The following is a 67,382-nucleotide window of genomic DNA, read 5'->3' on the forward strand; positions in this document are numbered from 1 at the left end:
ACATTCACAGGAGGACATGGAGTGATTCTATTCCAGGGTGGAACAACACGACACCAAACCGACCTTTCCACTTCGTTTTTTTACAAGATGTTTTCTTAGCTCGAATTTATTAATCACCAAAGGTTCTAAGGCTGACAAAAATATTAATTAACAACAATGATACGTCTTTCTCTGCCATATATTTATTAGCTAAAGCTGAGTTTTGTTGTACAGCGGTTTACAATGATTATTTGCTCAAAAAATATTTATCCAATGTCACTCAATGATAATGTAGCATCCAAATAGTGTATTACTCCCTACAGACAAACTGACACACGTTTCCTCTATGTGATATCAGTGTATCGTTTGTAAATTTAGTGTAGCAATCCGTTCACCATTATCATCAAAATCAAATGATTTATTCAGAAATTAGACCTTCACAGGCACTTTTTCACGTGATATTCTAAATTAAATAATATTTGTCAAAACTACATTCTAATCTTAACTAATATTATGAATGCAAAAGTATGTTTGTTCGTTCGTTCGTTCATTCATTTGTTAGTTTGTTACCTCATCATGCTCTATTTACATAACTTCTTGAAATTTTGCATACTTACAGTTTGAAGTACGGAGAAGGAAATACCTTTCATTCTACAAAAATAACTCCCGTGAAAAATCACGTGGGCAAATCTTGGGCAAAAGCTAATATATAATTTTTAAAAAGCGCGCATAAATATCGTGCATATGATAATTTAAAAAAATATGTATTTTTAAAAAATTATACTAAGACATTTATTGACTGTTCAAGCAAATCGCTGTAAGTCAAACCACGTCCTAATGACCTTTGTATGAACTCACATACGTAGTCCATCTAATATAATAATGTCTATTATTTCCTCTATATCTCCTATTGATGACATCAACGCTTTTTAGAATTTCTATTGATTGATAGTTAGTTATTCTTTATCCAACACTTCGGGCCCTTGTTGCGTTTTTCTTACTGTCACAATGATAAGTCACATTTTTAAAGTGAGAGTTGCACACAATGCAATTATACTTTACTAGGTACTTGTATGATTTTAATGCTTTCTCTTGGATTAAGGTAGGTCTATCTTACTGAGAAGGTTATTTGCAAGGACACAGTATATGCTTGGAAATATTATTTTTTTACTTTTATCAATAATGATGGTATCCTATGTCATTCTCCATTCTCTTAATTATATATATGCGGAATTTCAAGATGAATGTGTTGAGTAGGTAACGTGTGAAGAGGTAACAAACAAACTTTAATATTAGTTGGGATGTAACAATAAAAAACGGTGAAAGGAAACATCGTGAAGAAATCTGCACTCTGGTTGATTATCAATTTGTGTGTGAAATGGAGAAGGCAACGGCAAACCGCTCCATTAATAGTGCCAAGAAAGTCATTATGTATGTTTCATGCCTCAACCCTCAGCCATGAGAATTACGTCTATGAAGAAGAAGAAGAGGACAATAAAAACTTACAATGAGTGCATGCGATCCGATCCTAGGATACTACTACTTCATATCACTTCACTCACACGGATGTCGTAAGAGATTACTAAGGAATGAAATGCCTTAAAAGTTGATAGATAACAACAGCATTCCTATTATTTGGCTGACGTCTAGCATGTCGCATAATCCCAGCTGAATCTTCAAAACTTTAAGGTTTTTGAAGTGAAAACTTCTTAGCGGCGTTGTGCACTTTTTGTGTTGGGTAAAAAATGTTAAGCTCGCGTCAGGACACGTGACCTGATCGAAAATTCGTAAGACGTCAAAAATGCACAACGTTAATATTCAAGTTTTCACTTCTGCCAGCACTCCAGGAGTGCAATACGTTTTTTTTTTATTGTACGAGGCTCCCGGCGTTAGTACCTACGTATCTGCCGATTTTAAAAATGTAAGTCCACTAAGAAAATCTTCGATCAAATGATGTATATCAAAATAATATGCTTTAATTAAGCGAATTATATCCCTAATAGTTCATCATAGAGACTGAGTGAAAGTTAGTTGTCATTCGTTTTCCCATGACAAATTTTATGACAGGTCTTTAGCTGTGATTTCGAGAAATTGCGATCATTGTAAAGAAATTTTTTTATTATATTTTGACGAGTGCAATTTCATGAGTAATATTATTATTAATTTTATTTTATAATGTAATTATATAATTATTTTGTTTCATGAATATTGTACATACTATTGCTTGGCAGCGGTGGTGGTGTAATGGTTAAGAGGCCCGCCGGTGGTTCGAAAGGTCCTAGGCTCGAATCTTATTCGTGACATTTGAGTTTGTATGCCAATCTGACTCATATGTAGTAGTTTTCATCGACCACCACTTGTTTCAGGTGAAGGAAAACATCGTAAGGAAACCTGCACACTGATTGATTATTAAATTGTGTATAAAATGGAGAAGGCAATGGCAAACCACTCCATGAAATAGTGCCAAGAAAGTTTGTTATATTCTAGCCAGTATAATTATTTTGTTTCATGATTATTTTACATATATTGGGCATGCATCTGAAGATAAAGGCATATTATATAATAGCCTATACTTCAATCTACTATTGACAAAGAAGAAATCTAATTACAAGTCACAAAGAAGTAGAACAAATAAGGAAAAATTTAAACAAACCACGCAAGCGTTTGTTTTACCTAACTTTGTATAATGCTGGCTATACTTTATTGTGAAACAGTTCGCCGAACTCTAGCGAATTTGGTATGCATTGCTGGTTTTTCAATGCGGTAAATAAAAGCACTCATATAAACTACGCAATGTTCATTCATTGCGTCGGCATCTGTTCGAGTTCGGCGATAGTGTGTAGCCGGCATCAGAAAGTATAGTGAGCAAAACTAAGTAGAGAAAGTTCTCTTTTATGTAGATAGATGGCGTTGAAACCTTGAAAATATAAAGAATAATTTAATTTTTCTAAAGGTATAAAAGTTTTATTAAAACATACGATCTCATTAAATCAGTCTTATAAGCACTGTCTCTCATGGACAATGGTCGTGTGATCAATTTCAACTAGATTCCAGATATTTTTCATGTCATTATTATTCCGAAAATTAGTTAAAATATTATGCGTGACATGTAGATCATATCAAAACCATAAAAATATAACATACTTACGAGTTTTACAAGATTTTGGACTACCATTTTGTGGATTACCCAACACTAACATGACTTTTAGCATATTTTATTCGAATATTCTCATAAATATATCTTCTCTAAAATAACTGGACAGTTTTTGCTGAAAAGTGCATGAAATAAAATTAATAAGTATTATTACTTTGCGTTATAAATGTCATCAAAACTTGAAACTGAATGAGTCACGCGATTATTGATGCAAACGGGCAATAGCGAAAAATTGGACGCAAAAAATTGGAAAAATACCATGCCCAATTTCAGTGTATAATATAAGAGGATCTCACGAAAATTTAAATTATCGGTTTGTTTTTGGGTTGAATCTTGATAGACACTAGACAGACAGACTATGCTTAATACTTACACTTAGACGTCTTGAAACTGTTATAACTGGATCATAATTTCCTAATGAAAGCGCAATTGAGATGATTATTACTACGTGACTGATCATGTTGCAGGCAATATGAAGATAGGTTTATGTTTCTTGGAATATAGATTTTTATCTCACACGAAATATTTAGGTTATAATATTGTGATGTAATAATAATTACGTACCAGACGGAAAGTGGGCATCATCGTTTCGGGTGCATAAAATTAATCTTGCAACTTGGAAATGGTGATCTTCCTGAAATGTGAAATATAAATGATTAGCTGCGTCCAGGGCTCCTCTCCCCTAGGAATTTCTGGATAAAAAGTATCCTTAGTGTTATTTTAGGTTATAAACCAATTGAATTAACCAAAGAAGATTTTGCGTGAAAGAGTAATAGAATGATATATATAGAAAAAATTAAAAAGTCGTATACATGTAAAATGGTCAAGATTGTTAAGGCTTGAAAAACATCTAGCATTATCAGCCAAGAGGACCCAACACAACACCCTCATTTATATTTTAATCTTTATAGATTACATCATTATTCGGAAAATAATAAATTAAGAGGTCATTCCTTGAAACTGTGTCGCACATCAGCAAAAAGAAAACCGAAGAGTAATTTTCTATCCAATCGTGTGGTTCGAGACTGGAACAAATTCAATGAGAATGTCGTCACTGCACCTTCAGTCAACAGTTTTAAGAACAGATTGGATAACATCTCCAAACTTCAAGACACGCACGCATCAGCTTAATGAGTTGCTAGTGTGTTATTAATAAAAATAAATAAATAAAATAAATAGACAGACTGTACAGAATTTGGCAGATTCAATGCACGATTCATAGTATCTACCAACAAGAACAATTATTGTCACTAGAAACCACGATTGCTTAATTGCAATTAGTGACTTAGGAACATAAAGTTAATTATTTCAGTTGATTAACTTGAATAGTGAACAGGAGTCATGGTGCATTCATTTTGATGCAATGTGGTACTAACGTAACTGTCATAAGTCTTGCGCATGGTCTGATGATGGATGACGGATTGAATCCCACTGGATGTATTTTCTTTTTATTATTTCTCATGAATGTTAAAATATGTACAGGGTAAATCGATATGAAAATCCAAATATAAGTTGTTCGCCGACATTCGTTAGGTATAAAAACTTAGTCAGTTAGACAAAAAAAAAACCATGTGCAATCAATAGCACATGCATCAAGCTGCCCAAATTCCTTGTAGATTCGACACTTACTGCAACATAAAGCATCTATTTACGGTAACTTGGCTTGAGGATACGAAATAAGTTATTACATTTTAGTCATAAAGTCACTAATCACCTAATATTATTATGGTGGATGAGACTACACTATGGTAACGACAAACTACTGTTGCACATCATTAAATTAAGATCACGAGAATTAAATTTCACGTGTGTTAATATTAATAATAAATACAGGACAACTAATCAACTTATAAAAGGAATATAGATAGGTACATACCACAGATGAAATCTCTATTAGTTTGACACCAAATACTCATTGTTTCTGATAGGAGCTGCTGCTTACAGATGGCCATTCAAAAATTCTTGATCCAAATTCTTAAACCTAGGAATTCCGCGCAAATCCTGAAGACGTTGCACTTGACACTGACCACGCAATCCACATTGTCAAGACCAAGATCGTGCACACCGCCATACGGGCACGCCTCAGTGCACGGCCATACGATGCAACGATTGCACGCTCTAAAAGATTTATAGATAAATGCAGTTCCCGGTGAAAATAGATAAATGCCAGTGCTCATGTATTTTCTGCACATTTCAATAGGCGCAACGGCTTTGACTGGACATTCGTCCAGCGTTTGATAAGCATCCGCGGGTTTTTGTCACCATGCAGTGCCGCGGACAAACAGTCTTCTTGTGTTTAAGTGTTCTTCTTTCTCTTACTTCTGCTGATACTCTCGGAGCAGGGCTCAAACTTCTTGGAAGGGTGTACGACAACTGTGAAAGGTCACAGGAGATCGTCAAGTGTTTCAAGGTCAATGCCGCCAAAATCATCGACCGAGCTGCCAGAATGGACGCCCTTCCGATCTTGGAAGGAATATCATTAGTTCGAAGACCGGACATAGGAAGAGCATTTCCATCTTCACTTCCTGAAGGCGACTTGAACACACTGCCGTCGGAACAAGTAGATAAATATCTTAATTTGGCAACTACAAAACTAATGCAGACACATCGCGTCGTGCTAACTCCAACAACTGTAGGCGAAGATGTAGCAAGATCAATGAGTGAGGCGAGAGGCAAACTGAAGAAGATGATTGGACCTATCCTAGCTGGTGTTGCTATCAAAGGAGGATTCTTGGCAATCGCCTTCCAGGCCATAGCCTTGATTGCTGGCAAAGCCCTGCTCATTGGCAAGATAGCATTACTTTTATCTGCAATCATCGGTCTGAAGAAGCTCGTATCTGGCGGAGAATCTCATGAGAAGACTACGTATGAAATAGTGAAGCATCCGCAGGTGTCTCAGAGTCATACTTATTCGTCTTCCCACTACGGAGGTGACTTTGATGCTACTGGTCCAGGTGGACACTACAGAAGGAGCGTTGAAGATGAAGCTGCAGCACAGGATAGGGCCTACAGAGCCTATGCCGCTAAGCAGCAGTAAAAAGAGACAATATTGAAAAAAATGGCTTACGACTCTTAACAAATAATAACGACAACGGGCATTTAAACAATACTCAACGTATTTTGGCCCTTTTGCTGTAGCAAATAGGAGGCAAATATTTAAATTATTTATTGTAATGCAAAAACGACACTAGAGGAGATTATATAAAAGATAACTATTTATTCGCTAGTACGTATGACGTAGACTACGCCGAAATGTATCCAAATATTTAATGGCATGATTATGTTGATATAATAATTAAATTACATATCGCATAATGTAAATAACAGCGTATGTAATAAGTATTAATCGTATAATCTTTCGCACCATATTTATCTTTGTATTCATAATGCAGATTATTGACATAACAATTATTAATAATAACACATAATGATGGTATAATATTTGTAAGTAGGGTAGTCGACGGGTACTATGCATTTCTGTTCTAAACGTTCAGTTGTCCAATTTTGTAAAAATAGTATTAAGAATATATGTTAAAATGATTAGGATATTTAATTATGTTTGTTAAGGTGCTGCTTTAGTATAAGTAGAAATATTCCATTTCATCTCGTAATCGATAATAATAAGGTGGTCACGCGAGTACCTTTAATGAATTATATTTATTACAAAATGTTATATGATTTATATAATATAATAATAGCATAATAGTCTAATTATATGTTGATGGAAGATATTCTTGGTGAGATAATGGGTGGAATGAAAATAATTTACAGTTCTGTCTTGTTTTATTTCCGGGACCGGCGTGAGTGGTTGCCATGGCTCAAATAAAACTATTGTTACATGAATCCTTTTTTATTTACCTAGCACAATCTCAAATATTGTGATACTTAATTAAAATTTCTTATTCGGAAATAAACATTATCAAAAAAGATCTTTATTAAAATTATACAATACTGTTACAAAAAAATATATATTATTATTGTATTCTCATTTTTTCCTTGTCAGTTGACATGAAAATTAATTGTCAATATTATAACCAATAAAATCAATCAGATCAGCTAATTACGATTTAATTCCTAAACATTACTCGCGTGAAAATTCGCAGAAAAAAAAACATTGTTATTTTAAAAAAGTATTGTTCATTGACCAAATTATATGTTTGCGAACGGAAAAGTAGCGTTTCATTAGTTTTTTATGACACGTTTCATTTCATGCATAAAATGTAGGTCTTTCACCTACATCGTGCAAAAGATGCTTCAGATATTTTTTTAGTTTTTATATCCTCGGGAAATTAGGTATTATATTGTGAGTTTGTTCAGTTCACTGTCAATTAAGTCGGTTCTTATTAGTGTTTCGTGTTGCAAAAATTATAGAAATAGATTTTTCTTATTGTCTGTCTATAAACAATTTGATTTATACATTTAGGTTATTGATATTTGTAATTAGTGAATTTGTGATTTTATTTTACATATTTGTCTTAATAAATAAATATGTGCATCTATTAAATATGTATTTGTTTTATATTTTACTCAGTAAATAAATTAAATAAAGAAGTTCAAATTGCTTTGAATATGAGCATTTTTAACATCAAATCCAAAATATTTTAAATACGGTTATATATTATTATCAGAACACTCTCCCATGGTTGTGTCAAGGAAACGGAATACATTATTAAGAGACACCGCAGTGCAAAGTCCATATTTTGCTTTGGTTTAGAAATGGACTATAGTATTTTCGATTAAACTGTACAAAATAGGTGCTCCATTTTAAGTCCACCATTTCTCGGAACTTGCGTGTACAACCATATAGAATTACAAAGAGAAAAGTATGACATACCAGCACGCGTCACTGCATACATACTTGCGTTTGCGCATATGTATGTGTTATAGATATAATGAGATTCGACCTACATCATCTTGCTAGGCATTTTTGATATTTCCATTTTTTAAAAGTTTAACGGGATTTCTTGTCACATAAAAGGACAAATCTAATAAATTTAATAGACCGTATGGAGTCGCAAGAAATAAAAATTTCTTATAAATTATGTTTCTTAAATAGGTGCTAAATTTAAATTATATAATATAAAATAAAAAACATTGTTTATAATTTTAAAATATTATAATAATTACAATTTTGATATTAAGTCGTCACGGGTTGTTTTAATTTTACGAATTCTGCTTTTGAAATGAAATAAAAAAAATTATGCATGTGTAACTTAGAGCAAAATCTGTTTTCGGGACACCCTTATACACAAAAAATATTTTATATGGAAAATAATAGATTGTATTTTAATAAAATCCTAGATACGTCTTTGTTTTAATTTAAAATGGAATACGAATTAAAATATATATATATTTTTTTAATTATCCTATATAAAATAAAATTATACAATACTTCGAGTAATATAAGGGCACATTTCTTAAAATGTGATTTCTAAAAAGTTATTAATCTTACGTGTCGTTGGAAGATTAAACGGATCGAATGAGTAATTATTATTTACAGGTTCATTCACCTTACCGTGCATAATAACATAATTACTAGTATAATTAATGTTACATGCGAGTTAATACTAATATGGATAAATAGTCTTTTTAATAATTCGCGGAATTCCTGTAATGAAAGCTATCGTAATAGAAATGAAATCTTGTGTATTTAAATACGCATACAATACTGTAGGTATATCCGATGGAATTGGTAATAAAAATCTTTTTTTTTTCTAAATTCGATCCAGTAGATTTTGCGTGAAAGTGTAACAAACACATCCTCACAAACTTTCGCATTTATAATATTAGTAGGATATGTAAAGGTGATTTTGCGTCTGATTTGAATAGTGCAATTCGCAGTAGAGTGTACTTATAATGGAAGGATGTAAAAACGCAGCGATTTCATACATTATAACCGTAGTATAATAGCGGATACCGCTGAATCTAGATAAGAGACAGAGCAAAACTGACAGTTAGTCTCTAGATATAGATGATTTGTGTTAAAAAATATCGGTAGTCCAATCTTTACTTTGATGACGACCTCGGTGGCGCAGTGGTAAGGTTCTTGCCACTGAACCGAGAGGTCCCGGGTTCGAACCCCGGTCGGGTCATGATGGAAAATGATCTTTTTCTGATTGGCCCGGGTCTTGGATGTTTATCTATATATGTATTTGTTATAAAATATAGTATGGTTGAGTTAGTATCCCATAACACAAGTCTCGAACTTACTTTGGGGCTAGCTCAATCTGTGTGATTTGTCCTGATATATTTATTTATTTATTTATTTATTTTATTTTACTTTAACTGGCATATTGTTGAGCTAACTCTAAGTTAGCTTTGGGGCGCCCCTCTCGTATGATTATCTTCGAAAATAAAAGTTACGCGTAAAAAATAAGGCCGGTAATCTGACATCAACTCTCTTTGGGAATGATGTTGTCATCTATCATCGTATCTCCTAGTATAACAATGATTTGTGTTCAAATCTTAATTAACGATATACTTATAATGCTCTTAATATAGATGTAAGTATTTATTTAAAATAGGAAACTCTTCACGATGCCATGTAGGCCCAGACGATATATGAAACTACACAAATTCATTTACAAAATCGCCGCTATTGCCTACGCATAAAGCTCAATGTAAAGTAGCATGATGTGTGGTCTGTACAAGTGAATTAGCAAGTTTTCTCAATAAACAGAGCATGAAGGAACAATGCAGGATGCACTAACGCAACGGGGGCGACGCGGGAGAGAGTATTATATGCACTTATTTCTTTATTGACCATTACATAAAAAGTGCACTTAGCATTTAGGTTAGTTATTATAAACGTCTACAGAAAAATGTGACTATAAATAAAAAAGTAAGGAGTAGAATCTGTAAGATCAACTTTGTATGGACATTATATAATGAGGAGACCAACATTCAATTACAATAACGTTGAACATTTAAGATATGAATGAACATCTTCTGTAACCATTATGGTAACAGACCAAGTGTTAAGTTGTTATTATGTTTATAAAGAAATTAACAAAACCAACACTCGAAGTAAATAATGTAATTTCATCATCATATCTTTCATAAGTTTATTTGTTACCTCTTTACGCTCTATCTAATCAATGTACTACGTACTTAGAGTTTGAAGTACGGAGAAGGACATAGGGACATAGGTTTCATCAAAAAATAACTGCGCTCGTGGGAAATTATATGCGGCGAAATCGGTTTCGCCCTCGGGGGCAAAAGCTAGTATTGTATACAAGTATCGTATCTATTAATTAAATGTTAGTATCTGGCCGTGGCAGAATTTTATTCCAAAATAATTTAAGCTAGCACTAGTTACCAATCACGTTGCAAGTTGCGATTAGAGCGGTCGACTCGACGAAGAAGAAGAATTGAATATTAGTTCAAGTAATCAATGAAAATTGTAGACCATAAGAGAAATGAATTTATTTGTTATTTTAAAGAAAACACATTGTCCATTATAATAGGCTGAGGCAAAGTGTGAAAATTATGGAAATAAGTATAGGCTATACTAACGAGATTGACTAGTATTAAAATTGTATAAAAAATATAATGAATAACACAAGAAAAAGATCAAAATGTAAAAGTTAATCAATGTCTTTTAAAATTTTACATTCTCCTATTCATAAAAAAGTTAAAACCAATAAAATATTTTGTTTCGTTTTGTCAATTATAACTTTGATTTCTAAATAGATTATGCACAAATACACACACATAAGGACCACCCAAATACCCTCGTGGATATCGTACGAGGTGAGTTAGGAATTATTTATGCGTTGACATATGGCCAGTATTCTCAAAAAGTATTCAATTGATTAAATTTTAACTTTTTTATGACAAAGACGGTAAATAAATGAATTACAAATTGCTATAAAAATATTGTTTTCTTATCAACCAGTATTGATTGGAGTCCAAGCGAAATTTCTAGCGTTTCTGACTTTTACTTCGTCTCTAGGTTCCTCTAACTCTTTTTTAGTAACAAACAGTCTTTCTAGTCTATCTCTTAGCTCATCGGGAGTTATAGGAGTGGCCGTGGTCTGCTCCTGGTTGGACTTCTCCCTATAATAGTACTCGGCGTGGTGAGGTCTTCTGTTATAGTAGCCTGAAATCAAAAATGTCTATACGGAGGCGTTGGAAGCAAAGTACATTAGGTTCGTTTTTTTCTTTTTTAATCTCATTAATATTACTATGTGAAAGTTTGTAAACGAAGTAAGAATTTGTCTTGATTTTTATGAAATTTCAAAATTGTTCACTATTGATTTTATTTGTTCTATAAAATCAATAGTGAACATTTTTGAAATTATAGGATAGAAAATCTGATAAAACAATTATATTCCACAATTTTATTAAACATATTTAAGTATAGTTATTTTATGTAATATAATTTATAAGTATATTATATTCAATAAAATATAATTTATATTATTATTTAATGTTTGAAACAAAACAAACAAAAAAATTGAATTTAAAATATAAAAAATAACGTTTTCAATAATTTCGAATTGGTGCTAATTTTTAAAGGGTATATTTACAGGTGCCAAAGCCAATATCTAACAATGTTACTACCTACCTAGGTGTTACACTTACATTTTTAGGATTTTAAATATTTTTTTTATAATCCATTTGAAGGTTTTGTTATTGAACACTGGCAAGGAGACATTGGACCTGGGACCAAATATTTTGATCCTTACTTTCAGTCTAATTAAAATACTTAATTCTATAACAATTAATCATTTTTACTCGCATATATCCTTCGGGATATCAGTTTAGCCGGATAATACATTATGCAAATATCTGACACTAGTGTTCGTTTGATAAACTTTATTCAGTCATATTAATCTGAATTCTTGTTTTTAATGATAAATGTAAGAGTCATGTCCCATTGCTCCGTTGTGTCCCATCACGTTGACTTCCATCGATGGATCAATGCTGAACAACATAGAAGTTACGACGTATGTCAAAGCATGTGCTTTGTGCACTGTCAAAATTTATAGAAAACAACGGAGCAACAACGAGCTGCGTCGTCGCAACCAATCACGACTAAGCATGGCTTTTGAAGTTGTTCTATAAACATAGCCACACAACATCATTAAAGAAATAGTTAAAATGAAAAAAATCGTTTTTTATATATAATTAGATGGATACTTGCTCCGTTTTGTTAGAATATTGGCAGATGTTTAAAAACTACATTTTCTGTTATTTAATGTTAGATAATAATATTAAAACTGACCTCCCCCTCCTCCCGAATGGATATCGTGGTAATGAGCATTTTCGGCAGAAGTATATGCAGAAATCGATGGTCCAGGAAACCCTCCATAAGATCCACCACCGTAAGATCCCCCAAAACTGGACCCTCCTCCGAATACGGTTACAGCTAATAATGCCAACTTTGCCAAAAGAAACGCCTTTTTGCTAGCAATCAATAATACCCCTAATATTAAGGGCAATAAGGTTGATAGTTGGAACTTGAAGCCAAGCAAGAAAGGCACTAATAAATTTCGTGCCAAAAGTCGTCCTGAAAATGAAAAAAACAAGCAAGATCTAGATTAACTATAATTTTAAAATTCTAGTCACACTCAATTGATATGGCTTTATCTATTTTTCGCATATATGTTTTTAATTAGATGAGAAGCATTGTGAAGAGAAACTTATACATATATGGATGTTTTCCATTTAGTTCCAAATATTACAGCTAGGTGTCTCTCAAATTTCAAGTTCATGTTCTAAGAGCCTTGGGTTGCGCTTGATCTTGTTAGCCTTGAAAAGTTTAACGGTAAATTCACAGATGGCGCTTATATTTTACAATATAATAAAAATTATGCAATTTATATTAAGAAAATATATTAACAAAAAGTATATGATTTTTCACAAGATTTCTATTTTTATTTTTTTATTATTAAAAAAATAAAAACTTAATTTCGTGCAGAATTTAAGTTTATTTCTCAAAATATACTATTGAACTAAATAATTAAATAATCTCCAAAGAAAATCTCTCATGGCGAAAATTGTAATTATTTTCTACAATTTATGAAAAAGAAAATTTTTAAATAATGAATCTACCTAATCGGTACCTACCAGTAGAAACTTCTCCATGACCTTGATGATGATATGCCCTGTCTTTGACTTTTGGGTCCATAACAAATTCCAAAACACCGTTCGCCAAGGTTGGTCCAACTTTCATCACTAGCCCAGGGTACAACGCACTCAGATCCCAGTGCAGTGACCTCTTAGAGATCAAGTTGCTTGCATCCTCCATCATGGTGCTAATGATTTAGAAAATAATTGCTTTTAGATCATCTTAGATGTTTTAGAAGAACGTGGTTGGTATCGAGTTTTTGATTGCGTTTTGAAGAATGTTGTTAAGTTACAAAGCATAGGATTTTGAACTTAGTTGATCTTATTTTATTGTCTTGTAAAATAACCCTCGTCTATATCCAGATCTAAGCATATAGGGACAGACAGCGGGAAGGGACTTTGTTTTATACTATAATAATTAATAAATAGGTAGACAATCAGATGTTAATTACTTGTTCTATTGTACATGTTGTAAGAACACTGTAATAAATATTAACTATAGAAAATGCGTTATAATATATTTTATCTCCTTAATCATCTATAAGGAAGGCCTCGACAGTAAGGACATTAAAATGGCTAATAATAATGATATTTTGTGTAAGTCATTTTGATTATGTTTAGTAAAGAATAAAACTTCTATTTATTATAACTGATAAATAAATAATCATATAATTAATTAAATTTAAAGAAATAATTAATTAAATTTAAAGAAAAGTGATTTACCGGAAATCCATTGGGTCCTTGTCCAAGAAGCTTGCGAAATCCCTTGGAGTCTTTTCATCTCTTACAAACGACACACCTGTAGCCAAACTGAAAGAGTCTTGTTCGTTAAACTGATTAAGATTATTCAATAATTCCTTTCCAAAACAGAATCCTATTTCCGTATTCCTCTGAATACTAATACATTCATTCAAAGATGAATCTTCAACGACGTTTTCCTTCAGCTCTTCTCCTTGCTGCAACTGGATTGGTATAACTTGTAAAACATTGATCGATATCAACAAAAACGTTAATACATTCGAAGACGACAACATTTTAGTGTTTTTCAATGTTAATAAAGATACATTTTATGATTAAAATTAATATTAAAGACAACACCACTGCTTTAGATGATACAATTGTTACGTATAACAAAATTGTAGCAGCTCCTCGCCTGTTTTATAGACTTTCCTTGTTATGTCTCGGTGAACTTTGGCCATTGTTTTGGTGAGGATCCAATGAAGCCTCGTCACGGGGTCTTCCCACGTCTTGCTCGACAATAGGGTGAAAATTCGAGCATAATTTGCAAACTATCGCTGAGAGTATCTGCTATTACAAAACGTTGCGTAATTTCGGTTACGTATTGTTTTGCTTTGGTTTTTTTATCGTGCAATTTTCGGATGCGTTCTGATTTTCAAAATAGGTAGGTAGCTATTTGCACTTGTGGTTTGGTATTCTAATTATAATTCTTATCTCACAACCAATTAATGTCATTTCATGACATTTTTAAAATATTTTTTTTTGCTTTTGCGATCGTTATATGCCATATTATTTGTATTTCTCTCGTGTACCGTATATTCCTTAAAGCCGAGTATCTTGGTAGTTTTGTGGAAAGGAACACCCACAGCCACTTTCTTGTCAATGTTAATGACATGGTTTCTCACTGCCTTCTCAATTTCACACACTAGCCGATAATAATCACTAATGGGCACCTATGTTTTCCTTCGCTAGGCTAGAAGCAACAATGTTATTTTAAAACACAGGTGATACAATATCCTACATACTTACATTATAAAATAAAGTATTCTGACGTGTCTATCTGTCTGTTTGCGAGAAACTCAGAAACTACGGTTTTGAGTTCACTATCAGACGGAAGGTTTAGGTGTATTATTTATTATGTTTTTCTCAAGTCAAGCCGGGACGAGCCGCTAGTTAACTACATAAAAAAAAAACTTTTAAAAAATTACGGCCCTATCATAGTATAAAAAACGATACTTAGTAAATCACTACTTATTGCCATCTTGGATTAAACATTTAAATTTTTCACAAATCACTTTCGATGATTTCAACTACAATTATTTGTTCACTGATATCATACGATCCATTTTAATGATGGTATTAAACAAATGTTGTACAAATAATTTAAATCTAAGAATATCAAGATTAAGCCAATAATATATATTTTCCACAAGACAATGATCTATTAACAGTTAATAACAAAAAGTCTGATCTGATAACAATTACGAGATAATAGAGAGAGGTAAGTATTCAGCTACAAATTAAGATGACACCCAAATACAATTGAGAAAACACTGGAACCAATGTCATAGTAAGCTGCAATAGCTGTTACGTCAGACACAACTTTTACTTAAGGCGAGCCGGACGTATAAAAAAATATACTTTCACTCCTTCAGATCATTACTTCCATAAAGACAAAACTGCCAAAAGTGCTGAAACTCAAAATGAATCGTAAAGTCAAGCCGCTAGAGATGACAATGGAGTGATTGGTAATGAAAATTAAGATGATGTAAAGTGAAGTGAACCTAACAGGTTGTCAAACAATGAACAGGTCAGAGGCTCCGAAGCGGGTTGAGTAGCCTTTGAGAGTTTCTATGACATAAAATATATTATTGAGGATATGATAACTATCTTATAGAACTTAAATAGTTACGATACAGTCTATACAGTAAAAACCTTAATAAACTTTACTGTAAAATTACATACTCAACACATTATTCTTAAAGTATTCTTGTTAACAATGATACAAAATTATATTTAATCATGACAATTTTGAAAGTCAATATAATATTATGCTATGAAAAAGATTTATTTCATTATTATTATGTTGTCTTTGTGAGTAATTCGCGTCGTAGCTTCAATATGCTTCATATACCACCACAATAATGCATTGTCATCCAAACTAAACGTGATTACAAAAAAACCAGCTCAATCGGTTGAAGATATCTCCTTCAAATTGAGTTTCTAGATTTCATCCGAAAATTGTGTTAATCCTCACACATATCTTGAAACTAATATACTCGTATCTATAATACACTAAAAATTTAGTTAGAAAAGCCATCAACAAAACTCATCGACGAAAGTCGTTAAATCATACGTTTATCTTAATGGTTAGAAAAGCAACAATACCTAGCATATGAAGATAAATTTTTAATCAAAATGATAATTTATTTATTTACATGATCATAATACAGCGTTATAATTTATATGTATTCATCGTATGAAAAACTTAACCCAATCCAAAATAGTTTACAAGTTTGGTATTGTTCATTCCTTTGGCATCATATTTTGTTTCCAAAACAGTCCATCAGTTTAATAAGTCATTAAGACTTTCTTCCGCCGTTGTTGCCTGAGGCTCACTGCCTTTCTGTGTTTCACGTCTTTTATTAACTATCGATACCCTTCTTTTTCCTCCTACATCATTCTCGATTAGTGAGAGATAAAACTGTCTCATTCTATTTTAAAGCCACTATCTATAATTTTTCGTGTAAGCATTTCTACATACATACTATTTTACTTTAATTGAATATCTACCAAAACGTGTCTTGCTGTATGAACTTGTCAACCAGCGGTCAGTAGCACACAATTTTCGTATTTAGGATGACCATATTGCTCATCAATAAAGTTGAAAATTGATTGCAGAAGACAAACATGATGGTAATGACAGTTTGTACTTTAAAGGAAAATCATGTGACGCAAAACCGGACGCAGGAAATAAGGCGTGAGAAGATAACTTTCTTTATTCATCAGAAGAAATAAAGGATGTAGATTTGACACATTTTGGATGATGCAATGATTGTGCAAGAAATTAATGATGTTGAATCATGTTTGGTTGGACGTGATGTGTATTTTAAGAGGGATATTTTTGGTAAAAAAAAGGTCCTATCTAGAAAGTTGTTAAAATAAGAACGAACATTTGAAAATGTTTTTTTTATAAATAGTATAAAAACAAAAGTCAGGTGAATATAGTGAAGAAAAGCATTAAGATAATTTATTAATGTTAACTATTGATATTTGATACATGTGTTAAATAAGTTAATGTAAAAAATATTATAACTATATAATTGCTTATATAATTGTGAAAATTAATCTTTGTATAATAATGTATGTAATTATAAAAGGTTAGATAATGCTATTAGTGTTATGTCAAACCAGATTGTATTCTGTGCAATTAAGTTTTAATAAAACAAATAATTAAGAGAGTAAAATTACAAATTTATTTTGATGACTAGGTATATATTATTAGAAACATCAGTGAATAAATTACAGTGATAATGACTGTGTATGCTTTCAAAGATATGAAAAAAAATAAAATCACACATTTTTAAACTCGTCCAAACACTCCCTTAGTAAGTACTTAGCGAAAAGAGCTACGTTTGTTGGACAGTGTTTATGCTGATGACTTTTTAATAAAATTTGTTTCAATTTTTATTTTTATAATGAAATACTTGTATTAATGGATTTTTTGAAATCCAAATTTAAATGTTCGTATAACGTTCCAGCAGCATTGTTCAGCCTATTCATTAACACAATGGTCTTAATATCTATTTTGTCTAGAGCATGCATATTTTAAACAATTTTCTGACCCTGTCATCTACCCTATTCTCTATTCAACATTATAGATCGCATTTTACTTGAACCAGATTCTGTCATATACTCATTTTACAAATAAATATCATATGAAATAAGCAATCTATTACAAATCACTGGAAGATACAAACATTTAAATTAATTTATCCGGAATCGAGAGCGGAACCGAAGAAAAAGCTAGTTATGAGCATCCGCATAGAAACGACTAACAGGTGTGGGAAATATGTTAACAATAATGCACTTTAAACTGGAGGAGATAAGGTACAAAATTTAATAATTAATAATATTTAACTTGACCGTACTCTTGTAGTAATGACTTCGTCATTCATTCACGTTGATTTCGCAGTCGATTCACAACAAGTTAGCTCTAGTGAAGTTCTTAAAATACAAGACTCGTACAAATATGTATTTTCGTTTCTTGTATATTCTATATCATTAAATGCAATACAGCAATTGTATTTTTCATAACGCAATTTCAAATTCGCTTTAACTTTGCAAAAATGGATATCACACACTGGATATAGTTTAGGTACCTATATATCAGTAATTTACTGTAGTACTACCAATAGTAGTACCGATATCAGTAGTGTCATAGTGAAACATAATTTACCGGAGCCACACAGACATTTTTCTAAGCTGATTCTGGACTTCGGGTCATAATATAATCGTCTCTCTAGAATAAGACGTGATAAAGTGCATGTGGAAGTCAAATTTCTGACATTTCTTGCCTTTGACTTTAACGTTTGGCGAAGCCTCATGACTATGTAAATGGGACACTTTGAATACTGCAAATTTGTGACGCATAGAAATTCCTAAGAATAAAATTACGCAGCATGCGTAGAAAAACCCTTCATTGATCTATGTTCCGAACATACATAAGTGTATTCATTACTCTAACAATAACTTTTTTAATCTCGCTAAATGATCAATAGATAATTCAATACAGACGTAGACACATGCCGTTGTCTGTATGTAGGACGATCACGCTACCGATCACACATAATTTACAAGTTAGATGAGACGAAAAAATACGATCTTTGAAGCGAGTATTTATAGTCAAGTCATCTTATTGCGCTTATTTTATAATTCACATTCAAAAATTATAATAAGCTTCTTATCTGAGTACATAGTACTACGGGAGAGAGATGGCATGATATTTATAGCAAGAACTTATAGCATATATTATATGGAAACGTTTATCGATTAATGTTATAGTTTTTATTTCTAAGGAAAATTATGTTCAAATTTATATTCAATATACATATTATGGTGACAACTAATAAATTATGTACAAAAAGATACCTAGAAACGGTACTTGACGAATCAATTTTTATTCATATAATACTATGATTAAACAAATGTCTTACAAAAATAAAAATTTTGCCACAGCCCAGATTTTAATGTCGTCAGAGTTTTGTTGTATTCAACGTGTGACAAAAATCATGTCCATGCAGTAAACCGTTGAAGAGTTTCTTTTTATGAGCCGATCTTCGCCTGCACTTAATGGAAAGAGATGCGATGAGGAAAATTTCACTATTTATTTAGGACAGGCAGAAATTGGTAAAATTCATCTTGTGAATGAATTATTTTTCAACTTCAAAAATATATGATTACAGATAGACAAACATCGGGACAGGTAAAACTAAATAAAAGCTAGTAAAAAAAAAGATACGACTAAGAAATACAACAATTTTATTTTCATTCAAATTAGTTATTTTTACATGCTGAAATTCTTTAAGAAAATCAAAATTTGATATTAAATTGTAAAAAAAATAATCACATCTAAATTTCTACAAATATCAGACCCACACTATGAATACGGACAATATTTTCACTTGCGTATAATGTACCGAAACAACTGTTCTTTACAGCCATGATTATTCATTGCCTCTTCATTTTTTGTTCAACTTGTGAGGTCTTTATTTATCTGCCGTTATTTTTCTTCTCATTTTTCAGTAATGATTACCTACAGCATTATAATGAAAAGGTGGTCCCGCCTTCTGTCTCTCTTTCACCCTTAGTTGCATTAAGTACTGTAATGTCGCGAAGCCGTAAGAAATAAAACTGAAATTTGAGAATTCGGTCGTGATTTTGACCAGCGACCAGCTTGACGTCAGCTTGAGAATGCTATTATTACAAATACTATGGCAACTATGCCATGGTTTGTCACTTAATCGCTTTGAATGAGTTTCGACCTTTCGCGTTTCGATCGCTCCGACTGCGCAGTCATTACCATCTGACAATTTTCTTAAGGAAGGAATCATTTCCAAAAATCAATCATTCATGAAATTGACATTACCACAGTACAGATTAATGATTGAGTCAGATAGGCCAACTAATTGATGTCTTTGTTAAAATTTGAAATGGTAATGACAGCGCAGACGCAGCGCTCGAAACGCTCCAAGCAACACCCATCCACGGAAGAACAACGTGCGACATATAATATACAAACGAATTATGTTTGTGAATGACTGCAGCTTTGGTTGATTATCAACTTGTGTGTGAAGTGGAGGAGGCAATGGCAAATCACTCCAATGCCAAGAAAGTTGTGTATGTTTCATTCCGCGTAATGACCACGATCCTCAGTCATGACGAATACGACTACGAACTATGAATGTTATTCAAGAATAGCCTACACTGTGTAAATAAATATATCTTGTTCTCATTGAGAACAATCGACGATAGTCCAGTACGATCATCCATCCTAATATCGTACTAATATTATAAATGCAAAAGTTTGCGAGGATGTGTGTTTGTTACTTTTTCACGCAAAATCCACTGGACCGACCGTTATGAAATTTGATATCCGGGTACAATATAACCTGGAATAACACAGGTCACTTTTTATCCCGAAATTCCCACGGGAGCGAACCCCGGTGCAGCTCGTGAATTATAAATAATAAATATACGGTTACTCATTTCAATCATTAAAAATTACGTAATATTATTACGTGTCACTTCAAATGGGCGATTTCATTCAGAAACTTAACCAAATTATCGACGAAGAGTTGAGTATGATGAAATAATCACATCCTGTTTGGTAGCACTTTCTCGTTGCTACGCGCCTGAGCGCGGCCTCATTTGTGCTCCGTTGTTTTGACGTGCGTCGACGGACAACGCAGAATTTGTATTTCGATGTACGTCAATGCAGGTCAGTGTCATAACATATAGTAAACAGTGGCACAACACAACTGTCGCTTATATATAGACTTTGTAGATGAAGTTAGATTTTAGTTAGTTACTACTAACTAAAATGTAATAGTAATGCGGTAGTACTGTAGCGGTAATACTGTAGCGGTAGTACTGTAGCGGTAGTACTGTAGCGGTATAGAAGAGCTGTCTGCGGAAAAATAAAAATAGTTGAATCTACTTTCGATCCTACATATCATAGACACAAAAATTAATACATATTATACAATACTATACTATAAAAGGTACAAGGTAGGTATTACATGTTTTATTAGGTACCCACGGCTTTTTGTTTCATCGCATGTAATGATAAGTTTTTTATATTTATTATATAATATTTATTTAAAATGTTAATGAAACATGTAATGTTGTAGAAACGGTTTTGGGAGTAACGTTCAGATTCAAATTTATCATTCATTCATCAATTTAAAAAGATACAAAAAAGAATAGAAAGAAAAATAAAAAGATAAACACGTTATACCGACATACGAGTATCACAGAATTAATCTGTGTGATTTGTCCCTTTATATTTATTTATTTATATTTATCGAATATCGGATGCACCTATGTCAGGCTAAAATGATAAAGACTAAATCTAGGACTAGCGGAATACAAGTAGACATACTTAAGCAATCAACTGAGACCTAGCATCTGATTTTGACGGATAAAAACTGCACTTGCAACTGCACTTCGGGCTGTAGCCATAACAGCTTTTTATTTTATGTTATAAAATCATAATATTTTACAAAAGATTTACACACAAATGCCATCCTTAAACCACGAAGGTTTGTGTGGACCCTGAAAACATTACTATTCTTTATGATAAATATACTATACATAACGGTTTAGTCGTTTTGAATCTCACTAGTCAACTCAATATTAAACTCTTCCGTTTCTGAGTGACTGACTGACAGACAATGCACAGCCGAAACTACTGGGCGTAGAAAGCTGAAATTTGGTGTGTAGGTTCCTAGGACAGTGTAGGGAGCACTAAGAAGGGATTTCGAGAAATTCCCGCGGGAAATGGATATTTACTCACATACGAAGTTGTTGCCAAAAGCTAGTATTTCTATTAAAAAAGGTAAAAAAATAAGAACCTATATTTCTCTCCACAAAATTTGTTACACAATACTAATCGTCGCGTGTGGTTCCGCCCTAGAGTAGGACCACTCGTATATCGTACGAGGCGACTAAGGGACACACAGCGTATAGGAAACAATAGCATTCCCAAAGAGGGTTGACGTCAGGCAGGCGGCCGGTTGTAAAGTCAGAGTCGAATTTTCAAAATTTTAAGGTTTTTTACGTTAACCTCGGGGATTCGCGGCTTCAGAATTTTGATGTAATTTTTTTTTATTTGAAAGAGAATTTAGTCAAGAGTGTTATTTTAGCTATATTTGGAAAATATATTGTTCAGCAGTTTGGAAATCGTCAGCTCTTTTCTAACAAAGGGAGAAAGCTAACAACTTCTTACATTTGTAATTTAGTTTTTATTATTATTTAAATCTTCTCAAGTTGTATATAAATGACACCTAAATTTATTGTATTTTCTTTAGAAAACCATAGCAGGGGATATATGCGATGTGCATTATCGTCGTAACATCGCATACAACATTAGATATGTGTAAATGACTGAATTTTTCATTTAAATTTATAATTAAACTAACTCCTGACAGCATAATTATATTTTTTTGATTAAAATGTTTACCCATGCAAGCTTTCACCCCCTAATTTGGTCTATTGGGGATTGATTTTCGAAAAGAAAAGCCAATGTCTGAAGGGAGGTTTTTAACTACATGCATACCAAATTTCATCAAAATCGGTCCACCGGTTTATCCGTGAAAGTGGAACAGACTGACAGACTTTCGCATTTATAACATTATATTAGTATGTATTTAAAAATATATAATCTTGTCTTACGTAAATACGTTCTATGAGTCACGTGATCATCGCAATCATAAAAATTAATTGATAAATTTAATAAATAATATTTTATGCAATAAACACAATTGTGATTATTATGTTATGATTTATATATTATACTAAATTTGATAACTCTAAATAGATAATACTCTGTACAAAACTGAAAAGTACATTCATCAACAGAATCGTTATGATATTTAGTTAATACAAGTTTTTTGATTTTACTATTTTTCGTCTTCCTTACATATTATAAAACAAAGTCCTCTACCGCATCTGTCTGTCTGTCTGTTCGCGATAAACTCAAAAACGCACGGATTTTCATGCGGTTAGCTTGATTCCTGAGGAAGGTTTAGGTGTATAGTTTATTATGTTTTTACCCGAGCGAAGCCGGAACAGACTTAAATAAATTAGGAAGTTATCATGTTCAAGGTACAACTTTGTCTCTTATCGAGTATTTTATTTCCATCGCTGATGTCAGATTTACATGTAAAGAAAGTCATTTGACATAAGTTTCATCTATCGCTATCTAGCGGCAAGTAGTTATATATACAGACGTGTGAACGAAATAGTCTATAAGTGTGCAGGCTTCCACAAAATGTTTTACTTCACCAGATGCTTATATGGGAGCCAAATCAATCTCAAATAAAATGACTAGACTAAGAGCGGCCTACTGCGCTAATAAGAAACAGGATCTGGTCCCCGTCTTGCGCAATTCAACAAAGATTTCATAGGAAACAAATGTTAGGGATGCTGTTTCCATCTCGTCCTAGTAGAAGGGACAAATCCAAAAAATGCGGTCTTGATATCGTCAAGGATTATGCGTGCTGAAGATCGCCGACGATATATAGCTGATGAAGAAACCGGGTAAACGATCAAATGAGGAAGCCTCTAAATATATAGCAGACATTATTACCACCAGCTACTAAGTACATAGTCGTGGAGATCATTGAACAATAAAGGCTTTTTATTGATATTAATCATTAAAATGTATAGAACATAGTCGTTGTTCAGCTTTTACGTATCGAATCTCGATTTCAAAGAACGTTTGTATTTTATGGTTCCAAAGAAAAAGAGGTTATTATTTTGTTATAATTTTTGATACATTAAGAAATCATCACTTACACTTATCTCCCCGATAGTCCCGACAAACTGCATAAATGCATCGACGCATCCCTCTTAGCAACGACCACTGTACCGTGAAACGAAGCGCATATAAACGCTACATGTGCTCTAGATTTATACACAGTGCCTATAGTCAACGTTGTGGCAACGGCGTCAAAATGGTACCACACTACCTCCTGATATTGACATTGGCTGTAGCTGTAAGCGCCCGGACAGCAACGACAAACCAAAAAAATGTTGACGACGGCAGAAGTTCAGATGACACAGTTCTCGGAGACCTCAAAATCGCATATGAAACTTATAAGGATTGTAGTGGCGATGACATGACTCATTGCTTGAAAAGGAAATTAGCGAAAACACTTACGAGAATAGCTAAAAATAATGATGAGCTATCATTACTAAGTGGGGTCACAATAGTTAAAGATAAAGATGTCAAAGAAGAGAAGGTGGTAAATGAAGCTGTGCCAAGGAGTTTAGATGAGAGCTCATTGGACAACCTCATTATGGATAAGATAATTGGATACATGAGGACTCATACTGTTCAGGTAATAGATGTCACTTTTAAATAAATTGCAAAGCATAATTTGGAAATTAAGTGGATTGATTCTGTTGGTGGATATGGTTTTATTGACAATGTGACTGTAGCTATTATCATCATCTTTTTAAGTTTAAATGATATCTACTATTATAATTACCTACCTTCTTAAGACGATCAGATTTTTCAAATCCAGTTTTGATGCTACTGATGATTTTAAAAATCTAGCTAAGAAACAAAAACAAACTATATTATCTTCTTCATCGTTCTTTTTTCTTGACAGTCTGTAAACTAATACTGATGTTAGATTTCTTCAGTCGACTGCAGTTAACTAAACATAACTACTGACATTTAAGAGCTAACGACCGGATGCATGAGTTTGTGTCGAAGATTGAAAACCATATTTAGTCTTGTCAATTGGCTACTTGACCGGGTAGAAAACATAATGTATATAGGTATTTAAATAACCAAATATAATAATTAAATGTAACTTGTATTGATCAGTTTAATTTATTACGAGATTTACTATTTTATCCGTCTCATTAATTATTTTAGGAATCCTTTTTAACTCCAAAATCCATGACGACATAATAGCTAGCTACAAGCTCATTATTGACAAAAAAAATCGTTTTTGACATTAGAAAAAAAATAATATACTTGTACCAGCTACTTCCCCTGCGCACATTGTAAAAGTCAATCTAAGGAAAAGTGATATTGAGACTCTTTTCAAAGGCAATCGGCAATCTGTTACTATTGTTTTAGACTTTTAATTCTATCAATAAAACGAATTCTGGCTAAACGTATTCTTCGAGATTCGCGACTCTCGCTTCTGTCTAACCCTTAATGGGTTAAGTCGTGTTACTACACTTTATGTACGATATCAATAAATTGATATCTTCTTAATAATGTTTTATTGAAACAGGCAAACCTGTTCTTGAAGTAAACTACAAAAAATTCTTATAACGATATTGAGTCATTAATAAAATATTCTTCTAATCTATTTTGGGAGCACAAAACGATGTGACGAAACAGTATGTGATAGTATTTTCATTTCTTAGACTGGCGTGTCCTTGACATAGAATTTCTGAAGGTCAAAGAAAGAACATTAGTCAAACCGCTATAGAAATCACGTGGAACGACCGCCATTAATTTAACAATATAATATTCCTATCACACGTATACAAGTGATGTTCTGAGCCTATGGCTCTATAATGACTTACCAAAAGAGGTATCAAATTACTTACTATGAAATGTTATGTGAGTGTTATATCGATTGCTGTAACAATACAAATTGATTTGACTTTTTATGATGACTGTATAATAATAGGCTGTATTTTTATAGGAGATTAATCAATAGTAATTATAGCTTATAGTTTTCAGGCTTGCTGGATTTAGCTGGCCGCATTACCCGTGGTATTATATTCTGGGCTGATTATGTCTGTAGAGGTCAAATATTCTAATTTTACCTAGCCTATGATGTTGTTAATTGTGTCAGTTGAATGATAATAATACTTGTAACTAGAGTCATTGACAAAATCATTCTTCTAATCTTTATAATCACAACAAATGTATATTATGTATTATATAGTATGAGGAGCTTAATTTACACAAACTCTAACTGCAATAGTGGCGATTAAGCGACTAACATAATGATCAGAAACTGTATGGGTGACCAACAATCTATTATCTTTTGCTTCTCCATAATGAATAATATACACAAACCATTAATTTTGATAGTATTTGCAGTCGTTAAAATCCATCAAACAGCATTGAACTCACGTGATATATCATGCTCTTTGTTCACAAGAAAGACCCATGCCCGAACAGTGGAGACTTTAAAATGGCTGATAATGATTAAATAATTTACTACAAACCACAAGTAGGTTAGGATGTAGGTAATCATTTTTTGAGAATATCTTTCAGAATATATAGGTTACGTTTTATCTCTTGCCTTTTATCACGAAGTAGTAAACGTTATCCATCAATTAAACACAAACAAAAACTTTTTTTCGTCCTCAAATTGAGGGTAATCCCGGACGTAGAATGAAATTAAACCTAGCTACAATAACACCATGTGATACAAAATTTCTAGCACTAGATTTCAAAGCTATCTGTAGCTGTACAACCAGTATGTACAAAAGAGATAAACAGCCTGATGCCATGTTGTTTCACAGGAAAGCGTTGACTTACCTATTCGGACGCGACGGCCTACTCTGTGTACTTTCTACCGGACATATCCAACGACGCATCGTCCCATTTTTGCACGCGTTTCCTTCATTCACTGGAATAGATTACACGCGTTTGATTTTTAAATTTTTATACTGTGCCACGTTAAAGCCTATCGGTATCGACTCCTTTTTCTATGCATTGTTAGGTTCAAAATCAAAATCAAATCAAATGATTCAGAAATTAGGCCTTCACAGGCACTTTTTCACGTCATATTCTAATTTAAATGATGTTTACCAAAGCTACAAACTACTTTTACGTTGCTTAGTAGGTTTTAGATTTAAATTTTACTATCTTTGTTATCATCTATAATTTTAACATGGTCAATAACCCCTCTCTAATTAATGGGATAGGACTGAAAGTTTATTTCCCTATTTGAATAGTGGAGTGATGGTAGGTAGGTGTTATTGAGTTAAATAAAGACTTGCGAAAATGAAATTATAAAATTGTATGAATATTCTATTTGAAAAACATTTTATTTAAAAAACCGAGTTAAATTTAATTAAATTTAATTTCCTATAACTTCATTTAAAAAGTATTTATAATTTTGAGCGTACAGTTTAATAATAATAATATTAACACTAGCATAACCCGACTCATCTCGACAATGCTACACGGCTAACATTTTCAGTTCATAATTTGCTAAACCGCAATGTTCGTCACGTATTTCTCATACAGTTATTCCTAATTATATCGCCAGTTTTTCCAATAAAAAAACAATAAATCATAATTTGTGGCGATCACGAAATGCATTTAAAAATCGCATACCACACGTCGACGCACCGTGACCACTTTCTAGTTGCATCTTGGCAATTAAATTCATCTTCACTTTTTTTACAAGACACAGTCTATTAAACAGTTTTCTTAGTCCAGCCTACTTAACTGTATGGTTTCTTCTAATTAGAGCAGTGGTTATGCGTGACAAAATGCATTTCTTGTTTTAAATGCACTAGTATCTCATGAATTTAATTTACTATTAAAAAATGCGCTTTCTTTTCGTTTTTTATATTAGTCACCAATACTTGTTCCACTATTTATTGGAATGAATTCTAAACTTTACAGCTTTTTAACACATATCAGAGTTAAGATTCCAGCCGTTTTTTGTCTCGCCAGTTCATTACACATTTCCTTCCTTTAATGTATGTACTAACTAGCATTGTTTCCCAAATTACAGGTCAAATTCCCAGGGTCAGACCTCCAAAGCGAAACGGAGGAAGGCCGTGGAAGAAGGAAGAAGCTCGCCCCACTTCTGGTCATCCCGATTCTGATCGCTGGTATGCTGGTGCCTTTGGCCTTTGGTGCATTGGCGCTGCTCGCTGGCAAGGCTCTTATCGTGTCCAAACTGGCGTTGGTGCTCGCTGGTATCATTGGGCTGAAGAAACTGCTGTCAAACAGCGGCGGTGGAGAATCACACGAGGTCGTGGTGTCGACTGGGGCTCATGGCGGTTCAGGGTGGAGCAGGTAATATCTCGTCATCATACTGTCTTGTTGAATACGGTTGCTTGGTGGCGCCACATGAAAAGAAAAAACACACATTTCCCCAGAATGTGTTTACTGTGTAAGCAACAATTGTGGCTCATTCGAAATTTATATATGTACTACGCTGAAAGACAAAATGAACAAAATCATATTTTTACAAAATAACAACAAAGATTTTCGATATACTATTACAATTGAATACTTACTAATTTATTTTGAGGAGTATTTTCCACAGTTAGGCCTATTGTCTAGGCCCTTTTTGCTTGAGGAGTCTGCACTGCTCTTTAATCGAGCATGCGAGCATGAGCGAGCTGCTTCATGTTGAGCGTACATGAAGTGCATTATTTAAAAATTACTTGGACATTACAAATTAATTTAGTTTTAGATCCAAAATAAGTCTGTTAAGCTAATCTGCCAATTTGTATGAAAGATAAAACATTCGTCATTTTTTTAATGATGATTTTTAAAATTGACGAATAATACAGCGGACATAATTCTGTGATTACATTGACGTAACTTGTTTCCTGACAAGTTGATCATAATTGCCTCAAAAATTATGTATAAATCGTTTAATGTCAAAGTGTGAAAATATCAGAATCGAGCTACTGTCATCGACGTCCAAATAAAACTAATAAATTATTAACAGTCTCAACCTTGACGTTGGAAAAATAATCGCTTTGGCGAACGATGGAGCCATGACACATAAAAAGAAAGTGGCTTGAATTTAGCATCGTCTTTCTGCCACATTGGTTAAAGTCCTGTGGGAATATGATTGCCACTCCAGAGTCCTTATACCCAATTGGACATCGGTTCTGTTACGAGTATGATTACGAGAATAATGTCATCATCCGCTTACCTTTACCTCACTTTATGTTTGGTCGACACAACATATCATCACATTGCAATATGATATGTGTTTTGATAGATAAATATATTAGGACAAATCACACAGATTCAGCTAGCCCCAAAGTAAGATCTACACTTGTGTTATGGAATACTAACTCAACGCTACTGTATTTTATAACAAATACATGTATAGATAAACATGCAAGATCCGGGCCAATCAGAAAAATATCATTTGACCATCATGACCCGTAGATCGAACCCGGGACTAGAGGCAAGCACTTTACAACTGGGCCACCGAGGTCGTCAATTAATTAAATTAGTAAATTACTACACTTCAAAAATCTTGGAATAGTTTTGTTCGTTTCTTTTTTTATAGCCTGTATTTTGTGTCCCACTGCTGGGCAAAGGACATAATAATATTAAAAATAATATTTCCAGGTCGCTCGAGAAGGCGCAGGATATGGCGTACAAAGCGTACACCCAATAATCAACATAAGCCCACCGAATTATTGCGAATAAGGAACATCAGTGTTTCATTCAATTATTTAATATAGGTACTGTACGTATAAATTTGTTGTCAATATACGATACAAAATGTACCATGTGAATGAGATTCCAGTAACCACAAGCGAATTTAAAATTTGAAAATTGAGTATGACAGATTCCAGGTTTGAAATTTGTATTCCAAATTTTAATTGAAAAAAAAAATATGCTTGATGGTCAGTATTATAATTTGATTGGATGGTTGACATTTTAATTTCAGAACGGGATTAAACTCCCCATAGATTGCGACATAATGGCTTGATTTTTGGACTAAGATTATGCAATTGATGATATAAAGTTAGATATTTACCTATTTCCTAGGATTTTGGAAGTACCTCAATGCTCTCACTAAAGAAATGGAAACTTAAATTATTTAAATTATCACTAATTTATTGACGAGACCAACAGTATAATAATGTATGTAATATTTATGTACAATTTATAAGACTTTGGAGTTTTGCTTTAATATATAAATTTGATATAGATATTTAAATTATATTTATATTATCTACTATGTATACTTATGTATAATATTTATTTTATGTATCTATCACATTGGTATATATGTATAATGTGTATAAATGAGCTTATATTAAAAAAACATATTTTATCTATAACCAAGAACACAAAGATGCTAATTTAATTAATCAATCATATTATTCAATTTAATATATATTAATGAAATAATAAGTACTTAATACATAATCGTATTATGCCAACATATTATATATTTAATACATTTAAGTATATTTATTTATATTATGCAGATTATACAAGTATTTATATATGTGTGTGCATAGTATGTTGTATATATTTTTATTTAAGATATTTATGTACATAATGTAAATAAATATGGCATTTATTATATATACCTAAAGTATCACGAGTATTAAAATAACCAAATATTATTATTAATTCATTATATAATGTTTATTTTGAAGACTAAGTAACTAAAGCTGATCTCATATTTATTGTCTCTTCTTAAATTTAATATAACGCGGTGCTCATAAAATACGATGTAAATATAATCCATAGCATTTTATTTACTTTACTTAGGTATTTATGTATGTCCTTAATTTATTTTTATATCATACGAGTCAATAAAATAACTTATAACCGAATGTAATTAAACTGTTGGTTACTGAAGTGATGTTTCTTTTATTTCCTTTTCCTAGAGGAGCCTTTAGATAGACTAGATACTTTATTATGAGACTAAATGTTGCCCAGGGCTTCGCTCCCGTGGGAATTTTGAGATTAAATATAGCCTACAGCAATCTTGACTAATGTACCTTTCTAATGGTGAAAGAATTTTTGAAATCGGTTCGGTAGTTTCGGAGATTACTCGCCTCAAACATACAAACTCACGAATGCTTACCTCTTTATAATAATAGTATAGATAAAACTATATCTAGTTTTATTTTGATTTAATTGATCAAACGTTAAGTAAATCTCTACAATAATGATAAATAAATATGTATGGACACATACAAACAGATTGAGTTGGAAAAATACTATATATGAGTCAGATTGTTATATACAAACTCATAGGGCACGAGTAGGAACCTGAGACCTTTCGATCCACAGGCCATCGTCTTAACCATTACACCACCACCGCTTCGATTTAAAAACCTAGTTTAACATAGGAACCTAAAATGAATCGCATTCATACTAAAAATTAATTCGATGGCACGAATTTGCGATGCAGGTCAGTTTACATCGCAATATGAGATGCTGGTAAGCCCACAGGTGGGCTACAAGCCTGTTTGGTTGCTTAGAGTCGTATAAAAAAGTTACTTATATCCATCTAGTGGTATAGCCAGATAATGAAGGAATAAATAGAAGAACGGCAGTAGTTAAAATAATTAACAGGATAAAAATTAAAAAAATATATATGATAAATATATTTTGTCACTATTATTTACTATTCGGTCTATCAATGTACATGATAGAATTTGCAAGCATTCGGGATAACGCTCAGACGAGAGAGAGTGTAAATGACAAATAAAAAAAATGGAAAACGTATTTAGCGGATATTCTTATTAAAATTCTGCAAACTTTCCTATGTATACGCATGTATCAATATTCAATTATTCATATTGAATATCAAAATTATTTATGAATTATCAATATGAATTGACGTCAAGTTTTAATATTCAATGTACAGATAGCTTTCACCGTGATGCAAATAATCGCGTAACAGTTTTTTTTAGGGCAAGTATATAGAACACATCGTCTTTAATAATCATAAAATTACATTAAATTTAGGAAATTATTATCAGCAATGGTTCTTCCAAAATCAATAAGTACTTAGTTTTGTATAGCTTTTTCAAAATATACTAGCGGCCCATCCCGGCTTCGCTCGGGTAAAAATATCATAAATCATACACCTAAACCTTCTTCAGGAACCACACTATCTATTGGTGAAAACCACCTGAAAATCCGTGCAGTATTTTTTGAGTTTATCGCGAACGGACAAACAGACAGACCGACTCGGCAGAGAACTTTGTTTTATAATATGTAAGGATTGTAAAAATGTGCCAGTGGAGGTCTAGAGCCGCATTTTCAAAATGCAAGTGTTTATTTTTAGGCGTACTCTTGACGTCTGGCGCCACGAGAGGAGAGGTCGACTTTTAGCTACTTTTTATATCTCCACTGCCGGGGAACTGGTTTGCCACATAGATAGACAGGTAGATTAAGAGGATCAGGGCCCATTTAACGGATTATAACAGAGGAGCTTGACCACATATCCCGTGACCGACCATACATTTCTTACAATTTCATCATTAATGCTTTCAGAATTGCTCATGTGCGAAAGGAAGTGTTGTTGCCAAAAACGCGATCAAATCTAATCTGTTCCTGGCGGTACCACTACCGTATACACTTGTAACTTAACCCATTCATTAACTTTTTATTGACCGACTTAAGGATTTAATGAAAACGTATCAATTACAGCATTCGTTTGTTCGATTTTGCTCTATATTCTTGATAGTCGTATCTATAAGCATATCAAATTTTTGTATCGCTGTGTAGATCTCATGCAAAGGCTGGTAAGTGTGTATTGAGAAGCAAGCTTTGCTTAGCACAGACACCTGTCTCTCACAATCTTAAATTGATTCTACACGAAAGCATATATTAATTTTTTCTTATACATTGTGGTATTTGTGGTATAAATCCATCATCACACCAATATCGGAGATTCTCATATTTTGGAGCGAAACGTGTCGCGTGCCATAGGCTATATTTTATCTCAAAATTCCTACGGGAGCGAAGACCCGGGCAACATATAAGTATTTAATATTTTTCTTCAATATTCATTTGAATACTATCTCAAGACACTTGACAACCACACAAACTATAGTGTTTCCATCAAAAGCTGTCCACAATAATAACGAAGAGTTATTATTGTATCCCGTTTCACTGTTATATTCGCTTTCGCTAGCTTTATAAAGACTAAAGCACATAGGCGAGACATATTCATATATATAGAGATATTGTACCTAATAGTAGAATACAATAAAACAACTTATTTCTTAGATAAATTAAAAAACCCCCGACTTTCAATATTCACTCCGCTACAACTTATGAACTGCTCGACCGATTTTGATCATACATATCTAAGAACCACCGCATAAAAATCAGCTATGAAATAAAATAAAAAACACATCCAAATCGATTTACCCGTTGATAAACTACGGTGCCACGTACATAGACAGACACACTTAGCGGTCAAACTTATAACACCCCTCTTTTTGCGTTGGGGGTTAAAAGAGACAAATAATTGTGTGGCAAAAAAATTAAAAGTAATATTTGGCCTATTCTTATACTTATGCCCGCAACTCCGCTCACGTTTATTTCCCCTAATAACTTAGTATTATCGATATCTCAGGACTTAAGCAACGCATCGCGACGTGGTTACGATACCAGATTTTAAGTTAGTCCTTCCGGCCGTTACACAATTGTAAGACCGCATCAAATTTCACCTAGATGTTTTTGCGTTATGCGCGAACAAACATACAGACAGCGAAAGATTTAAAAAAAATTGTTTTGGCTTCTATTAGTCCCATAAAATCCCCCCACAGACATAACCCACTTACAGTATGTTTAGACTACCGAAGATACGCAAAAAAGAAAACCATTTCTCATAAATATTTAGGAAGGTCGATAAGTCCAGTAATTGAGATCGGTACTTGTGTGCTCTTAGGCCGAAACTTAAAGTTCCAAAGGGAGCAAGACCTCTAACTTAAAACCCGGCGCAGGTAAACGTGGCATGTCACGGAGAAAAGCTAGTCAAATAATATTTTTTTAGTATGAAACACGCTTAATATCGAAGTGTCAATGGCCACTCTCACTATAATATTGAAAGCGTGTACTGAAGATAAAGTTGCGATAATATGCATTTTCTTGGTGTTGTTATAGAATTTTGTACTGTGTTGACTAAGACAAATTTATCATAAGATGCTTCGTTGGTCGATCCTACTCCATAAGGATATGCTCCTCATTAATATATACATACACGTGTATTATTAACATCGGAACAGACACGACGTGAAAAATGTCAAATCTTTTTTAAATTACAACAGGAAACAGGTAAAATTTAATAAATACATAATAATGAACACCCAATGACCCACACTAAGCTCGTATTGTTGGCCCGATGAACACAAACACATAACCGGGCAAAACACACTCAGCTCCGTAACATAAATATAAATTTGACCGTACATAGAATCGAACCCGGGACCACCAAGATAGAGGGAGGGCGCGGTAAACCACTACGTTACGTCGTCTATCATCTTATATTTAACTTGTCCTAAATTTTAATACTGACAAACTACATAGATAAAATTAAATAACAGTTTGTAAAAAAGAAACAATCAATTGATATTGACCTAAATGAATGATGTAACGGAAGACGCTCTGGTATTTTTAAAAAAAGAAAAGAAAATTGTAACAAATCGAGCACTGGAACTTTATAAAAAATTGAGGTTACATCACGAGTGGTACTCGTGGTAATTTCTTTTTAAAAGAAAGCGCATTATAGTTTGGGAGCTTACGGTCTTATAAATATAAACCTTTAGTTTTTGAATTGAAAGTCATATCTAATCTTAATTTTTAATTCGTTAATTTCATTCTACGCAATGTGTTATATTTATTTAGTCAAAAAATGTAAGTACAACTATTATATATAAATGTCTATATAACAATTTGTCTAAGAAATACTTATATCTACGTAATTTGAATTGTTATTAGTTTCAATAAAAACAAACGTGAAATTGATGGCAAGAAGTAACGTCTACAATTACTAAGCATATAATTATATGCTAAGGTACATAATATAAAGTTGATTAGGAGGAACTTTCAATGCGCGAGTTTGACTGGTACATTACCGGTATTTTTCGTCTTGTTTAAATTTGCAACTGGATTTTATATACGCAGACTTGTATTATTTTTCTAAAACACAGCTCAGTGAACGAACAACTCTTACACTATGCCCTTAGACTATACCGAGAAACGCGTAAGCTAGTTACGTCCAGTGACATGGTAGATCATATAATGACGGTGCTCAACTATGTTATAAATTATACACATCTTATTATGATATAGAAATTTCACTTTATAATGTCATAGTATGTTTGTTTTCTCTATATTTACTTTTGTATGGCTACTGGTTGCTAGTTAAGTAGTTGACAAGAAAATAAACACTTATTTTCAAGTTGTTTGTTACATATATCCGTGGGTTAGAAGTTTTATTCGTTTTATGATCTTGAATATGTAAATTAATTAACGAAATTTGTTTACAAATAACAATAAGTAAATCACCATATAATCGGGATAACTTTATGGCAGCTTCTAAATAAAACCATCGAAATGTCCTGAAATGTTGTGGCAAGAAAATATTTGGTATAGAATAGAGCGTTTGTAGAATTGCCATAGACAGGGGCAGAGAAGAAGAATAAACAATAAGTTGCATTTAAAAAACTAGTTAGGTTCTCTTTTCAAAAGTTTTGTTAAATAAACTTTTCTGAGATTCTATGAACAATATGTGTGAATAAAGCTGCAGCAACTTGCATATAATTAAAACGATCAAATTTTCTTTTCTACCATGTTTAGCTTCATAGTATTGTAAATAGAAAATGCTGGAATGGATAGACATTTTCTCAGAACTGTTCGTATTTCATCACTTCGCCCGACTTGGGTTCATCTGTATCACAGAATGAAGAGTTATAAAGTGTCAGAAGTGTCTTCATGTCATCTCCGAAGGAGAGATCCTTCCGCCTGGTCCATAAAGGCCCAATTAATAATGGCTTGATGTCATCAAGTATGATTTGCGAGTCAAAGGTCTGATAACCGTGCGAAGTGAAGCAAATTGTGGAAATGTGATCTGCGGGCCTCGACGCTCCATGGCAGCGAAAGGAACCGTGAAAGCGATTAGAGAGAGAGAGAGAGAGAGAGAAATGTCTTCTTTCTTCACTGACACTGTCATTGTGTTTTTCTTCACGAGATGATAGTAGTGATCTATTTAAACTACCATACGTGAGTCAAATTAGTAAACAAGCTCATGTGAGCAGAGTACAATTCGAACTTGGCACCTTTTAGTTCACAGGCTGGCCTCTCACCATCACACCACCGCTTCATTCAAGTATCGTAGGAGTATCATTTTATAGCGTCTTGATAAAAGCTGTATAGGATAGGATTTAAAATCTTCAAGTGTGTGATAAAATTCATGTAAAATCAGCTCACAAAAGTAATTTAAGACATATTTTTAAATTTAGCGATAATTTTTTTTTAGTAAGCGTTGAAATGAAAGATTCGATGGCACTTCTATATTATTTTAAATTCTGCGACGTCCACATCGTCACGTGTTTATATAATTAGAAGGTGACCTATTAGACAATCACTTTATTATCAACGATAATACAAAAGATTGAAATTTACATACATAAAGCTCCATGGATTTTTGTGCTTTTGCTCAAATCTATGATGATTTTAGGGTTGGATGTAAGTTCAAGAAAAGGGAATTATGGAAGGAATAGAGATTTTGTGGATATCTCAGATAATGAGGAATGATAGAGACATGATGATTGCAGCTGACAATAAATTTTTGTTTTTTTTTTATACTAACAAGCTCTGATATGGTTTAGCTATGTGTTCCCAACGAATTTTGATCCTTTAAATTCTTTTCAAGTTGACGAATGACCCCAAATATCAATAATAAAAGAAATCAACTAATGCAAAATGAGGAAACCCGAGTGGGTCAAACTTGACTTTGATTACTGAAAGGATGCCGGCACATATGAATCTATGTGAATATAAACTTGTACGAGTATGTAAAATTTCTATTAACCGCAAATTGTACGCGATTTTACTGGATGGAATGCAGTCTTGAATAAAATGAACAGTTGGCATATGACTTCTTCTCGAGAATATGTATATTCTCCTGTGGATCTCGCACGAGATGACTAATGGGATATAAAGGCTTTGACTGTCCAAACAACTGCACGCAGGATACCTAATGGCTGCCACCGATAACGCAAATATGGTGGCTAATTTCTGGGCTGCAACAATTTAATGTGGTAAACATTAAATTGTTGCAGCCCAATCGAAACGCTAAGAAGAAGAAGACTTGACAGCTAAGCGGGAACCGCATCCTCGCGTGTTGCCGGCTACATTCTTAGCTGTGATGCCCCGGTAACCGATTAAAAATAATCCTTAGAATTTGATGACCTGCACAAGGGTTGGCATGTTACAGAATATTATTGTTACATATTAGTTAGCTGTCAAGAGTTTTTTTCGCTATATACGAAATCCATGTGATGTTAGACATCCTATTCTAGGGCGGAAATCATACAACCTCCTATGACATTTTCAATTTTGTAAAGATTTTTCAAAAAGAGTAATTCATGGAAATTGGAACTTATATGTTTTGTATGACGATGATTTAGTCGACTAAAATTGACAACACTAAATCTTCGTCTTACAAAACTCATATGTTCTCTTGCGGAGAGGCACCATATTGACAAGCAGTGTCATAGTTGTAACCCAACCTGGACAACTATTCTGCTAACTATAAGTTAAAACTGCTTTTCAATAGTAGCTTATTGACACACAACAGGAACTATTCAGACACGATAATGACGTATCGACACAATTGACGAAGACTGTCTATAAACCTCTATTATTAAAAAAAAAAACATTTACAATATTTTGTTGTTTAATATTCGTTTTCATGGAAACTTTTATTTGGCAGTTACCCGGTAGTTTACTTCCCAATAATTCAATCGTTTATTGTAACGAAAACGAAACTAGTTACGAACAGAGCTCATTGTCAATATGAGAACTTGAAGATAATAGGTTTGACAATGGAAGTATGGTTTATAGGTAAAATGGTATAAAAAGTTCATGGGAATATGATTCATGAAACGTCGGAAAAGTGCTTGATTTTAGTCCAAAATTCTGAATACTCAAAAGACCAGCGCACTGGTCAAGAAGTTAGGAATATTTTTTTTAAATGCTCTATCATTTGTAGATGATTGATGCTGGCCACTTGTAAATTAATAATAATCGAATAAGATTCTTAGATTGACTTGTCATCTTCCTAGATTTTAAAAATTAAGTACTTATATGATTCTTAATACGAATAGTTTTTTTTTTTAATTGGTATGTATACCAGTACGTAGGATTATTATGTAGTTTAGTTATTTGTGAATAAGTAATAATTAGGGTAGGTACCTAATACTTTACTAGTACTTCATTTTAACCTACATTTCCTGATTTATTTTCAATTTTTCACTCGTGTGTAAATTGTAGAAATAATAGAATATAACGCATTGCCAATTAAGAACTAAATATTAGCGCGATAAAAATACGAATGAAAAAAACCTTAAGTGTGTTTACACAATTAAACTCATACCTGCGAATGTGGACCAATAAAACGGAAATATCGGAACTGACTCCAGCGTATAAATTACGTGTCATAACCTATTGAATAACATGTGTGAATGTCCCACGTCCACCGCTGGGCCGAGACGGTGGACTTGATGTGAATGACCCACAAAAATGCTCGAATTATCATAAGACAATTTCGGAGTAGAGTCCATCAGGTTCGCTTATGGCGTGGTGGGGTGGCGCGCTTATAACAAGCTGACTTATACTGTGACGCCACACTTTGTGTTAGCTTAGCGTAGGGGTGCCACCACGATGAAGTGTTGTATATCTGTCCTATTTCTGGCCGCGCTCGCGCAGGCCATGCCCACAATTGATAAAGAAGCGAACGACCCTGGATTAGTCGGCAGCGTCATTAGTGTGGTCAAAGAGTGCGTTGACGGAGATGTGTCCTTATGCTTAAAGGTAGTGATGTTCAGTGATGTGCAGTGTAAATAGTGTTGTGTCGTAAATCGAATTAAATATGAAATTTTTCGTTGCAGGAGAAGGCATTGAAATATGTGGAGACGATTTCGTCGGCCAGGGAAATGAATTTGGCTGATGGTGTGACCCTCATCGGAAATGGATCTCCTAGGTCGGCGAGGGCTCTGGAGCCTTTGTCCGAGGAGCCTAAAGCGAGGGAAGCCCAGGTGGAGTCGAGGCTGGTGGACTCCGCTGCTGACCTGTTGGAGAACCACGTGATCCAGTTCAGGCTACCATCGTCTGCTGTTGAAGGAATGAAGAGGTCACTTGAGGAAGGTATGTAGAAACATTGCTTTATATATTTACAGTTTAAGAATAATTCTGTTTGACTGCAATATACCTATAAAAAGATCTTCAAAATTAAGTTCAGGTAATTTTGTAAATTTTCATCAGTTTTGTACAATTTGATCTAGTTTTTTTAATTGTATCAACTTCTTCTGTGTTAGTAATAAATTACCTATTACGATGATGTATGACAAAATCTGCTTCTGTAACGTTACGAACGTGACATAATATATTCTCAAAAGCTCGTTAACATATCGATTCGTCTCAGTATGTTAATTTTGTTTCCGAAAACTTGAGAACTTTCGATTTCACACCTTCACTCGCATAATTAGATACTAATACAGTTAACAATAAGCATAAATTTTGTTAAACTTACTATTTTTTTTTGAAGAATATTTTTTTTATAAATCTGGCTAGCTCTGTACTATTTTGACAATTTTGTAAGCACATTTAGTATGAGTATACTTTACCAATACTTTATCAATATTTTAGCAAAATATTAATATGATAAATAAAAACACAATAGAAAAAAACAATCGCAATGAGTATCGATTGAATCAAAGATCACTGAATCAAAGAGAACTGTTCCACAACAAATAGAGCAAAACAAAAATATTGTTCACGATTCAAAATCTTTCTAAAGATCAATGTTTCAACACTTTTACTTTTTCGCTTTAATTTATTTTAATTAGAACGGGCAAGTGAAATTTTGTTTATTTGCACTCCGTATTTAGTCTGATTATACATAATTACTTATCTACAAGATAAGTTTTATGTGTAGAAAGTGTGAAAGGGTTTTTAATAGATATGATAAAATCCCTTTTGGTTAATTATACTTACGGATTAGTAACATTAATTATTAATTTATTTATGTATACAATATAAAACTAACAAATAGGGAACTAAGTAATAAGATACGACTTATTTTTATAGAAATTGAAATCGAAAAAAGAAAAAAAGTAGGTTTTGGCGTCTTATATTATGTAAACAAATTATTTAAAACGTCACAAACATTCAATACTTAACGAATATTTCCCAATGGATGCTCTAGCCGTATTGCGGAGATAAAAAAATCGTAACAACTGTGTCGAATAGGAAACTATCGATTAACATATCGATCGACGACTTGTTTACAACCTACAAGCATGCCCCCACTTTCTCGCAACGGTACACGGTGCCATGAACTTTTGAGATCAAGGACTTAGCCCATACTAGTTTGCTGGAATTTAGAAACAAGTGAATCAATTATATATTTATTTTTAAGAAAAAAAGTGTGGATTCATTGATTGATACTTAAAATGTAATAAGTTTTCTTTCCAAATATATTAAAGTTTAGCCTTACACAATAAAAAAATATTTAAGATAATAATTTTATAGTTGTTAGCATGGTTTTGCGATACGGTTGTCAACCTTTAATAAATATCTGAAAGAAATCGTATTCAAATCTTAAAAAAAAAAAAAAACTATTTCCTCACGGAAATAGTATTTTTTGTGACATAACTATAATTTTACATTTCGTGATCGATTCATCCACGTAATGATATTGAATCGAGCATAACTCTGAAATGTGAAGAAGATTGATCGATCCATTAACTAATCTGGAAAAAAATCAAGTTGAGACGTAACAATTTTGTACGGTTAGTTACTTTGATATTTAAGTGAAAAATACTAAAACGGATTTTGTAATTAACCGCAGTATTTAGAGCTCACGCAAGCCGTAACAACTAAAATGTCAACCATAACTACTTTAAAAATTTCATGTTGATGATGATGATAAAACTATGATGATGATAAAACTTAACATTTAGGTATGTCAAAGTATCAAAGAGCTTTCCAAGACAACTTTGCAGGTTATTTTCACAAACTGTTTATAAATTTTCTTAAGCTACAAATAATTAAATTTTCGACCTTGTCTAAAAACGCAAATAACTTTCAAAGAAAATCTCGCAACTTTTTATTTTTGTTAAAATCATTAAAGATGTCAAAAACAAAAAAAAGGAGCTAAATGAGAAGTCGAATTTGTAGATAAAATATGGCGGATTTATATTATGCATTATTACGGATGTTTTTAAACAAAAAAAAAACACAAAAGTAACCGCTAAAGCTAAAAATCATCTTTGAAATTGTAACCAATTAATCAACCAATGTAATTTTATCTACATCCTATTTATATGGCACTTTCTACTATAAAGAGTTGTTTCATTAATCCAATGCGTCAACAGTGAACACTCTATAAAAATTCAAAACGCTACCAAAACTCGCTTAGTATTCTCATTCGGTTCTCGCACGAGCAGTGGGTCAAGAAAGTATTGACATTCCTGCGGCAGACGGGTTCCAGAGTCCTTCTGAACTTTCATGGTGTAACCAGTTGCAACCAGTTTTACGAGGCATCGTGAAATCTAAGTACTTGAAAGTTGCCTTTCCAACCTGTTGTCTATCTGCGATCGAAGGTTTATTAACTATTTTACACATTTTAGGGATGGGTTTTATTTTCAAAATTGCGAAATTCATATCAAGTACGTCTGTTAACAGACTAATGAGTTTGTTTATCATAAAATAATTAGAGGTTTTTAATTAAAACTGTGAAAGTTTAATTAAAATGTACGCATATCTCAGATATTTTGGAGAAACGAATATAATTAACGTAAATGTAATTATTATTTTAAAAATGCTATTTGATATATTTGAACTTGCTTTATAATGAAGAGATATATTTTCGTGGCATGATTTCTATAAAAGACAAGGCGACTTTCAAGTGGTTTGCTGCAGAGGTCAAATCTAATTCCTATATTCAAATATAGTTTTTATTTATTGATTATCAAAAGTGACTATTATTTTAGCATTCCATTGTTTTCCATGTCATTCCATGTTAATTAACAGGTATTAATTCTGCAGTCATACCATGACTTTATTTTGAGGAAATTCTGTGATTATCATTCATGTATAAATTGAATATGAACTTCTTAGAATTGGACACGTGGAAATTTTCTGCTTGCTCTAATGAGAGATAGCCATGATTAAATATGTATCGCAAAATTCATCTGCCAGCTAATGAATATTTCTAATTGAGATCACAGAAGAACCAGAACAGAAAACCGTAACTGATAATTTGTCTACATATCGTGAAGAAAACCTTGCCACTTGACTAGTTTGATATGTTAACTGGGCCAGTAAGCACAATGTAAAAAACTGGTAGTACGTGTTGCCAGTTGAATTGTCTATGCATGAGAAAACAAAAACAAAAGTAGATGAAAGAATCCGGGTTAAAATGTAGTTTGATTTGTTAGCAGAATTTGAGGGCCGCAATGTTAAAAAATTCTAGAGCACAGCCTACAACTAAAATAAAAAGTTTTGATGCTAATTTCAATATCACAGAGAAACCAAATGTATGCAAACAACTCAACGATGATGATTTTACGAAGATATCTGCCAAATATTTGCTATTTAATATTTAGAAATACTATGACACCGCACTTGCCGTCCATCAACCTTTCTAAAGAAAAGTGAATATATTTCTAACTTAGGTACATAAAATTGCTTTTCTCAGCAGCGAGTGTGAGAAAAAAAGCTTGTACAAAATCACCTTGTATCTAAATTATCTTATTGTGTTGAGTTACCAACGTACCTACGATTCACTAATGAACAGCGTTCGCTGTGCAATATAACATATGAGTACGTAATTACTTATTTTCCAAGTGAGTTCCCATAATTAGTACTTTTTCAGATAGCATAATTGAGATGTGCATGAAAAGGCAGTAAACATTGATCATAACCTCGATAACTGGTTTCTTCAATAATTTTCCGAAGTAATGATACGTGAAGAACACATTCTTATAACTGTTAATCTGATCTGAAATCTAGACTTAGACATTGTACGTAAATGAAGAAGAGAGATTTAGAGTCATACTATTGTTTTCCTAGGTCTTACAACTCTCATTGTGAATAAATATATGCACGAAGTAAAATGTAAAGACCTAATTTACGAGTATAATTTGCAACTTCTTGGTAAAAACATAGATTTAATTTTGTTAAACTTACTATTTTTTTTTGAAGAATATTTTTTTTATAAATCTGGCTAGCTCAGTACTATTTTGACAATTTTGTAAGCACATTTAGTATGAGTATACTTTACCAATACTTTATCAATATTTTAGCAAAATATTAATATGATAAATAAAAACACAATAGAAAAAAACAATCGCAATGAGTATCGATTGAATCAAAGATCACTGAATCAAAGAGAACTGTTCCACAACAAATAGAGCAAAACAAAAATATTGTTCACGATTCAAAATCTTTCTAAAGATCAATGTTTCAACACTTTTACTTTTTCGCTTTAATTTATTTTAATTAGAACGGGCAAGTGAAATTTTGTTTATTTGCACTCCGTATTTAGTCTGATTATACATAATTACTTATCTACAAGATAAGTTTTATGTGTAGAAAGTGTGAAAGGGTTTTTAATAGATATGATAAAATCCCTTTTGGTTAATTATACTTACGGATTAGTAACATTAATTATTAATTTATTTATGTATACAATATAAAACTAACAAATAGGGAACTAAGTAATAAGATACGACTTATTTTTATAGAAATTGAAATCGAAAAAAGAAAAAAAGTAGGTTTTGGCGTCTTATATTATGTAAACAAATTATTTAAAACGTCACAAACATTCAATACTTAACGAATATTTCCCAATGGATGCTCTAGCCGTATTGCGGAGATAAAAAAATCGTAACAACTGTGTCGAATAGGAAACTATCGATTAACATATCGATCGACGACTTGTTTACAACCTACAAGCATGCCCCCACTTTCTCGCAACGGTACACGGTGCCATGAACTTTTGAGATCAAGGACTTAGCCCATACTAGTTTGCTGGAATTTAGAAACAAGTGAATCAATTATATATTTATTTTTAAGAAAAAAAGTGTGGATTCATTGATTGATACTTAAAATGTAATAAGTTTTCTTTCCAAATATATTAAAGTTTAGCCTTACACAATAAAAAAATATTTAAGATAATAATTTTATAGTTGTTAGCATGGTTTTGCGATACGGTTGTCAACCTTTAATAAATATCTGAAAGAAATCGTATTCAAATCTTAAAAAAAAAAAAAAACTATTTCCTCACGGAAATAGTATTTTTTGTGACATAACTATAATTTTACATTTCGTGATCGATTCATCCACGTAATGATATTGAATCGAGCATAACTCTGAAATGTGAAGAAGATTGATCGATCCATTAACTAATCTGGAAAAAAATCAAGTTGAGACGTAACAATTTTGTACGGTTAGTTACTTTGATATTTAAGTGAAAAATACTAAAACGGATTTTGTAATTAACCGCAGTATTTAGAGCTCACGCAAGCCGTAACAACTAAAATGTCAACCATAACTACTTTAAAAATTTCATGTTGATGATGATGATAAAACTATGATGATGATAAAACTTAACATTTAGGTATGTCAAAGTATCAAAGAGCTTTCCAAGACAACTTTGCAGGTTATTTTCACAAACTGTTTATAAATTTTCTTAAGCTACAAATAATTAAATTTTCGACCTTGTCTAAAAACGCAAATAACTTTCAAAGAAAATCTCGCAACTTTTTATTTTTGTTAAAATCATTAAAGATGTCAAAAACAAAAAAAAGGAGCTAAATGAGAAGTCGAATTTGTAGATAAAATATGGCGGATTTATATTATGCATTATTACGGATGTTTTTAAACAAAAAAAAAACACAAAAGTAACCGCTAAAGCTAAAAATCATCTTTGAAATTGTAACCAATTAATCAACCAATGTAATTTTATCTACATCCTATTTATATGGCACTTTCTACTATAAAGAGTTGTTTCATTAATCCAATGCGTCAACAGTGAACACTCTATAAAAATTCAAAACGCTACCAAAACTCGCTTAGTATTCTCATTCGGTTCTCGCACGAGCAGTGGGTCAAGAAAGTATTGACATTCCTGCGGCAGACGGGTTCCAGAGTCCTTCTGAACTTTCATGGTGTAACCAGTTGCAACCAGTTTTACGAGGCATCGTGAAATCTAAGTACTTGAAAGTTGCCTTTCCAACCTGTTGTCTATCTGCGATCGAAGGTTTATTAACTATTTTACACATTTTAGGGATGGGTTTTATTTTCAAAATTGCGAAATTCATATCAAGTACGTCTGTTAACAGACTAATGAGTTTGTTTATCATAAAATAATTAGAGGTTTTTAATTAAAACTGTGAAAGTTTAATTAAAATGTACGCATATCTCAGATATTTTGGAGAAACGAATATAATTAACGTAAATGTAATTATTATTTTAAAAATGCTATTTGATATATTTGAACTTGCTTTATAATGAAGAGATATATTTTCGTGGCATGATTTCTATAAAAGACAAGGCGACTTTCAAGTGGTTTGCTGCAGAGGTCAAATCTAATTCCTATATTCAAATATAGTTTTTATTTATTGATTATCAAAAGTGACTATTATTTTAGCATTCCATTGTTTTCCATGTCATTCCATGTTAATTAACAGGTATTAATTCTGCAGTCATACCATGACTTTATTTTGAGGAAATTCTGTGATTATCATTCATGTATAAATTGAATATGAACTTCTTAGAATTGGACACGTGGAAATTTTCTGCTTGCTCTAATGAGAGATAGCCATGATTAAATATGTATCGCAAAATTCATCTGCCAGCTAATGAATATTTCTAATTGAGATCACAGAAGAACCAGAACAGAAAACCGTAACTGATAATTTGTCTACATATCGTGAAGAAAACCTTGCCACTTGACTAGTTTGATATGTTAACTGGGCCAGTAAGCACAATGTAAAAAACTGGTAGTACGTGTTGCCAGTTGAATTGTCTATGCATGAGAAAACAAAAACAAAAGTAGATGAAAGAATCCGGGTTAAAATGTAGTTTGATTTGTTAGCAGAATTTGAGGGCCGCAATGTTAAAAAATTCTAGAGCACAGCCTACAACTAAAATAAAAAGTTTTGATGCTAATTTCAATATCACAGAGAAACCAAATGTATGCAAACAACTCAACGATGATGATTTTACGAAGATATCTGCCAAATATTTGCTATTTAATATTTAGAAATACTATGACACCGCACTTGCCGTCCATCAACCTTTCTAAAGAAAAGTGAATATATTTCTAACTTAGGTACATAAAATTGCTTTTCTCAGCAGCGAGTGTGAGAAAAAAAGCTTGTACAAAATCACCTTGTATCTAAATTATCTTATTGTGTTGAGTTACCAACGTACCTACGATTCACTAATGAACAGCGTTCGCTGTGCAATATAACATATGAGTACGTAATTACTTATTTTCCAAGTGAGTTCCCATAATTAGTACTTTTTCAGATAGCATAATTGAGATGTGCATGAAAAGGCAGTAAACATTGATCATAACCTCGATAACTGGTTTCTTCAATAATTTTCCGAAGTAATGATACGTGAAGAACACATTCTTATAACTGTTAATCTGATCTGAAATCTAGACTTAGACATTGTACGTAAATGAAGAAGAGAGATTTAGAGTCATACTATTGTTTTCCTAGGTCTTACAACTCTCATTGTGAATAAATATATGCACGAAGTAAAATGTAAAGACCTAATTTACGAGTATAATTTGCAACTTCTTGGTAAAAACATAGATTTGTTACAAAACTATTCTATTGTATTTATTACATACTTGTGAATGTTCGCTAGTCATTACCAACTTATAAATAGAAAAAAAAGGAAGTTACAAAAACAAAAGATGACCGCAACTCTTACGATACCTAATTCACATAATAGTTGTAACCGAAACACAACCGGAAAAAAACTTACCGAACGATTACTTCATAATACATTATCATGTTTACTATTTTGCGGTTAACGTTTTAAAAAATATGAATGTTTATGTCTAAAGTAATATTAGAAGCAGATTTTTCTGGATTACCGTCGAGTTATTTAGATTTTACTTATAATATTCATCAATTTCCTTGCAGCTCGTGGCAAAAAGAAGAAGATTAAGCAGCTCCTCCCTCTATTGGCCCTGGCTAAGCTGAAGATCACCGCCCTCATTCCCTTGTTCTTGGGAATCATTGCTTTCGCCGCAGCCAAGGCTCTCCTTCTTGCCAAGATCTCGCTCCTGGTTGCAGGAATCATCGCCCTGAAGAAACTCCTCGCACACAAACACCATGAAACGAGCTATGAGGTCGTGGCCCACCCACATCATGAGGAACATTACGCCAGTAGCGGCCACGGCTGGGGCAGATCAATTGACGACGCCCAAAATCTAGCTTACGCTGCTCATGCTAAGATGGACTAAGGAAATTGACTCAAATCCAAAGGATGGCCACAAGGGTCAGTTTTAGGCCCAGCACGATTATCGAAAAATGAGTCTATTTATTGATAGCTTTAAGAGTATTTATTGATTTATTTATTAACGACACCCCTTTGTAAGGGGTGAATACGAGATTGTTTTGTTTTCCAATAATATGTTCTTGTTTGTATGGTCTTCTTTGTTGTACTATATTAGTATATTTTTTCACACCCCATACGGTATCCGTATTTGTGTATTTTGTATTTACAATTTGTTTACTTCGACGTTATTTTGTTAATTTGTTTTCATACTAGTCCTACTTTCTAAGTCTTTTTTTGTTTTCTATAATTTTTGAATACCTAAATATTTTTGTTAATAATTTGTTTTAGTTTCTTTGTGATATAATTTTAATTTGTAAATATTTGAGTGTATGTATTTGTGTATGTATGATGTTCTTTATTGTATGTAATATGAAGTACAACATAGGATAATTTTATACTATATTTATATTTTTTGTTAAATTTCTAACTATAATTTTATTTATTTTTATTTTATAATTTATGTATTTATATTAATTCGTACATAGCAAGATGTAATCGTGCCGCCTCTATATAATATTTAACAGTATATATTACAAGTTATATATTGTATACACTCTTGTATGTAAGTATATATTTTTTTTGTATTATTTATGTTATGCTTAAATAAACTTATTTAATTTCAAAATGATTCGTACAAATAAAGAACAAAAACGTTTATATTGTTTTCTTTTAAATCCAACAATATAGCACAACAAATATCAACAAAAAAAAATATGAAAATAAATCTACTCAATTAAGTGGCGAATTAACTGTAGCACCGAATGAACTAACCATGACCCATAACTAAGGTTCAAGAGTTATATTAGGGCCAGAAAAATCCAAAATTATAATAAAATTAAGAATATCTCGTCGTGGCATTAAGACATGCATAAAAAAAGCTTGCAGTTTTGAAGATATTGTGGTCTCGATGCACAGAGCAGGATGAAAATAACTTCGATGTTGCTAAGTCTCCGATGCAAGAGGCGAGATCCAGGTTCCACTTTGGTTTTACCGAAGCTGTGGTGGTATAATGGTTAAAACGCCGGCCTGTGGATCGAAATGTCTCAGGTTCGTATCCTACTCGTGCCATATGAATTTGTATACAAATCTGACTCATATTATATAGTAGTTTTCATAGACAACCACTTGCTTCCGGTGAAAGAAAACATCATGAGGAAACCTGCACACTGGTGGACAGTTTAGTGCCCCTAGATGGAGGTAAGTAGTCGTAAAAGTCACGTCAGATGCCTTTAGGCGACTTGAATAAAATTTGACACCAGCGTTGAGACACAATCTGAGACCTTTCGATCCACAGGCGCGCGTCTTAACATTATACCACCACCGCTTCAAATATCAACTTACAACCAGGGGTTAGTAATGTTTTTTCGAAGTTTTATAACAGAGGGAAAATGTTTGTCTCGAAGGCAGTAGTCATAATTAGGTATATCTTATAATATCTGTATTAGTGACAGACATTTTACATGTTACTTTTTTTCATACCAATCCCGTGGCAAAGTTACCAGCAGGAAAAGAATAGTTGGCGTGTATAGCCACACATTGTTTCCTTGCATAATTTAATGAACATGCATAACATACCTATACAAAATAAGAGGGTTTGCGTTTACTGACCATAAAAATATCGGCTAAGAGTGCGTAGGACTTGCATTAGTAGGGTTCCGTATATACAAATGTTGTTGATTAGAATCTACTTGTACGTCTACATTTACACTGAATTTGTTATATAAAAATCGATATACTTATACCCTCTCGTTTCAAACAAAAATTACCTCACATATATAGATCACAGTTCAACATATTTGGAGCTAAGCCACGATGATATAAATCATAATCTATACTAATAAAGAGGTATGTAAGCGTTTGTGAGTTTGTGGGTCTGTGAGTTTGTATGTTTGAGGCGGGTAATCTCGGAAACTACCGAACCAATTTCAAATAATCTACAAGTTTGCTATAGGCTATATTTTATCTCGTTTCCCACGGGAGCGAAACCCCGGACAACATCTAATATACTATAATGAATATAATTAGAAAAAAAAATTGCAGTATGAAATAAATGGAACTATTATCAAAATAACTGAAGTCTTTTAGTAAGTACAGCTGTATTTAGACAAAATGTGAAAATAATTTATATACCTATACAAATAGTTAATTTTATAACTAAATTATGTATAACAAGAGCGTAGATATGTAATATGCAGGAAATAGTTCTATAAATTATACTTATGTCAACTATTAAAATTGGTGCCTACAGGTACCTCATTGTTTTCGAGAATACAATAGTATGGGACTTCGGTTGTATAGGTACATCATATAAACTTATCGTAGCACTGAATTTATGTACTAAAACACGATCTAAATTTAAACTAAAACCTTTACTAAACAATGAAAAATTTGTCAAGACTCAACTTTTAACTCCAAGTGAATTTGTGACAGCCAAGCTTACCTGCGATATTTTTGCTAGCGACTTTTGAACAGGCGTTGCACATAAATGAAATACTGACCTCAAACTCACGTATCAGTAAATGAGAGCAACATAATAAAGAGAGAGAATCTTAAAAAGATAATCTAAAAGTAGAAAAAAGAGAGTAGACAATCAAAAACGAATTCTTTCTTTTCTTTTTTGATTGTCTACTCCTTGAGAGTAAAAAGAAAGAGTAGACAAACAAAAAATAATCGCTTAGGAATCTAAGCGATTATTTTTTTAATTGTCCATGACTAATTAATTACTTAGTTAAAGTAATGTCGTACTAAATCATTGCAAGTAGGTATCTATGAGTAAAAAGTTAGTAAGTCTTGCAAACTTTTTACTTTATCTTACGGCGTATATACGTATATACATACGTAGGTAGGTACGTACCTTGGCCTTTTATGGCAATGATTGAATTCCTGATGTGATGAGATAAGAGCGTCAGCAAAATCGTGAGTAACCCTTTACATAATAGCTACTTGTGACAGACTTTTCATTGAATCAGGTACAGAAGTGGGTGTTCCGTGTTATGACACACAACTTTCTTATACTCACGAAGGCTGGGCGGTGCCGGACTCTGTCGCCTACTTATGACAATGCACAATAGTAAGCTTGTACGGTTTATGGACGCGGCTGTAGAATAGAAACTTGAGATGCCTTTGTTTATAGGTTAAGACGCTGGCAATATCGACATAGCCATGCCAGTTGTAAACATCTAATAATTTCAAATTTCGTACCAAGTTTGTTAAAGATCTGTCTTGGTTTCTCAGGTGTGTAAATATCTGCAAGGATTGATTAGATAAAGCGTCACCCAGAATACGAAATTCCTTAGAAAAAACTGGAGTTTAATAATTTGCAATATGATATAGATGCAATATGACAATATAATTAAGATGAAGATAGTTTAACCAATACTGATGGCACCGTAAAATCTCTATAACATTTCAGTGCCGTAATTATAACAGTAATTATTAAATAAAATATGGCTAATATGATTAGATTGTTGTGACATTTTGAACTTAATAATATTTTTTAAACGATTTCTTTAGGCTGCTTTATTGTCTTTTTAAGGACAGCTAAGAAAGTAAAATGATAATAATCATTTACGCATGAGTTTAGAAATGTAAGAAGACCTTTGTTAATACACGTGACAAAATATAATCATACCATTAAGTATAAGGAGAGGAAAATGTTTTTAAAATCAAATTGACAGTTGAATTGAAAAGACGTACCTAGCTAAATTACATTTTTACGTGCATAATGTAACATGTTTTGAAAAAGTTGACATAAATAAAGCCTTTTCATGCTAAACATGAATGGAAAATAGACGAATAGATGACATAAACTTTTGTTGATGAATTTAAGAGTTATTATGATTTAATTTTTCTTATTCAACTAGCATTATCTAATTTTGAATTTTCTTAAAAGATTCTTGATCTATTCATGGGATGAAAATAAAAGTAACTGAAGTAAGAAAGAAAGCTATGCTAATAAGAAACACATAGAAATGCATTAAGATTCTGCACTGCAGCCACATGAGTCTAGCTAATCTGTGTAAGTAATGACTACATCCGTAATACGTGATGAGACCAACAGATTTTCTGATGTAAGTGGATTTCCACAACATCGTCTTGGTAAATTGAAATTTATAGAACCATTTGCTAAGGAAATTAACGATAATGTACATACCTAGTAAACGGAACGTAACGTAACGGATGAAACATAACTGCAGAATATTCTACTAAGAAATTTAGTAAAAAAATTACTAAAAAATTTAGTGTACTTCCAATTAGATCTGTTGGTTGACTGTTTAGATATCCCAACAATATTTAAAAAATCTGTTAGTATTTCTATATTTAAAGCTGGCAATGTCATTTATAATTTATATTACCTTTTTTACATGATCAGAAAATATTGTAGCAAGCGAACAACAAAAAATATGTTTAGAGATACATTTATTTACATTGACAATATTACAATATTGCTATGTAATTTTATGTAAAATATTTTATTGAATATGTAGATAATTTGACTTTATAACAAAATGAGACATTAATCATAGACAAGTCATTACCAAAGGTTTTATAGATATTTACACATATATATCTTGTTTATTACTCAAGAAAGACATAAATAAATAATAAGAACTTTTAAAAATCATGATAATTTGATACTTTCAAATTCCCTTGTCCTAATGGCGTCAAGGATGTTTACCCTTCAGTTAGATGGACCGTAAATATATAGTAGTTAGAGCATATCTTCTAAACAAATATACTAAAAATAGGAACAAAACAATGTCACTCTCAAACTTCATTAGCACCTTAGAATTTCCCTTCACTTATACATTCAGGCGATGCCTAGAAGCGACTTACCGATTCATCCTCAAAGCCAAGTTTGTATCGAGAAAACATTGGACCAGGGATAAAATCTTTACATTTGATTTGGAACTTTACATCTACAGAAATTGGAGTGTTTTTACAATGCCCGATTAGTAGATTTTGAATATGCACAATGAACTCTCTCCGATTTAAATGTCATTGTTTGTCCATCAATGGTCCTCTGAATGTGTTTGGAAGTTTGGTTGAGTGTGGCTGATTGATTGTACGTTTTGTGAAACAAAAGTTATATTATAGATCAACTAAATGTTTCTTAGTTGTCAGTAATCGCCGATCTTTATTGTTTCTTTGAATACAATGTTTTTTGTAGTTCGATCTATTCATTTGTTCATTCATGTGAAGTTGCGTGTATTTAGTGGGACTAGGTTTAACGTGTACTAAAATTATTTGAATTATTTTATACTAGTACAAAATTAGTTTGTGTTTATTTTTCTTTAATTATCATACTTTTAACTTTTGCAATAAAATTTGTTGTCTCGTTCTTTCTCTCCGTCATCTAAGTTTAACACGTCAGCGAAAAGTAAATTAACCTTTCCATAAAAATAAAAATTGAGGTGAAACGACATAGCTTTAGCATCTGAATCCTCCCGTTTTCACTTTCAACATTCCGCAGGTGAATCAGCATTATGTGTCTTTATGATAATTGTGTTGTGTCCGGAACCATTTCGTTTTACGAATTGGTATTTCTTTAATAGGGTTGTCACACGTTTTATCGACGTTATGGCCTAGGGTCTTTCGCTCGGTCTTTGTGCCTTGTAAGTTGCCTTTCCTACCCTTCAAACCGGGACATAATGATGCAAGCATTACAATATGGCGGCAAATAAATAGATGAGAGTGAACTGGCCATGAAGACTTTTGTACCAAAGCCTTCTGCAAATTAGATGAATGTAGCATGCGAAAACCCTAACTTTACTATGATAACAATTCCAAAACTGTCAATGACTTGGTGAGTTGTTTCGCGTAAAAAAATTAAAAAGAAAATTACAATGTAATAATGGTCCGATCTACTTTCAAATTTCATCTTTATTATCCAACTTTATGTATTAGTCCACGTAAATTTCTTGAGTCCGCTAATAAATGTTTTACTGTCAATATATCGAGTTCTAAGCAACAGATCGCGATGAAATCTATACTCGGTTATAAGTTAGACTATCACTTACACAGCTGTGAAAACCGCATCAAATTCCATCCGGTAGTTTTTGCGTGATGCGCGAATTGTTTTGGCATCTATTAGTCCCATAAAGACCCCCGTAACCCCGTAACATATATAATGTATGACTTATGTTTTGTAAAAAAAGTAATTTTATTATTATTATTTTTAATACATCGTCTACCAAAATGTGAAACAATTTGTTGGTCAGCCAACGTCGCGTGTTTCCGGTTGAATTCTCGGCTACTAATAATCGAAGCCCGGTGTCCGCGTAAAATAAGAACCGTTACATTTAATTTTGCTAATTGTTGTCTATTAGCTGTGTAGGCTACAGTACTATCCACAGAAAGTTATGGAGTGGTCCTATTCTAAGGCGGGAACCACACAGCTCACACACGCGTGTGCACTGTTCTAAAATAATGCAATCTTCCAGTTGATAGAGATACATATATATAATCGTTTATCAAATTTAAAATATGCAAATAATACCTGTTTCTTGCACAACACTATTCTAATCGACAGTATAATTTTAACGTGCTTAGTCATCTATGGCTGTTATGTACCTTAAATTTGCATATGCGATTAGTAAAAAATACAAATATATGTATAACTCTTCAATTTTTGTAGATAGAGCATCTGAATTTGAGTTTCTCAAGAAAAAGATAAATATAAAAATGTATCTTTTATTCGGTTTCCCCAGTCCCGATGTTTACTTGTCTGTCTGTAATCTAATCTTGCAAGTTAGATTTCTCCCACTTCCAGTTGTCCTTTTTTCATATATCCCCTTATTATCATATCATCTACTGTTTTCGGGGTTGTGAAGCCGCGAAGCCCGGGGTCAGCGTAAAAGCACCTTAAAATTTTAAATATTCGACTGTTATTTTACAACCGGCCGCCTGCCTGATATCAACGCTACTTGGGAATGCCAATGTCGTCTATGCTAAGTGTCCCTTTAGTCGCATATGACATCCACATTAGGAGACAAAGTGGTTCTATTTTAGGGCGGAACCACATGCCACACGTAACACTCTATTTGCATATTTTACATATATGTTCAAAATTAGTACCTATTAAGACCTTATGTCACAAAGGGTGTTAATATGTTACATTGCCATAAATAATTCATAAAATAAAGAAAGTCAAAATTACGTAATATTAGCGACGCGCCCCGGTTTTGCCTGCCACCTGGCCATGGTAATATACTATGGTGTAACTTCCGGAATGTACAAGATGACCTAAAAATAATCGTATTGATATAATGCAAATGTTGGTAATTAGTATTCCGTGAATACCTATTAATTCTATGATATAAAAGATTTTTTATAAAACTACATACATTTTTATTTTCATAACATTATGAAAATAAAAATGTATGTAGTTTTATTTTCATATTGTTATGTCATTAGGAATTTCCCGCAGCTTCGCCCACAGTAACCATTGCTTGACATTTCATCAAAATCGGAGCAGTGGTTTATCTGACAGCGTAATAGACAGATAGAAAGACAAATAAACTTTCGCATTTGCTATATAATAATAGTATGAATCATATTCTTGTTCATAAAAAATAAGTAGGTACTAATTATTGTATATTCTCTTGTTTTAATGAAATCCTTATTTTCATGTGTGAACTTAGGACGAGTTGCACCAGTCTACTTTGACATTGACTTTGACCTGAATGCTGCTGACGTTTAGACAAATTGGCGTAATTTTAATTTGTCTGTGCAGGTTAAAGTTAAAGTCAAAGTTGACTGGTGCAACCCAATCTTATTATTTTTTTTGCAGAATGTAAACTAGACAATCATGTAGGGAATAAACACGAAATGGTTTTTTTTTTCGGAACAAAATTTGTACGTATTCAAATTGATTTGATAGATAGTGTTCCAAATTCAATAAAATTTGTATGGCAACAGCATACAATTTTATTATAGGAAGTAAGATAATACTGTTCTTTATATGCTTCAAGAATCTGATTGTTTTTGCGTGTTACAGAATCACTTTCGAGCAGCGCGTATTGACTCCAAATGGATTGATAATGCATTGTATGAAATACAAATGATTTGATATAGGGTTTATTGACAAATGTTAAATTAATGGTTTAGAAAGTAAACTAATGAGTGGAGTATAATTTGGTACTTTGAAATTATATATGAGGAAAAATACTTTATAATAATAAAGTGAGTTACTTACATATTTTAACATTTTCTCAAGGTTTGTTTCTGGGTGTTTCTCAAGAGTGTTTCGAGCGATGCGGCCGCGCTGTCATTACAATTTTTCAAATTTTAACAAAGACATTATTTAGTTATACTATCTGACTTTAAAATAATTAACCTGCACTGTAGTAGTGTCAATTTTATGAATTTTCTTGAGGATGGAACATGGAATTATTAGGTACTCCGTACGAAGTACTTACTGTTCCTTCCTCAAGAAAATTGACGGATCGTAATGACAGCGCCGCAGCTGTCGAAATGCTATGATAACGACTCATTTTTTACAGCTTATTCTAACCTAATCCATGGTAGATAATGATAAATTACTACTTGTATTATGCACTATTATCATTTCTTAATAATCCTAAAAGTAAGTGTGATTAAAAGTGTGATTAATATTGTGATTCAAATATCAATTATAATCTATCCACCAGTATTATGGTCTATGAAAACCACACATGAGACTGACTGACTTTGAATCTGAGACCTTTTAATTACCAGAGCCTTTTAACTAATTATGACCTTTTAATTAATTATCCTAACTACTGAACCACTGCTTCATCTACTGCACCCAAAGCCTTTGTACGCACCCCAGCTTGACTTACAATAATCAGTATTCGATGACCAAAAATATTTTTCTCGGACTCTACCGTGTTTAGAGTACGCGTCAAACCCTTTGTCTCGGCTGTATTTGCAGCCCAATCTACGGTTAAAACCTGTCAATCAATATTGGACTCGCATGGTGGTTCACAACCCAAACTCCATGATCTATCTGTAAAGAACGCCAGTAACTACGAACGCTAGGTAGAACTGCAGCTGTAGGGATATTAAAATGGCTGATATTATCAGGATATTGAAAATTAGGAATAGTAACTTATAAATGATGGCAAGACTATGTATGTAGAAATTGACATAGCCGTATTTCCTCAATAGGGTCCTTAATCATAGGGTCGTGATTATTACGTGGAATGAAACACACACAACAACTTTCTTGGCATTATTAATGAAGTGGTTTGCCATTGCCTTTCACACTATTTCACACACAAGCTAATAATCAACCAGTTTCCTCACGATGTTTTCCATCGCCGGAAGCAAGTGGTCGTCGATGAAAACTTACTATACATGAGTCTTATTGATATACAAACTCATATGGCACGAGTAAGATTCGAACCTGCGACCAGGAAAATAGGAATAGTAAATTATAAATGATTTCAAATATTACGTGTATTTCTGTCAAATCATTTATTCAGAAATTAGACCTTCACAGGCACTTTTTCTCGTCAATCTTTATATTTATAGTTATTTCTCACAAGCTACAAACTACTGGCATTTCGGAACGACCACTGCTGAGAAGAAATGCCGAAAGAAACTCATTTGAACAGTGTTGGTCCCTATCATGCCAGATCGGCTTACCATTATTGTTTCTTACAATGTTTTTTTTTTCTTTCTAATAATATATAAAAGTACATAAAAGTACATCTGTGAACAGCTAATCATAAACATCAAAACGGCAATATTATTAAATAGAAATTATGATGTAGATTAGATAGCTGTTATTCTAATCTTCATTCGTTCTAAGTAATGTACTAAGTATATATATTTTAACTATAGCTCAGGAGCTAAAGGTATGAATGAATCTTGTACATAGTTATTTCTGAAACAGGTGAAAAACATACGTGTATTTTTGTTTGTCAATTGACATGAAAGTGACCCCCTCGCATATTCGTTTCCGAAATATCTACAAGGTACAGAATAAAAACCACCTATATTGTAATTATTTTTATAACTTTTTGAATTTGAATAGAAAATTCTTATTTGTGTCTTAGAGTTGTAAAAAAAATACGCGTTTACTGACACAATTTTTGTATCCAAAATGACCGTTATTATAATTTTTAAAATCGGTTTTAATCACATAACTACATAGTGTAAAACAAAGCAACTTTCCGCTGTCTTTCTGTTCATATGTAAGCTTATATCTTTAAAACTACGCAACGGATTTTGATACGGTTTTATTCAATAAATAGAGTGATTCAAGAGGAAGGTTTATGCGTATAATTTATTATGTCTTACTCGAGCGAAACCGGTACGGGCAGCTAGTTTCATATAAATTGATAACTATCACCTCAATGTTTTAAACTAATCACTTAAATATAAATGAATTTGCAATTGTAAAATATTATATTTTGACTTTCGCAAAATCCATAGAAAGTAAAATAAAAACCAGCGACACTCCAATGGGCCTAAATGTCCAAAAAATTGTGAATTCTAAACACGACCTGAATAATCAGTCGTCATAACACACTTTTATTCCATTAAAAGCCTAGCAAATACGTGTTAATACATTTAATGCTGGCCCGAGTACGTTGAGTATTTCGTCAGTGCAGTGACATATGGAGATTTAAGGAGTGGGGACGTGACATAAAACTGTTGACTTGCAAGCTTCACCAACCATTGTACCAGCTTGCCATCCAAGATGAAGGCTTTTGTAGTACTTTTTGCCATAGGAATCGCAGGGGCAGTACCCCTGGCGAAGGAAGAAGGTCCAATGGAGAAATTCGTCTCCGCATTAAGGGAGTGTGTGGAGGCTGACACGATGCTATGCCTCAAGGTGTGTGAAGTGCCAGTGAAGTGATTGTGATAGTGAAGTGACCGATCAGGATTTGGATTAACGGAATTCCATTTGGATCTGATGAATTTTGTTCGAAATTTAAAATTTCGTGTGATAGTTTTTTTTTTATTCGTCATAAATAACGAATGTTTATTGGTTGATTCGAGCTTAGATTTGATGAAACTAATCTTTTAAAATTACTAGGTGTGATTGACAATGAACTTGCACCAATAATAATGATTGACAAATAAAAACTGCGTTAAGCGTTTTTAAATGTTCTAAAACGCGTATAAAGTTTATAAATTTTGAATCTCACTTTATTAAGATAAATTTATTTATCTTTTCCGTATCTACCAGCTTTAAAACTTACGAATTTCGGTTTTATATTTTGCATAAATCTTTCTTCTCAAGTAAAATAAAATAAATGTCATATTACAAATAAAGTAAGAATGTAGCTAAAAATTTGAAGTGATAAGCTGTGTGTATTCAATACTGAAAACAAACCAATCATAAATAAAAATAATAATTTGATCCTGATCGGAATCACTATAAAATTAACACAATCTCAAAAAAAGAATTAAATCTTTAATCTCTAAATTTTATTCGAAAATCAAAATCTGTTACAGGAAAAAGCAATGAAACTGACAGAAAACTTGGCCATGTCCAAGGAGCTGAGCATTCTAGATGGAGTTTCCCTCTCCAGAACTGGAAGCCCAAGGTCGGCCAGGAGTTACGAACCACTGCCAGAGGAACCCAAAGCCAGAGAAATGCAGATTGAAGAGAGAATCATGGACAATGTCGTGGATTTCCTTGACAGTCATGTCTTGCAGCTGAGAATGCCGAAATCTTTTGAAGAAGACAACTCCATCGATGAGGAAGGTACGTTACCAAATCGTATTAAAAAGTAATTAATAGCCCTTTAGCCATCACTGAACAATGCCCAGATAAAATCTATACACAACCGTGTATAGATTGTAACTTATTTATTCCAAACAAAAAATAATGCATATACAATTTATTCAATATTTTACACAAATATTTCATTTATAAAATGTGAAAGAATGTGTTAAAATAATTATATTTTACCATATTAAAATTCTAAACAAATTTTTAGACATATATCTTCATGATAAGCGCAGTTTGTATCTCTGTACTTATATAGTGTCTTTCAATATTTTTGTGCTAAATTTTCCAGAATATTTTATCACGAAAAAAAACGTGATTTCGAATAAAAAAAAATATACTAAACTAAGCTCAGTCTACTATACTAAAATATTATAATATAAGACGAGGGACAAAAAACTATCGACTAACAAGTTAATTGCCGTAACTTGTCACAATTTGACACCCAACGCCGAGTAGTGTAATTTTTATAATAGCTAGTTTAATTTAAACAGCCGTCAAATAACATCATCATGTCACCGGTAGCTATTCCAGTAGTTATTGTGTGTGTAATTTTTTTTAGTGTTTCAGTTGAAATGTGTATGGTATTTATGGATTTTAAAATCTTCAACTTTAAAATATCGAACTTAGAATTTAGTTTTTTTTTTTTTAAGAATTGTCTCCATTTTGGTTTAAAAAGAAACATAACTTTATTATCAATTAAAAAAAAGTATTCCGCAAAAAAAAAATGTTTTTTATAAAATTGCAAAAATATATATAAATTCTTTTAATCGCGATCGATTAGCCAAGCTTCCAGCTATTTTCTGATAAAATATTATTTCGTAAAAGTATTAACAATTCCGTTGTCAAAACCTTTACAATATTTTCTCACATTAGAATGCTTGGTTTTTATTGACTTAAGAATTTCTATTTACTCATGTGAGCCGGTTTGAATACACACTGCAATAGGAAGACGAGTTATGAGCTTACTTGGCACAAAACTTAGATTTTGGTTCTTAGTGTTATTCTCTATACAAAGACTTGTGGGTCGAATTTGTTAGTACGAGACTAAAGAATAATATATTTGGTAATGGTGCTAGTACTAAAAAAATAAGAAAGTATTTTCACGATTTGAAAATTAGATTTTTTGATTTGATTTGTTGAAAAGAAAACTCTATTTTTTTGTTTTGGTTGTTCGAAGATACAATCTTTCGTATCATAAATCAAAAAATGTACCTAATGAAATCTAAATATTAACCAGATTTATATGAGCATCAACAAACTCTTAAACGCAAGTATTTAAAAAAGGATTTTAGACAAACGTCCAAAATGAAAATCAAATCATTTATTCAGACACTAGATCTTCACGAGCTATTTTTCACGTCAAATTCTAGATTAAAAATGTTTAGCAAAGCTACAAACTACTAGCATTTCGGAACAACCACTGCTGATAAGAAATGCCGAAAGAAACTCATTTAAACAGTGTTGGTCCCTATCATGCCACAAGGGCTTACCATTTTTCTGTAATGTAAATACACAATAAAGTAGGTACTACATGATGAAACGGAGGCATAAACGGAGACATATAATCTGTGATCGGATCATGGTGAATAAAAAAGAATTGATATATAATTGACCAAATGAATTATACTTGAGATCGAGTTGACCAGTACCTCACTTCAATTCGTAACTTTGCTATAAATAAAGAGTATTTTTTATTCAGGGCAAAAAATTTTACAATAGGCTCGGCACATGAAATACAACAATTTCCGTTAGAAATTGACTGTGAATGAAGAACGACAAATTTGGTTTTTCCATATTTAGATCAGATCATCTGATCAGCTAAATTGTGTGTAATATATTTTTTTTCTTTTTTTCAAATTTGTTGACATCTTTTTTTTTATTATTCACTCAGTTTCATCATCCGTATCATCTCTCAAAATGTGTGCAGTGTAAAAAAAAAATCCCTGTATAATTTGTGTTCAGGTAAAATAATTTAGTTGTTGACGGTCCAAAATCCTTTGTCGGTGTAATTATTTTTTTATTTTCAAAATGTCGCTCATTGAAAGTTTAGTTAACTTTCAAAATAATAGTTAAAGGAAAACTATTGTCAATAGTCCTGTTTTTTATTCAAAGACTTCACCTGCGTGCTTTCAGAAAAGTCATAATTTTTACGCTTTATATTCTCGAGTTTCTCTTAGTCTTTTGTACAGATAACGGCTCAAGTTGATAAATACTATGGTTCACAAACCATTCATGTAAAGCCTACTATTGAATGATGTAAGACAACTTTCGATGCTGACGGTACTTTCATTGGAATTGGCCTTACTATTTTTTGAAAAGATGATTATAATCGTTTGATATCTCAAAGGAATTATTGTAAAATAGGCGGATACGACAGGATTATTACTACTGCTGATAAAGTTTTGGACAGGTTTTTATGATAAATCTATCACTAGTTTTCAAGTGAATCTATAATAACCGAGGATATTCCATTCAATCGTTTGCATGATGCAAGTAGAAACGTAATTACGTCGAGAAGGAAAAATGGATATACATCTTCTACAATATAATCATATGTCTTACCGCCGTCTTACTTTCATTATTCACGTGTTTTTATTCCTTCGATGCTGTGATGCTGCGAAGCCGGAGGTCAACGTAAAAATAAACCTTAAAATTTGGCGTGGACGTGCAAACGTGGGTTATGTCACCCATGTACCCTCCTTAGGAATTTTTTTGTTACCTATTATTACTTGCTACGATGATGTGTCCCTTAGTCGCCTTGTACCATATCCAAGTGAGGATATGTAGTGGTCCTATTCTAGAAACAAAATTTCTTGTCTGTGTTAGGAAAAAATAAACCAAAAAAAAATCATCGTAAAAAGTAAAATATTAAAACAAATTATTTTAACATAATATTATATTATCTTCACAGGTCGTGGCAAGAAGAAGAAGAAGCTAAAGAAACTCCTCCCCATCCTGGCCCTCATCAAGCTAAAACTGGCTGCCCTTGTCCCTCTGTTCCTTGGCATAATCGCCTTTGCCGTGTTCAAGGCGTACCTCCTCGGAAAGATTGCCTTCATTGCTGCAGCTTTCGGAGCCATAAAGAAGCTTCTAGAATCCAAGAAGAGCAGCGGCTGGTCCGAGCCTCCTCACGAGGAGCATGGCTGGGAAAGCCAGGGTGGATGGGGAAGGTCGCAAGATGCCCAAAAGATGGCTTACGCCGCTCATGCTAAACAAGCGTAGTTTGTACCTTAGTTTCGACTAAGCATTCTTAGACCATTCGTACACAGATCGTAAGCGTCATCGAATTCTTTCATTCATTCAAAGGGTTGTGCCAGTCAGTTTAGGCGTTAACTCATGCGTAGAACAACGCAAAGAACGCCATTTTTATTTCATCGACGGCGGCGCGCTAAAGTTAACGTATAAGGTGATTGGTGTTCGGCTCTAAAGAACACACACGACGCTGTGTTTCGATTCAGTTAGCGTCGAGTGCAATATTCTTTGAATATTCTCGTGTTAGTTGTAACATCGATACGATTCGATCACGAGACGTTACGATTGCGAGTCGTGTCCGAATGGCCTGTAACCACCGTATTTGGTAAAACTTGAAACGTGTGCATGTCAGTATTTATTTTTTACAGAAATAAGTAGAGTATTCTATGAGTTAAGCGTGATGACTGATTTATTTTATTTTGTATATATTTATGTATATATTATGATTTATATTTGGTTATAGTTCGGTACCTTGCTTTAAAAATTCAATACTCTATCCACGTCGTAATGAGATTAGACGAGATTATGTGTATATGCTGATCTAGTATGTGTTAACTTTTTTTACATTAATTATTTAGAAGCTTCTAGATCATTTTCTTCATAATGTCCTTTTTAAATATTTTATTATCTACATTCAGTTTATTTTCTTCAGTCAATATCTATTTCACGAGGTTACCTCCTAGTATATTATAACAAGTACATTTGTATATATTATATTTATAAGTTTATCTTTATCATATACGTATATTATTACCACATAATGTATTTATATATATTTTATACATTTATTTTTATCACAAACTTTTTTACCGCATTAATTATTTACCATATAATTTTTAAGTTTTCGTTCCAAAGATGTTTTGTTGTATTTTCATTTGTGTTCTTTTAGTTCATATTTAATTATTAATTTATGTGTGTATGTTCAGTCAAGTTTTAATTACCAAGTTAATTTATTAATTGTGTGGTGTTGACAACGTGTAACTTAAGTTATTTATTTTACGATGGATCCACGTAAAACCGAAAATAAAAAGTGTAATCTAGAACCTGTTTTTTTTTTCAATCCTTTCCATTTACGATTCAGAAACGGTAATTTATGCAAACTACTAGCTGCGCCTTCGGGGTTTTGCTATTATGGGAATATTGGGACAAAAAATACCCTATATACTTTTCTATAATTCGAAATTCATTTTACTCACACTAGAAATAAAAATGTTGTATTAAAAATACACAAGAAATGAAAACAGGACAAAGCACAATTATTTTTGATAAAAAAAATTATTCAAATGCAGTGTAGTTCAATTTACGATCTTGAAATGAATCGAATTAGTGTATTAAAAATTAATTTGATGATAAATTGTGATGTTCAATAGGTGCTAAACTGGATTGTATTATGCAATAATCGTTAGCCCTATTAATAGAGTAGATGAATAATTTTTATTTTGGTGACTATTCGAGGGCTTTTATATTATTAGAAACACCAGTGAAAAAAAACGTGATAGTGAAATTTTTTCAAGGACATTAAAAATTAAAATCTCACATTTTTGGACTCGTCCAATAGCGCTCCATACTAATTGGTAATAATTAACGTGACGTCACGATTGAGTAATTAATATCTTAGCGAAAAAAAACTTATGTTTGTTCGACAGATAGCTTAAGTTTTTTAAGATGTTTGAGTTTATTTTTATAATTTTTTTCAATGGATTTTCTAATCAACTTTAAATCTTCATATAATGATCCAGCTGAATTTTTGCAGTCTATGAATTATCATAATGATCTTAAATATACCAATTTTACTTAAAGCACATCTACTTATCGTATGCATGACAGTCTTCTCTCTGGTTACGCAATTATTTTTGTCTTTAGTTTTCTTGCTTTCTGCATTCACATATACAGCTTCCTAATCACTACTGTTAGTGTTTCTGAAAACCAAGGAGTGGACAGTTAGAATACTGTAAATAGTTACACGAAATGGCAACATTAACATTTCAATAGACTGTTTGTGAGTAAAGGTTATTTTCTTATTCATTACTTGGCCTAGGACATGCGTGCGACGCGTAGCGATTTTTTTAAACCTCTCTCTCTCTCTCTCTCTCTCTCGTCTGAATGTGTTACAGTTTCATTCACGGCTATGAGGTCTGGAAGTAATTCGCTTCAAATATTTGTATTGTATTGTAACTTTTATAAAAAAAATCTTCACTGAAAGTTAGTTTAAATATGTATAAAATTGGATATGGATAAAATTGTAAATGAGTGGTCATTTTATAAACTTAATGCTAATATCATGGTAACACTAGAAATTCATACCGCAACACAGGGAAAGCTAGATGAATGAGCCAGTCATTCGTGGACAATTTTCTTTAACATGTAATAATGTTCCAAATATCGATTTACTTTTATGTGTTGGAGAAAATAATTTGAATAATAAGAATTTAGATTGTACCACATAGCATTTTAGTGTCTCTTCATAGTCGTATTCCTCATGGCTGAAGGTCGTGATCGTTACGAATGAAACACACACAACGACTTTCTTGTCACTAATAATGGTGTCGTTTGCACACACAAATTGATAATGAACAAAATGACAGATTTCCTCACGATGTTTTCCTTTACCGAAAGCAAGTGGTGGAAGATGAAAATACATGGAAAATACAAGTCATATTGGCATACAAACTTCGAAGGAAATACACAAATTAAAACTTATACAAAACGATTGCACTCATTTAAAATATGTTTTTGAAATGCATACATACGCAAAGTATTATGATTTTTGATCTCGTGGTAATACGTGATAAAAATCATAAAGCTTTGCTGTAAATAAAAAATAAATAAACAGAAAATTCTTTGCAGTTATGGTTTACTATACAATAAATAGTTCATTCACTTAGAACTAGCTTGTGCCCGCGGCTTCGCCATTTAATTAACCACGGTAACAGTTATATTTCTGGGATGAAAGGTACCTCATTTCCTTCTCCATAATTCAAACTATATGTATACAAAACTTCAAGAAGATCGGTTGAGTAGATAGAGCGTGAAGAGATTACAAACTTACTTTCCCATTTATAATATTAGTTGGATGGTTCGCAGAGCATTTGCACCACTGTCATTACGATCCGTCAATTTTCTTGAGGAAGGAATCATTTGCAAAATCAATCATTTATAAAATGGACATTATCACAGTACAGATTAAATATTTTAAAGTCAGATAGTAAAACTAATTCTTTTCTTTGTTTACAGCGCGATCGCAGCGGTTGAAACGCACGGAGACTCGGACACCAGTTAGGAAGTTAGGATAGTATAGGACACCACGCATAACTATTGTTACTATATATTATACCATCATTTACTTAGTAGTGTGTAAAGCTACTTGGACGCTCACTAGATTTTCATATATACTCCTTTTATATTATCGAGATTTTAATTTTTTTAAAGCCACACAGTTTTATCACCATCCCACGCCATCTAGTGACAATGTGCAGCAACAGAATGAGAGACGAGAGAAAGCATGTGACCATTTCTACAGTTCTATTTTGCAAAATATATTTTTTTCTAGTAATTTGTCACCTTGTTTTGTGAATGATTTATTAAATGTTCTCTCTCTTTCTAATCTGAGCGTTCCGTATTCTTCTTCCGCCTCTAAGCGTCGGAGCCCAGGGTCCACTTTCCTACTTTTTCATCTTCACTGATTTGTTTGAATAATGTTATAAGTGATTATATTATCATACTTTTTTTTACTATATACATAATATTTTTTATGTATAATACTTTTAATACTTTGAATTTACTTAATAATTATAGTAAATAGTGAATGTAAAAACAAACACGTTTATTTTTACTTTCACACCCTAATAAAGCACATTATAGGAAAGCTTATCTAACCTAACCTAAAAGTATGCACAATACGTATGGCAAAAATCTATTTAAACCTTAGATCTGGTTATGCCAAAATATTTTATGCCAAAGAACATTAGGTCTCAATCAACCCCGTGAGGGACGACACGTAGAGACTTGCATTAAACAGGTTGATATATAGGTTATGGTTTGAGGACCACATTCCGTTGGGCCATTGAGAAGAAAGTGTGATGAGTCAGTGTGACCTTGACAACGGGACTTCAGGTGCGTGCGCGCACCACACTAGGCGAATTTTGGATTGGAATGAATTTCTTATTATGCTTTTTGTGCATTGAATTAGAAAAGTAGAAAAAAACTGAAAACTTCAAAATGTATGAAAATAATGTCATTTACATGGGCGCCATAGCGTTGCAAACACTCTTAAAATCCAAACCTCGAAATGCATTCCAAATTATACATTTGAATGTAAAAAGACAAAATAGTTATAAGTTATAATATAATATTTTTTTATAATAGGCTTATTATTCCGTAGATATAGAATAGTTGCAAAGTCGTGTCTATTCGTAGCTTTTCGAGAAATTACTATTATAAAATATATTATAATAGGGACCAACACTGTTCAAATGAGTTTCTTTCGACATTTCTTCTCAGCAGTGGTCGTTCCGAAATGCCAGTAGTTTGTAGCTTATGAGAAATAACTATAAATATGAAAATTGACGAGAAAAAGTGCCTGTGAAGGTCTAATTTCTGAATAAATGATTTGAATTTGAATT

The 67,382-nt window shown here is 32.5% G+C and overlaps 5 protein-coding genes across 6 annotated transcripts; 4 read left to right on the top strand and 1 right to left on the bottom strand.

Moving 5' to 3' along the window:
• Positions 1–5,293: 5,293 nt before the first annotated feature.
• On the top strand, positions 5,294–6,976 carry LOC128680606 (uncharacterized). The gene has a single exon (XM_053763862.2). It carries the CDS (start codon positions 5,397–5,399, stop codon positions 6,168–6,170), a length of 774 nt encoding a protein of 257 aa, XP_053619837.1. The 5' UTR covers positions 5,294–5,396; the 3' UTR covers positions 6,171–6,976.
• Positions 6,977–10,282: 3,306 nt separating this feature from the next.
• On the bottom strand, positions 10,283–14,320 carry Osi10a (Osiris 10a). 2 transcript variants are annotated; one of them, XM_053763847.1, is made up of 4 exons: positions 13,931–14,320; positions 13,208–13,395; positions 12,363–12,647; positions 10,283–11,234 (listed from the first exon to the last, which is right to left on the bottom strand). In XM_053763847.1, the coding sequence occupies exons 1-4, from the start codon at positions 14,239–14,241 to the stop codon at positions 11,023–11,025; spliced, it is 996 nt and encodes a 331-aa protein (XP_053619822.1). In that variant the 5' UTR covers positions 14,242–14,320; the 3' UTR covers positions 10,283–11,022. The 2 variants fall into 2 exon arrangements, with proteins under 2 accessions (XP_053619822.1, XP_053619823.1); XM_053763848.1 differs by having other exon boundaries at positions 11,093–11,250.
• Positions 14,321–24,124: 9,804 nt separating this feature from the next.
• On the top strand, positions 24,125–30,800 carry Osi8 (Osiris 8). The gene is made up of 3 exons (XM_053763839.2): positions 24,125–24,570; positions 27,961–28,247; positions 29,550–30,800. The coding sequence occupies exons 1-3, from the start codon at positions 24,127–24,129 to the stop codon at positions 29,596–29,598; spliced, it is 780 nt and encodes a 259-aa protein (XP_053619814.2). The 5' UTR covers positions 24,125–24,126; the 3' UTR covers positions 29,599–30,800.
• An 8,002-nt stretch (positions 30,801–38,802) lies between these two features.
• On the top strand, positions 38,803–48,432 carry Osi9 (Osiris 9). Its single transcript, XM_053763744.2, has 3 exons — positions 38,803–39,002; positions 39,080–39,335; positions 47,360–48,432. The coding sequence occupies exons 1-3, from the start codon at positions 38,853–38,855 to the stop codon at positions 47,680–47,682; spliced, it is 729 nt and encodes a 242-aa protein (XP_053619719.1). The 5' UTR covers positions 38,803–38,852; the 3' UTR covers positions 47,683–48,432.
• A 9,993-nt stretch (positions 48,433–58,425) lies between these two features.
• LOC128680568 (uncharacterized) lies at positions 58,426–63,803 on the top strand. Its single transcript, XM_053763799.2, has 3 exons — positions 58,426–58,602; positions 59,229–59,481; positions 62,420–63,803. The coding sequence occupies exons 1-3, from the start codon at positions 58,468–58,470 to the stop codon at positions 62,728–62,730; spliced, it is 699 nt and encodes a 232-aa protein (XP_053619774.1). The 5' UTR covers positions 58,426–58,467; the 3' UTR covers positions 62,731–63,803.
• The last annotated feature ends 3,579 nt before the right edge of the window (positions 63,804–67,382 follow it).

This window comes from Plodia interpunctella, chromosome 24 (genome assembly GCF_027563975.2).
Source record: "Plodia interpunctella isolate USDA-ARS_2022_Savannah chromosome 24, ilPloInte3.2, whole genome shotgun sequence".
NCBI classification, from domain to species: Eukaryota; Metazoa; Arthropoda; class Insecta; order Lepidoptera; family Pyralidae; genus Plodia; species Plodia interpunctella.

Bases quoted from the DNA above. Each gene is read 5' to 3' on its own strand.
- LOC128680568 (XM_053763799.2), top strand. From the start codon at position 58,468: ATGAAGGCTTTTGTAGTACTTTTTGCCATAGGAATCGCAGGGGCAGTA. The intron at 58,603-59,228 runs GTGTGTGAAGTG...AATCTGTTACAG, and splicing joins ACACGATGCTATGCCTCAAG to GAAAAAGCAATGAAACTGAC. The intron at 59,482-62,419 runs GTACGTTACCAA...TTATCTTCACAG, and splicing joins CAACTCCATCGATGAGGAAG to GTCGTGGCAAGAAGAAGAAG.
- Osi10a (XM_053763847.1), bottom strand. From the start codon at position 14,241: ATGTTGTCGTCTTCGAATGTATTAACGTTTTTGTTGATATCGATCAAT. The intron at 13,396-13,930 runs GTAAATCACTTT...CTAAATCATTAG, and splicing joins AAGGACCCAATGGATTTCCG to CACCATGATGGAGGATGCAA. The intron at 11,235-12,362 runs GTCAGTTTTAAT...TTTTGATTTCAG, and splicing joins CCATTCGGGAGGAGGGGGAG to GCTACTATAACAGAAGACCT.
- Osi8 (XM_053763839.2), top strand. From the start codon at position 24,127: ATGTGCTCTAGATTTATACACAGTGCCTATAGTCAACGTTGTGGCAAC. The intron at 24,571-27,960 runs GTAATAGATGTC...CCCAAATTACAG, and splicing joins TGAGGACTCATACTGTTCAG to GTCAAATTCCCAGGGTCAGA. The intron at 28,248-29,549 runs GTAATATCTCGT...TAATATTTCCAG, and splicing joins GGCGGTTCAGGGTGGAGCAG to GTCGCTCGAGAAGGCGCAGG.
- LOC128680606 (XM_053763862.2), top strand. From the start codon at position 5,397: ATGCAGTGCCGCGGACAAACAGTCTTCTTGTGTTTAAGTGTTCTTCTT.
- Osi9 (XM_053763744.2), top strand. From the start codon at position 38,853: ATGAAGTGTTGTATATCTGTCCTATTTCTGGCCGCGCTCGCGCAGGCC. The intron at 39,003-39,079 runs GTAGTGATGTTC...TTTTCGTTGCAG, and splicing joins ATGTGTCCTTATGCTTAAAG to GAGAAGGCATTGAAATATGT. The intron at 39,336-47,359 runs GTATGTAGAAAC...ATTTCCTTGCAG, and splicing joins GAAGAGGTCACTTGAGGAAG to CTCGTGGCAAAAAGAAGAAG.